Source organism: Solea senegalensis, linkage group LG5 (assembly GCF_019176455.1).
Source record: "Solea senegalensis isolate Sse05_10M linkage group LG5, IFAPA_SoseM_1, whole genome shotgun sequence".
NCBI lineage: Eukaryota > Metazoa > Chordata > Actinopteri > Pleuronectiformes > Soleidae > Solea > Solea senegalensis.
Window position 1 is genome coordinate 16014997 of NC_058025.1, and position 72089 is coordinate 16087085.

A 72089-nucleotide genomic window follows, 5' to 3' on the forward strand; every position below is an offset into this window, starting at 1 on the left:
GTAACCACATAGTGAGTAACTACACCCACTCACTGTGATAATTAATATTACCCACTTTGTGTCATTATTTGCCTTCATTATTCGACTACAAACACATGGCGATTATGTCTTTTTGAAGAATTTCGGAGAACATAGTGGGAGGTAAAGTTTCTGGAACAATTTGATATAAAAAGCCACTGGCACAAAACAAATGATTGTGGAAAGACACCAGGGATCTAACCAGCAGCATCAGATTGTAGAAATAATTGCCAACATGCTGTTGAGAATGCAAATCTCAATGCCTCAAGGGAGGCTTTCAGATTTGAAATAAATGCTCAATAGCTAAGCTGAGGATTTGTGTCTCCCTTCATTTTAACATTGCTGCCTTTTCCCTCCCACAAATAAAACTTCATGTATCGGGGAAAACATGGATTTGCTGACATGCTTGAGGTTGTACATGTATTATAAAACAGCACCTGTTTTGCATTATACACTCTTGTATGAGGGAAAATTCCCTTCTCAATCTAAATCTTGTCATAGTGACGTTAGCCTCAACAATATTTTGTGTTATGAATAAAAACATAAAACATTGTTTTGAGAACAAATTTCAACTTGTGGAAAATATAAGTACGTAAACATACAATACTGAACATGACAGCGCACCGTCTTTAAAACATAAAGGACTGATCAGGAAAATTAAACTTCATCTCAGCTTAGAAAAAAAAAAAAGTGTCAAATCAGTCTCTGGCTACACAGTTCAGATTAATGATGTCTGAGGCAGCTAAGACTCCTGATATCACAAGTCTCTCTCCGGGTTTTGTTTTGGCAACAGGCCCCGAATTTCCAAAAAGTATCAGGTATCAGAGAGCGTGACTTAAACATTTAACGTGCTGAGCTAATAAAGTTTAACCTTGATCGTCATAGACATTCAACGCGAGTGCCTTGTTGCTGTGTATGATCCAGGGAACTTACAGTTTTTCACTTTGGTGCTTTTCTCACATCACTACTAACATTTGCGCAGCAGTTAGTGCATTTCTGCACCTCGTGGATAACCTGCAAAAGCATGTCACTTGCTCAAAAATGAATAGTCCACTCCTCAAAAGCAAGTATTCATGTCAATGAAACTGCCAGTGTCATCAGAATGAGAAGTCTTGACACCGTTGTTTATGAACAAGATAGTTTAATGGCTTTGTCAAGTTTTCATTATGACAGTTTATTCTCTCAGTGTTTTCCAATGCAAAAAAAAGGTCAGAACTCCCGCGACACTACCCGAAAATGCTCAAGACAGCACTATACACTACTTGTACAGTCATTTGAAAACTACAGTAAAGTTACACATTGCTGTAGTTAGGCGAGTAAGTGAGTACAAGACACTGAATATGTACGTTTCACATTTTTACTGCATATGCTCTTTGCAATTCTGCAAAAGAAAAATACACTACAGAACAAACATAAGAAACAACCTTTTGGTAGAGCTGTGCACAAATGTGAACAATATAACAGTGCATATTGTAACTGAACATAGGTAAATCATTCTGGCACATCCTGTCTGTCTGGCCACATATTTTTATATTTTTTTTTATCTACATCACATATCTTCATGTCATCCCTTGCAACGCAGCGAGGAAAGTATCTCCTGGAGTGGCGAAATCCACCCTCTGCATGACGACGCCATTTGCTTGACAGAATTTGATAACTAGTTCAACAATTTCAAGCAATGAAATGAAGACTATTAGTTTTATTGGGAAACGACTATTCAGCATCCATAAGTATAGTTCATTTTGACTGCCATGACATGAGCAAAATGATAATGTTATAAAACAGCAGAGAATTGTATGAAAGCAACTGATACGTGTCCAAAAGCATTGGCAATTTGTTCAGAGGAAGGAGGAATTGCTACTACGATGTACACAAATGACTAAATGTTGTGGAGGTAGAACTATATAGTTCTCATAAGTATATAGTTATAGTTATGAGAATGTTCATTCTGATCTGAGAAAGGCACCAAAGCGACTGAGAAAAACTGTAATTTGAGAAATGCAAACTCAAGAGAACGAAAGGTTACACAACAAACATGGTTTATGTGTACATGACAGACAGACATATATAGGTAGGTACTGTATAGATAGATAGATAGATAGATACCAACACTTGCGACACTTATTGAGGCAAGAGACTAAGCGCTACGTGGCCTCTCTATGGTCATTGTTTTGATTTCATAGCTCATTTGTGGAATCGGGTTTGACATTGTTTTCAGCAAACAAGTGTTGATGAATCTCTCTACAGTCTGAACGTGCCCTGATTCAGAGCAGATGTGTGCGTGTGACGGACGGCTGTCACACAGACCGCAGTCCGTCTGTCGCCTTCTTCAACTCTCAGGCAAACACGTGTATCCAAACCAGGAAAGCTGACTGAGGCCATTATAGTCAGCTGAAGCCAATGTGTCTCACTCTGCTGCTAAAATTGATTCAATTGAGACAAATTTGCTCATTTCACTGGTACTTTTGTCCTTAATCTTCTTTATCTTTTTTTAAGCTTCATTAAATACACATTTTGCTCTACAACATTTGGTATAATGGCAATCAAGCTGAACTGAATACAATTTTGAATCTACACTTATGAGAAGAGATGCTGTTTTTTTTGTATTTTTTTTTAAGCGATTCAGATTAGGGTAACTTCTTTTTAATTCTTCTTTTCAAGGTAACACATAATTCATCTTATATCAAAAGCCTACTGACCACTATGACCTGCCAGTGCTGCTGCAGTAACTGATAGTAAAACAGTGCAAACAGGTTGTTTCCTATTGACTCAAATCAAATGACCTTGAGAAAACAGCAAAAACGAGACAATATTACATATATATATTACATATATAATATATAACATATATAATATAACAACCTTTGTCCAATATAAAGAAACAGGCCAGGTCTTTTATTTGTGTTTTTGTGTGTGGCTGTTCTCCTATCGATCCAAAACTGCCAATAAATCAATCAATGACCACTGGGTCTTGACATGTTGCCTCCAACAGATGGCGCTGGAGACTCAAAATACTCCAAATAAATAAATAAACACTTCGTGTCCAGGCAGCGACCAGCTTGAGGACACTGCAATAATCCTGAAATGCCTCTTAAGAGGGTGTTATTGGCTTAAAGGCCAAAACATACACAACAGTTAGTTTTTGTTGGCGCAAGCAGGAATACATGTACACAGTGTACACAATCAGTGACACTTTAAGGATAATAAGTGTATTTATTATTATAATTGTTGTACAATAACAACCCTTTATTTGTATTTCTTGATTGTTTTTTGTTATTAACCTTTTCTTTTGTTCACAATTTAAGTACAGTCCACATACATGCTGGCTGCATGTTGAACTCGGTGTGCTCTGGCCACAGCTGTAGCCTGTAATGATTTGCTCTCACTGAGTATAGAATATAAAAATAGTTTGGAGGGATGATGGTGCAGCGGCGGTGGAGCAGATTGACCTCCCACCGGAGGAGTGGCGTTGACAGAAGGATGGTCCAGGAGACAGAGGAGGCAGCATGCTGAACGCAGCCGCCGCTCAACGCTGCCTACAAACTTGCCCGATATGTGACGGGACGCTTCTTTACCTTCATGACACCGCAGGGGTAATAACGGGAGCCGCGCACACGCACACGGGAGCCACACATAACAGAAACAGCGGTAAGCGCGCATACAACTTATCCGCGTGGAGTTATTTCTCAAGGCCGTGCGCACTTCGAGGAGGCGTCTTACTTATAAATCACCAAGATTGATGTTATTTTGCTTCCAGTTGTGTTTTAAACCCCTTCCTCAGTGTCTTTTAACACATTTAGACACATTTTGATTTTCTTCTTTTTTTTACCTGGGCTGTGCGTAAATGCGCACCTGGAATCTAATTTGCTTTTTAGCCAACACGTTCAAAGGAACACCTACTCTACTTGGATTTGACTTTAGCAGATTCTATGGTCGTTTTTCTTCTCCAAACTCCTGCGGTTTCAAGCGTTACATAATTGGAGCCAACGCTTGTGCGTAAATTGCCCTGGCATTTGTCACAGCATTACTGCAGTTCTCAGCACGTCGCACAAACAGAATCAGCATGACATTTGTGTTCATTTTCATTTTTGTGTGCCTGTGGTTCTGATATAATAACCGTTGTATAAACATGTATGCGAGTTTCCAAATTTGGGAATAACAGCAGGTGTATAAAGTCTTACTTTCATACCCATGCTATGTAATAGCCTTTGGTTTTGTCTCATGATGTAATTGTAGGTGAAGAGACTTTTTTCTTAGAGTTTTGGGAAAGCATTGGATGTACAGGAAGCAATGAAAATGACCTCTCCGTGTGTTCCTTTGTCAGGGCAAACATCAGCAGCTCTGGTGATCCACTCTGCTCAGCACATTCTGGAAGGAAGGAGCTGTATCTCACTGTAATCTGAAGAGATGAGCGGCAACAAGAAGTAAGTGACTGGAACAAGGTTATCACTCCGTGCAGACTTTACTTTTCATTGAGCAAGTGCATGTGTGTGCAGGAGCCTGAAAACAACGTCTGATGCATAACGTGAGGGGCAATAAAGGCGAACTACGGGCAAAAGTGTGACTATAACAAGCTCAGACAGAAACATGACATTTTGTTCTCCCTGTCACTTCCTTAGCTGATTAGACTGCAGCTTTTTTTAGGTTGAGGTAAATAAAAAGTACGTTGTGTAATGATCTGTGTAATCAAACCCCAGGGTTTGAAATAAATAAACTATGTAAAGGTCAAGTACCTCTTTACTTTGCTAAAGTTTCAGCAGCCAAACACGAACAGCCATGTACATGCTTTGCAATGATTGTTGCCTCAAAGAAGAACAAATCTCACATACAGTTGTACATACAGTACTGATTACAAATGTGGCTGTGCATCAGTTTTTTTAAATCGAGTGTTGGCAACTGAGGGCAACACAGCATCATTATCATTGGGATCCATGAAACAAGCTCTTGTTTGAGGTCAATTTAATATTCCAGTGTCTAACCCTGTGGAGAGAGCCTTACATCAAAACGGTTAGCACCTGAGTGATACAGTACAATCATGTTTGATATTGATTATGATCATCATTTCATCCTTCAAATAGCTGAATTCTGCTCTCCTGCTCTCTGCTTTCCACGTGAGCCGTGTTTATTTTGGGTACGCAGTGGAAAACTTTGTGACTCTTTGATTTTGTTTTTCCAACCTCATTTATAGTGAAAACTATGGTTTGGCAAAAGTCCAACATCGGTGTCATTAACAAACAAAAAAAAGAAACCAGCAGTGATCTTTTCACCTTGTGGGTTTTATGACAATCGGATGAGCCCAGGACATTTTTGCTAACTTGATTGATGTCCAGGATAAGAGACACACATGACCTGGACACATTTATTCATATCTCATGATGTGATGGACAGATACCGTACACCATGACAAGACTGTTTGATGTTTCCATGGTTTAGACACAGCGTGGCATCAGCGCAGGTACAGAGAACACTCCTCTCTACAAAGATAGTGGATGTAAGCTACACATACAGATTATAGTTGGCCTTACAAGGACAGGGAGACTGATATGGTATCTGTGAAGTGATAACAGATAGCTGCTAATTTACAATCACGAGTGCAAAGTAACAGCCTATTGTATTTTGAAGGTTTCCCTATATTTGTGATCAAATGTAGACTTTTTGGTCTAGTTTTCTTTCTTTCATTTGTTGGTTTTCTTCTTTTCACATTCTTCCTACGCCCCATGCCAAAAACTTTAAAATATTATCAGTGTAAATATTATGCAGTTAGAAAGTATTTTATTATTAATCCCAGTAGACAGTTGTTAAAGTTAAAAGGACATTCCCAAGAACTCATAACACACTCAAGACCAGGTCCCATGAAAGTTACCAGCTTTTGTATGTATGTAAAAATGGATATGTTTTTATTTCATGTATATTGAAACAAAAAGCTGTTTCTGTCTGACTGTAGTTAAATAACAACATAAAAGTATAGAGAGTATTGTAATATTGTGTCACAAGATATAAACTCTGGGTGTAGAGCTCCTAACAGAAGTGAATGAAGTTGAAGCTGATTCAAAGACAAGTCAGTCTGTAGGTATGTTGCACAATTCAAACAAATAATACGAAAACATATGGTAATACAATCAATGGCAATCACTTTAAGTTACTTCTCCTGCATTATGCAACTCAGAAATCGCTGTAAAATGTTTATTTTTTTACTTTATTAACCGGTATATTAAAAGGCAAGGTTTCTCATTTTGTTTGTGTCACAGCTACAAAAACCTGAACCTGAACTGCTACACGTATTTTCTTTTTTTGTGAATGCACAAAAATGTTATAAACAAATAAAAAAATTGTTGTAAGGTAAGTAGTTTGCAGACATGAATAGAGATAGAGATAAATACGCAAACTGTTAACAATAATAAATAACAGATTTGATTATTTTAGTTTCATATTCATACTCTTTTCAAATAAAGCCAGAATGTGTGAAGTTCAGAGTAGAAACATAAAATGGGGGCAGACCTGTTTGGGCTGTCAGCTCAGTAGAGTTTCACTTGTTATGTCCTCAGTTTTTCTATAGGTGGCAATGGAGGGAGATGGTAGAACAGTGTTGGTAGGGTAGAGAAGGAGCCCCTCTGCTTAACCGTGGAAAAAAACAAAATCACACTTCAGGGCTCAGAGCAGACCGAGCAACACCTTTACTACAACTAATGATTAAAAAAAAAAATGAATGGATTCTAAATTTCTCATGGCAAATTTCACGAAATAGGCCAAGATGTATGTGTTTGTTTTGAAGATTGAGTCCATGATAGTCGAATGTTGCAAAACATACAACACAAGACAGTGAGGTGTGAGACCGAATGACACACTATCAATCACCAATTCAAACTTAAGGCCTAGAAAGACGCCCGTCCTTCTCTACCTCCTTCTACAACTTTTACTACTGATAATACTGATTATTAATATCACTGTTGCTGAATAAGCGTGTCCAGATGTGCTGGTGTTTGTTGGTGATATTATCAGAGTTAAACCCAGGACTTCAGCAGTGGCGATGTTACACAACAAATTCATTTTTTAATGTGTGAAGGATTATTTAAAGTCATCACCCTCGGTACTGCAACTCATCACATAATGAAACAAACCAAACTTGTTTTGCTCAAATGAAACATGTCTAATCCTCTATATGTCGATGTTTGCTGGGAAACAGCAGTGTCAGTTTGAGGCGACGACTACATTTTTGTGTAAAACCATCTTGGGCGGCAGCGAAGGTTCCGACGCTCCAGCCTGTTGTGGTTTTGTGTGTGTGTGTGTGTGTGTGTTGTCACTTAAGTAAAGCCAGCGTAATCCTGTAAGGGCGGATGAGTAGACAGACATGTGATGCCCCACTTGTTTGTAAGGTGGAGGGTGCTGAAGAGGGGGCCGGCAGGCATTAACTACCAGATGGTGAGGCTTTGTCATGTGTGTGTGGGTGTGTGATTAGACACAACACCTTTTTCTCTCCCTCCCTCTCTCTCTCTCTGACGTTGTTTTTTTGCAGCAATATTAAAACACTACACCTCAATTCAGTGTCTAATTAACTTGAAACAGAGTCACCTAGATTTGAATGGTTTCTAGTCTCACTTACTTCATTTTGTACATGACAAACACCAGTCCCTGTGACATTACGCCCAATTAGCAGAGACTTCCTGTCGTCTCCCTCACCCTCCTCCATCAGATTAAATCCTTTACACTGCACCTATTGGCTGGACACTTTGCCCTTCTGAAGGACGACATGCGTTCTCACACTTGAAGATTGTTCACGTTGTTATTTTTCTTTTTTATCTCTAAATGCTGAGGTGGTCACGTACGGTGTTGTCAATGAGTCTTTAGCGGGTCGAGATGAGCGCCACCAGCAGCACGAAACTCAGTCCCAATCCGAATTTACTGCAGGTGAACGAGCCGAAGCGCTATGGCTCCACGCTGTCGCTGGAGGAAAAGTGTGAGCAGTCTTTCTTCCTCTTTTACTACTACAGGGTGGAGGACGAGGCGGTGCTGGACCGGGGGGCATCCTTACAGAAGCACAAGTGTGACGACGAGGAGGTAGAGGGTAAGTTTACCTACATTCTCTCTGAATGTGAGATTTCTGAAAGATTTCTGAGATATGTCAAATCAGCTTTTTTAAATGTGAGATATACTTTCCTTTTTTTTTTTTTTCTAAAATGCATTTTACTTCAGGACCACCCTCACCTGTTTAATAATCTGGCAGGAGAAAGATGTAGAATGAAGAGCATGTGATCCTGTGTTTACCTTACTAATTTGCTTGAAGACCTATAGAACCAACAACTAGAGAGCAGGGGGAAAACACCCCAGAACATTGGCTTATGTTAAAATGTCTGTCTTATTTTCAGTGACCATTTTCTTTTACCCTAACCTCAAACAAATTCAACCTGGTAACTGCTGATTAGTGGAACTAGGTTAGTCTGACACGGTGGTGACACACTACCCTGGACCTAATATAACACTTTCCTTGGTTCCAGTCCAGTGGATTAATAGACTTGGCATAGAACCAGTTTTACAATCCAACATCCTCCTGTAGCTTTTTGTTGTTGTTGTTGTTGGTGTTTTATGAAATTTGAATAGCTAATCTTAAACATTGTTAATGGCAAAACTGTTATATATTTTTAAGTCATATACATAATTGATTTGCATGCAGTATAAATCTATTATATACAGTATTAAGTCTGCATTACACCTTGCCTCACTAGTGTTACGTATGTGCGGACTGTGTTAGATGTCACTTTTTAACAAGCTGCAGAAGCCTACAAATTGATTTTCTCATTCTACAGAGCAGGGGCCTCAAACTCACATGACACTAGTTTGGTCAGTAGAGGGCCAGTCGAGTGAAAAAAAAGTCAAACTTTTACACTTAAAAAGATACAGAAATGACAATATTTGTGATGATATTTCACGTAATTTCAAAATATTTGTGTTGATATGGAACGATAGATAGTTCACAATATTACATTACATGTCATTTAGCAGACGCTTTTATCCAAAGCGACTTACAAAAGTGCATTTAAACATTCATTTATTTAAACAATAAAAATATATTTATGACGCAAGAACACTTAATTAACTCTGAGGGGACCTATGCTATAGAAATGAATGTGAAACCTGTATGCTGTATGTGTGGTTTGTTATCAGTGATTTAAGATCTATAGGTTTGTAGTAAACGTGATGTAAGTTGTAGAGATTTGTAGTGAAGTGAAGTCGTTTAAGCAGCTCATTTCTTCCAAACACAGTTAATGCAGCAGAGACAGCAGAGCAGAATTTGCTCAGCAGTGTCCTTCATGCTGTTGATCAACATTTTGTCAGGTGTCACCTCAGCTTGAACTCACTCTGTCTAACTTCCTGTGCATAAACCAGCATCTCATGCTGTGTCCGCATGTGTCCCAATCTCTCTCTGGACTTTCCACTGATCTCACCGTCACTGATTTAAAAAAAAAAAAAGAAGAAAAAAAAATGAGAAAAAGACGAGACAAGGTGGTTTGAGATTTTACACATTGTACAAGATAAAGCTCTTGCTTTGGTCCAATGGCCAAATTATCTTAATCTGACACTGCTTAGTCTGTGTTTGCATTCCACTAACATGTTTGGTGTCTGACCCTGTGTCACAGACAACGTCAATGATCAAAATAGATGATCTAGTTTCACAGCTTAAGTCCCACTTGATTAAGGATGGCCAGATACCTCTTTTTTTCTTTTTTTTTTTGCCTGATACTGAAACTGACATCACAACCTTGAGTAACTACAGATACGATTATCAGTCCAGTGCAGTCGTTTTTATGTCTTTTAAAGTACCAAACTGTACTATTATTCTGCTCATTGTATTTATCTTACATTTATGCTGTCTCTGAAATTTGATAATTATGGTCACATTCAATATAGTGCCTGTATGTTAATTATGATATATATGCTGTTATTATAGTAGTTCTTATGCAAATCCGACATGTTTTTTATTCTTCTAAACACACATTTGTTATGAACTCATGTTTAAGTGATGCAAGATTGTATGTAGGTCTGCAAATAATAATACCTTTCCTAAAAACAGTTAGAAAATGCTTAACAAACGTCAAAATGACATTGTCGTGAAACAATTATCTTGTCCACAAACCAAAGATAATAGCTTATCTGTCATAGAGAAGCAAAAAAGAGCATAATTTATTCAAATTTAACATGGTTAGTTAGAGAACCACTCAAACTGACTGGTTATTAAAAAACTTGCACATTAATTTAGTCTACTTAGAGATTCATTGTCGCTGTCCTCACTGTATACGCCACTCATGTCATTCTAAGTGTCAAAAGTTTTCAGATTAACCGCTCAGTCAGAAACACCGTCTTCTAAAGCTAATAAGAGCAGTTGTCCACATCTCCACATCTCTCCCTCTCCATCCAACAGTTCAGTATTAGCATGCTGATAGTGCCGTGTAGCGTGTTGCCATCCTCCCCACTGGGCAGGTCCCAGCAGTGTTGTTACTGTGGAAACTGGCAATGGCGTTGCATCTCCTCAGAAATCTAGTGAGGGAAACAAACCTCCCTGCAAAACACAAGCATCTCATTTCATTCACTGCGTGTTCTAACGGCCCGCTCCAAAAGAAGTTCTTGCTCCACGGCCAAAAAAGGAGCGGAAGTCGTTTTACAAAGCTGCTCTGGCAGTGTGCAAATCTTCCTTTCCATCGCCTTGACTCAACTGTTTTTTTATTCCACCTCCATTACTCTTCCCTCTTTCTCTCGGCTCTTGTCTTGTTGCTGTTCAGCAAACGTCTTCACCCTCTGCTTTACTGCTCATCTGTCACCTCTAATGGCAACATGGCCTTTCTTCTTTCTGTCCGTCTACTGTACGTCTCTGTTCCCCTCTTGCCGTCGTCCAGCCATCTGCCTCTTTGATCTTGATTCTATGAAGTTCCTAGACAATACATTTCTGTTCCAAACAGCACAGTGGTCATTTTCATGCCCAGCACCCACTTTGTGTAGGTGGCTAATGCACATCAGCGCTTCCATGGTCGTGTAGGTCTTAAGATGAGGTTTGGTCATGGCGGGTGCGTTGCTATGTTGAAGCAGCAGAAAATCATTGTTCCATTAATCAACAAATACCTTGACAAATAAGTCAATGACACAGTATTTTCCTGCTTATTTAAACAGTATATTAGATGTGCCATGTAGTTACACACAGGATGCCCAGCGCTCCCCATTAAGGGTTAAATTAAGTTAAAATTAGGGCGAATGTCAGTGTATTTCCTTATCCTGTGCAGTCTAATGTAGGGGTGGGAATCACAGGCTACCTCACAGTACGATACGATATGCAATACATGGTCCTCGATACCAATAATATCATGATACAATGATACTGTGATAATCAATGTATTGCAAGATGATCATATAGTGATATCTGACTGAAGGAAACAAAACGTCCATGAATAGTTAAAAGTGCAGGATTTTTTTATTTATTCACAACATAGAGAACAAAGTGCATAAACTCTATGTATTGAATGTGGATGGAGCATCTCTTAACGTAGCTTTAACTCCCCAGTCTTGAGCCAGCTAACTTCCACTCAAGTTTCCCTCAGCGCCACCGTGAGGAGACATGAAGTAGTGACGCCCGGCGAGTGACACTGGCAGGAACTGTTTACTTAATTTATTTATTAATTAAAATATCAAAATTTGCCCTGGAGTATAGATTATTATATTGCACAAGGAAGGATGACGATATATCACCAAATCGATATTTTGACCCACCCCTAATCTAATGGAGTTGTTGATGGATCCACTGACCAAGGACCATGCACCTGTAATATAAGATAATCTTCTTGCGTGCCTTCAACTCGAGCACAAGTTCACTTCACATCTCCAGTTTCCTGCATTCACCGTTTAAAAGGCAGTGCTCCAGATACAGGCGCAACTGGCTTTTAAAGGGAACCACGTGAATCAAGTGAAACTCGAAATTGGCTTCATTGGTGTGCTGCCCAAAAATACCCCTAGAAATGATTTGGACACTAAATACAACTTCTTTGCACCGGCACCTCACTGTCCGCCCAGATTATAGGCTGTGCAACTAGAAAAAGGAGTTGGACACGCCCTAACGCACTTTAAACCATGCGCTATAGATCATTTAAATATGACCCATGACCGCTCAAAGCACTTGACACTACAGTTTTACCTTTCTGTCACACATCATGCAGAGCTATTCACACATTGCTGGTCTCCTAAAATACAGTAGCTCCAGTATAGAAGAGTATAGCTCTAGCCTGAGCCCACAGAAGCCTCATATTTCCAATGTTTGGATGATTATAGTGTTACAGAGATTAACTGCGATGCCAAAGACAACTCAAAAATATCTCTCATTGCCTTTACAAGTAAGCAAATTAGCAACTTTTGGGTGCCTGGTAAAACAGTCTTATGTTGTTAGGTTCAAGTCAACTCAAGTCCATTTTATTGATACAGCATAGCCCAACACCACAGATCATAAATCCACCATCTTTAGTTGAACCTGCTGTGACCATCTCACTGAACTTGCTCCATCTCAGTTTTGTTTTCTAGGATACATTTTTTGTTGTCCTTTTCACAGTGAATGACGCCAGCGGGGTATTTCGCCACATTCGATTGATCCCCTTCCCTGTGTTTTCATGTTATCATATAAACACGGGACAGGTGCCGTCATTGTTGAACCAAAAGTTCAGAGAGGGGTGTGGTGTGGGTGATACTGGTTCTGTCTTCTTTTCTTTTTTTTTCTTTCAGAAAAGTCCTTCTGTCTTTGTCTCTTTGCCTCCGTCTGTCTGTCTCTCCCACAATGTTTCTCCATTTCTCGTTTGTCTTTGTTCATTTTGACTTTATTTCACTGAAGAAGCTGTGAAATGTTTCCCGTATAGTGCTTCATATGCCACTGTTATTATATTTATATTATTATTATTATGATTGAATCACACAAAAAAAATCACAGTATAGGTCGTCATAAACACAGAAGCAGTAAATTTCTCTTTTTGAGGAAACGATGCACAAAGCGTCTTGGATCTTCCTCGTCCCTGATGTTGAGTATTTGCTTGTCACGCTGAATCGTCGGGATCAGTGAATTTAGATGAACCCCTAAAACACAAGGCATTGTGGTACGAGCGAATAATGAGCGCCGTTGTGCATCAAGAGAGATCATTGTTTGTTATGTTGAGGAGTTCAGCCACTTCCTGGTTGGGTCATGTGCTGGCTTTGGCTCAGTGTGACTCTGATCGCATAGAGCCTTTTGTCTCAGGAGCACTTTCGGTGTTTTACAAACCTCTGTACCAGAAGTTTTATTAGAGATCTGATTTGAAATAGTTTTCATGAAATACTGGTGCAAATCAGCTAAAACCTAGTTCACACCTGCAGCAGTCAATAAGTTAGTTAAGGATAAATCTATATATCTATACCGTCCACTTATCCTTTGAGCGACACGAGCTGGGCCAGAGGAGAGACAGACAGGTCACCAGCCTGTCACTAATGTGCTGAATCAGAGGCACACGTACAGTGTATAGTGTATATATAAAAGACAAATGACCAGCATGTATTGCATTCTGGCATGACGTCTGTGTTATTGGCATAAAGTGTGGTCCACTTGTCATTAATGATGCTAAGCCAGCGAACTACCTGTAAAACTACACGTCCTTTTGTTGGTGTGATGCCAGCTTTCATGAGAAGGACACAGTCATGCCATCTTCACCGCGACATGCTACTTTCTCTATCCAAATATTTGTTTTGACAGTGAACCGAAACCTTGACCCCGGCTGCGTTACGCTGTCTTTGATATGTTGGGGGTGCCACACGAGAATGTTCTCCACGGAGCAGATGTGAATAGTGGTTATTTACTGTAACTCACTTCCTTTTGTGGTCACATCACGTTGTTATTATGTGTTATTATGCTCTTACCTAACAGGGATGATATGATTGTATCTTTCATTTTCAGGTGCTTAATTTGCATCATAGCTGAGTTACCTCATCTGCTGTTTGTTGTAATGTTATTTTTGCAGGTCACCACACTATTTACATCGGCGTGCACGTGCCCAAGAGTTACCGACGTCGGAGGCGCCACCGTCGGAAAACCGGCCACAAGGACAGGAAGGAGAGGTCAACAGAGGGCACCCTTGACAAGTCGGACAACGATGAGACCAGCAACAGCATCCTCAAACCTCTCAGTAAGTTCTGATGGATTCCACGTCAATGCCGATTAAGATTCACGTCTGTCCTCTCTTGAAGCTGCTCTTTTCAGGGAGGGGGAGAAAAAAAAAGAACCCCTGCCAGTCTCCGTGACCCCACAAAGTTGCTGAGTCCACTCAGTGGACAGAAATAACCTCGCGTGTCGAGTCCATTTTGACACAGCAGAGTGAACTTTCATTGGAAGTAACGGCTGTTCGCATAAAACCATACTGGTGTTTGATATAAGCCCTTTGAGTGTGTGCCTTTCTGTGTCCTTTGCCCTTGGTTGTGGACATAAGTGTATCTGTCTTTGTGTGCGTCCTGGTGTGCCAGCATGTATTCTTGGTTGGCTGGAGCTTCTTCTGTCCCATGGAGTGAAAAATTGAGATGTGGCCTTAGGCCTGAGTGAGAGTGAGAGGAGAGTGGACGGAAGGTCAGTTTTGGAGATTGGGAGTTAAAGTTAAATCTAACGTGTTTTTCCTCGGCTGTGTTCAAGTTGAGGTTTGAAACCGTGTCAGACTGATCTATGCAGTTTTATATTAACATTCTATCAATCCAAGGCCTAAAGATGTCTTGTATAGGGTCGCGTTGGGGATGTAAAGTTTCTTTTTAATACATTTTTATGAATACATCCCATAAAATCCAACCTATAACGGCTACGTTTCTCTGCATGTGTGTGAAAGGATTGCCCATTCCTGAAAAACCCCAGTGTAGTCACGCTTTGATTAAGTAACACCTGAAACCCTGCATGCTGTTTATTTGGAACAACACTGGTAATTCTCCATTCATGGAAAACGCCACTATGTTGGCAGGGGAACGTGTGCGGTGACGTTTTGTCAACACCGCACTCATCTGCTGGTTCATATGGGAGGAAGCGCGTAAATGCTGTTTATGCTACGCCGAGTTTCTCTGGTTGGAATTAGTGAAGTGTGCGCCGACATGGCAAAACAGCACAGACATAGACCGAGCGCACTTGTTGTGGTGTTGTCGTGTGCCAAATGCTCAATTAGTTTTTATTGTGTGTAAACAGACATTTGTACATCTCTTACACGTTTTAAAATGATTCATTGAAAAATTATTGTTTCAACCATGAATGTAAGTCAAGACATAAATATTTGCTTTATGTTGCAAAACCTGTGGTTCTTTCTAACAAAGCCAAGGCTTCACACACTGTACAACATGCAAATATGTCATTTACATGCTCGGTGGATAGTTGTTGATAGAGTTGATAGAAATTCCACATTTACTTATCATTAACTAAAAATAATCATATAAGCTGCATTTCATGCACGTGGCTAACTTGTGCTGAAATGATTAGGTTCTTGTACCTTTTGTCGAGTCAGAGCAATGTTTTCACAGCTAAAATCAAATGTGGAAGAATCTGTCCAGCATGAAAGAGTGGACAGACATGCAGTATAACGTCCTGCTGTTCCTCACTGCTCTCCTCCATGACACTCTCACTGGGAATCAGAGGCGGCCCCAGGGGAAGACCCTCGTCCGTCTGTTGTAACGACTGAAAACGTCTTTTTGTTTGCTTACATGAACACTGCAGGAACTGTGAACACATCTCCTGGTTTGCATGTGTGTCCACTACACAGATATCTGACCCCTGCTTATTTTGATGAGCTTGTTTCCCCTTTTTCTTTTCCCAAAGTCAGAGGGAGACCAAGCTAAGACGGCAGTGTTGTGTTCACTTTTATGACTGAATTTCAATGTAATGTCACTTCTCGTAAGAAAAGAATGCTTAGACTTTCATAGATGATGCAAAAGTGGAGGTACACACGTCAGCTTTTTCCTCTAAATTTAAATCTTTTAGGTTTGAAAGAGAGAAAAAAATAGATTTTCAAAAGTATTCATACAATTCTATGATGCAACAACTTGAGCTTTGACAGAAGGAAGTTTACCTTCACATTCTCATGTTGAATGTGGTCATTAGAAGGAAACCTAGTCAGATTAAGACTCAAACATAAGGCATGGCTGCACACTTGCCGTACCTGCAGACAGTAGAGTGCTCGTCTCATTTATACATCTTCCCCTTGCAGCTGGTATTTGTTACATTTTCATCACAACATGCCCTCCTCAGCTGTAACAACAAAATACCAGAGCTCCCTGTTCTGGGTATGAATGCTTTGCTCTCAATGGATGGCCCTCAGGGTTTCACTCTGCATTCAAACAAATCCCCAATCACAGCCTGTGTGCGAGCTTGCCCTGCATACTGAATGGAGAGTGTTTCCCGATTCCCCACTCGTCCTCTCCTCTTGTCTTTGAATGAGGTGCTGCGGTGTGCTTTGCGTTATCGCCGCATGTACGGTCACAGACAATGACCGTGCCATTGGATCCCATGTTGCCTTTTACAGTGCTGTGTTTTTTTGAAAAAGGTCAGAGGAGAAGGAAGGTATTTGTGTAGGATGCATGTCAAGAGTGGGACTAAACAGGCCTTTAGTGGCAGTCATACTAAGCTTTCTACTGGGCAGCGGGCATTCTTCCTCCATCCACTATCCCATGAGCCTCTGCTGCTGGGACAAAGTCCTCTTTGTGTGCCCATGGCTCTTGGCTAGAGCACACACAGCTTTGAAATTGCGTTTGAACGATGGGATTTTCATTTCCATCCCTCCTTTTGGTGCTTGCTCTCACCCCCTTTGCTTTCGCTCTGCCCCGAGTCTCACCCTTCCTAGCCCTCCTCACCCTCACTCCCACCTTCTCTCTTAGCAACTACTTGAGTGGGACAGTATTGCATTGACACCAACACTGTGCTTGTTTTCAAGTCCCTCCTGGAAAGCAGCAGTTTATCATGAAGAATTAGAAAATCTCTCTTGGACACATCTTGAGAAGACACTTTTTGGTGTGTTGCCTGCTGTGTCAGTGAATTCATTTTTTTCTTCTTTAAAGGTCCAGTGTTTTAAATTTAAGAGGAGGTTATTGGCAGAGATTGAATATACTCCCCTAAGTGTGTTTGTATAAGGGTGAAATCTCTTTAAAATTAAAAAAGATTTAGCTTTTTTTATTCTAGAATGTATTTTATATAGGCAAGGGGGTTTGTTCTACAGAGGCCTCCATCTCAAAGTGCGCACAATCTTCCTCTGCAATATGAGGAGAAACAACATACGTCCTGGTTGGGAAAAGGAGGAGTGTGCAGAGGAGTACTCACTCTGCAGTCTCACCCTTAGATGTCACTAAATCTCACAAACTGGGCCTTTAAGGATAACAATTCTGAGCACCTCTTCACAATTAGCAATATGGTTTTTAGAAAATAACAATCTGTTAACACTGGGTGTTCCATTGTTTTACTGTAGAATAATTCAATAATAAAATATTCCATTCTGCTCCTGAGAAAGAAAGCCCAACTTCTCCTTCTTTTTTTTTATTACTTGTGTGCATGAAATGAGCCCGAGGCTCTTACCCTCACCTTGCACAGCTGTCTGCATTGTTTGCACATCATTTTGGCCGTATAGCAGGTATTTAGCGCTTGTTTTAACTGTTTACTGTAATCAGTGTAAATCACTAAGTGTCAGCTGAATGTGTGAAACGCACATGTAAATTACTTCAGCTAAAGTGTTATTAAACAGGTCGTGGAGACTTAAGCTAGTTGCAGCTTGTGGGAGTGTGTGTGTGTGTGTGAACTGTGTGAAGGCAGACACTTTATCCTCCACCTAGTAATCTTATAGCTGCTTGTCTGGTGTGTTTCTCTACCTGTTGTTATTGTGCTGCAGAAAAAAAGGGGGGAAAAGACGCAATGAGGTGAAACTTAAGGCTTTCATTTACAGTTTTACTAATGACCAAGTGAATGAATGAGTCAGTGCGGTGGGTGGCAATTTAGTTAAAACATCTCCTGCAAAGGAAAAGAAACAGAAATAAACCAGATTGTTGTTGCTCCCCTGTGCTTTTACTTCCACACCTTCATTAAAAAAGGTCTGCTTGCAAATGTTAATGATGGCAAACATGATCAAGATTAAAGGGGGGAAATCTCTGAAAAATTATATTTTGACATATTGAATGTCATCAGTATTACAGCAAGCTGTTACGTAATAGTAGATTAGACCTCCAACATACACACACACACACACAGACACAGACACAGCCTAAACAAGGCATTAGCCCCAACCTCAACCATAACCAGTCAATGCCTTAAGATTAACCTAACCACATTTCAAAACGTAACCCTAAATAAATTTCAAAGTCACTGGTTTCAATGACTTCAGAGGACATTACTTGACCACTAACCTTAACCATAATTCCTACTGGCCTAATCCTAATCCTAACCCTGACCCTGACCCTAACCTAAACCTAACCTCAGCCTAACTTTAAAACTTGTCCTCACCTTAATATGTAGTAATTTAAGGACTTGATTTGTGTCCCCATAAGGAAGACAAGTCCCCATAATGTGACTGTGTAAGGATTTAGGTCCCCACAACATAAGGAATGCCAGGTGTGTGTACACACACACACACACACACACACACTGGTCTTTCTGCATTTTTAAGGACCCTCAATAACATAATGCATTACTCAGCTTTGACAGTAACCATAACAACAGTTTGCTCATTGAGCCTTGGTCTGCTGTTGAATTCAAAACCAAGCTTCACCCTTAAACAAGCCGACATATCATGAGTGAGTGAGTCGCCGTGTCTTGACTGGTATAGTTAGAAAAAAACCACACGTGTACTCAATGACAATAAACATGACTACACTGCATTTACAGAACTAGCATATTATGTGTACATGATGAGCCATGAGTGGACATGGATGCAGGTGCAGTAACAGTTTTCACGTGGATCTCCATCGCGCAGCGTGAGCACGTGACACGAGGAGTTTACAGTATCTACACACAGTAGCAGCCTGATTCCTGGAGCAGAGGTGCCATTGTTTCGTGAATGTGAGCTTTACTGTGAACAAGCGTCTGATGGTGGTCATGTATGGTTGTTTGTTGATGACATAATCTCTGTGTGTGGTTTGCAGCTTCATTAAAAAAAAAAAAAAAAAAAAAAAGGGGTTGTAATCGTTTGTCTGTTCTCATTCAAAGTTCAAATCTTTTTACTTTGGATGCGGCAACTTATCATGACGTCGACCTGAACACTATAATTCATCCGCGGCTCTTATTGAAATTCTGTTTGGCTGTTTAGTGTTGCTCTCTAAATATTCAAATGAGAAGAACAAGGGTGAAGGAAAGCCAAGCCTCTGCTGAAGAATAGGCCAGTTTGTGAACCATTTCCTAATTGTTAATGAGGGGCTCCAGGGCAGCTTGCCAAGGTGGCAGGGCCAATGGCGAAGGCATGTTTGAACAGTGAAGGGGGAGGCACTTGCTGCGGGGACCTTGTCACTGAGGGGACCCCTAAACCCCATCGGCCCCCTCCTACCTGGTTCGCAGAGTGTTGGAGAAGGCAGCTGAGAGTGGCTGTCACTTCTACCTAAGACTTTAATGAGGGTTTAGCTGCTGCTTATGGACTCTGGTCCCTTTCTGACTGGCTAACTGAGGAGCAAACCCTGGTTCAGTTGATTGGGACACTACAGGGGGGTCAGCAAGTCTTAAAAGATGTCCAACAACAATAATAATCAAGAGGAGAGGGAGGAAAAGGAAGAGGACTCAAACGAGAAAGAAGAGGAGGTCATGGTGAAAATCCCACCACCTCCACCTCCTCCTGAGATCAACGGGAAGGGTCCAGCCGAGGAGGACAAGTCATTACCCAAAACAATGCCCAATGGCCACCAGAGTCAGCCTATGAACCGCAGTATTTTTCCTCTCTCCACAGTCTCACCGGCAGCAGAGAGGATCCGCTTCATCCTTGGGGAGGAGGATGATGGCCCGGCTCCCCCTCAACTCTTCACTGAGTTGGATGAGCTGCTGTCAGTGGATGGACAGGAGATGGAGTGGAAGGAGACGGCCAGGTAAGAATCTCAGTGTCACGCGTTCTCCTCTCCATGTTCTCTGTTTCCATGAGGGGTAGAAAACTTCTCCAGTCACTCACTATGAATTAAAAATGAAAAATATACAGTTGACTTTGAAAAGTCACGTACACAGCAAAATTCTTTATTGAGGCTCAACTGTAGATATTTTTAAACAGCACAGAGCCTGGGAAATGGCTGCACAAACATCTGTAAACTTCTGCTCCTTGACAGTCTGAAATCAGTTTGTCAAGCACTAGGGGCATTTACTGTGTGCACTGCACTTGGAGCAGCATTTACAGAGAACTCATACAGCTCCACAGGTTTCTCCTGTGTGGCCCACTATGGGATGGGATAGGACAGAGATGGGGTGATTGTTTATGCATCATTAGTGTCGGATGAGTGAAGCGCTCTCAGGGGGAAACTCGATCCTGACGCTGCTGTTTGAGGCTCAGGATGAGGTGACTTGTTGTCCTATCCTCTCACCAATTGTACCGCAGAAAGAAGTTACAGTAGATTTGGTGATACCTTTTGAATGATTTGCAGAGGAACTGTCAGCTGTCACAAAGTCTCAATTTTATTTGTGCCTCCAGCACCAATAATCCAACATTTTAATCCACTTTCTGTCTTCTAAATTATGCGGGAATCACATAAACACGTGCAATTATTACTCAATAAAGGGCACAATTCTCCAGCTTTACCTTGAATTAGCATGGCAAAATTCAAGTGGAGATGCTAGAGCTTTACAATTCCAAAGAAACCAACCATTTATAACCTTATTTTAACCTAAATACATGACAGGAAAAATATACATGATTTATGGTATTTAAAACTATTGACATGACCTATGAGTTTTATATACTGAGGAGGTTCAGCAAGCTTCAGTAGGCAGAGATACAACATTGAGAACAAATGCATTAACAAAGACGAAAAGTGAAAAGAATTTTAGTGATGATTGAAAAAGAAAGAAAATATTTTCTTTTTGTACAAGGGAAGATTTCTCTGCAAAGTAAGTAAATCAATACAAGATGAGCTGCAAAGGTTAAAGAGGTGCAGACTTGTTTAAAGTGTCTCTTATATTTAACTCTGCAAGAGTAACAGGTCATAAAAAGGTGAAATAAATCAATCTTGCATCCACAACGTCAAACTTCTAAATCTGCAAATAACTGCAGAGATTAAGATGTGGTGCAATGTTTCGCCAAGTGCACTCAGGGGGACTCGCACCGAATAAAAGGTCTCACAAGTGCTGTGTAGTGCTGGCTGTACGCCAAGTGCAATTTGGCAGCCAAACTGGACAAATAAAACCCTGCTATAGGAACAACTGCTCAGTACCAGTTCACTTTGTCATCTATCTGACTCTGGGGAAGCAGGGATGAGGAGGGTTTAAAATGTGCATGAAGAAAGTAACAATAATAATAATAATAATAATATTTAATAATAAAAAAAATACCTGAACAATGAACAAAAGAAAGTAATAAATTCACAGCAGTGAAATTAATCAATAATTAAACAACATAAATAAATAAAGTGCATTTACTATTTCTCCCTGTTACATGTTTGCTCCACATGACAGATGTGTTATTAGTCTTTTTTCATGTGAGAGTTAGGATATTCTGACGTCACTGTATTCTGTGACTTCCTGTTTTTATAATCTGAATTATGTGAGCGGTTTCCAATTAATCCAATTTCTCACTTTGTTTTTTTTTTTGGAATTCCTCCAGGTGGATTAAGTTTGAGGAGAAGGTAGAGAAAGGAGGTGAACGCTGGAGTAAACCTCACGTGGCGACGCTGTCCTTACACAGTCTGTTTGAACTGCGGACGTGCATCGAGAAAGGCACCATCATGCTGGACATGGAAGCTTCCACTCTTCCTCAGGTTGTTGGTAAGTTGCCCTCAGATCAACAGATGAATTGGCATTAAGTCCAGACACTGCTAATCTGGTTACGTTAACCAGATTCAAAGACCAAAGAAGATTCTTCTAGTGATGGTCAACAGTCAGAAAGACAAAAAACACTGGTTTTTACTCGTCCTTGTAACACAGGAGGCAACTAAGTGGCGTGTTTTTGTAAAACTCTTCCTTTCTGTTAAAATGCAGCACCAGATGTTTCCTGCAAATCTTTACAATGGAAATTGACTTTGACAAGCATAATTTAATCAAAGTTTCTAGTCACCTTAAAGCTGGAGGAGGCACCTCCTCTAGGTTCTGTTTACATAAATCTGACCATGACAGGAAAACGTTGACCAATCACAGAGCAGTTCAGACAGAGAGATGTCGCTCCTATTGGCTCCACCTTCATTTTAACACAATTGCATTATGCTGCAGAGCAGTGCAGAAAATGGAATCACAATCGAACATGTGCTAATCTGGTGGGAAGAGCACAGAAGCAGAGGGGCGAGATCTCAAAACGTTCAACACTAAACTGATTTTGAGCGATCTTGCCTACAGCTTAACATGGTCATGATGATGTACATGATGTTTTGTACTGTAATTGTGTTTTACACATCAGGGAGTGCCAAAGATATGTTGTTGTTACGACAATAAAGCCTGTCCTATCCTATATCCTGTTGGAGAATGTGTCATTGTCAATGCAGCGTCGACATATACAGTAAATCTTTGATATCAGAAATCAGTCAAGTGAATGACGACATTTTATGTCACGGGAGAAGTATTCTTTTGATGTTTCCATTGTCCACTTGTCTCTTCTAAATTGTTGCTGTCCCACAATTGACATTGTGTGTCTGTGATAGCAGGTCCTGCCTGCCACTTCAATTTGATCTGCTCTGTGATGTACACTAAACTGCAGAGTTGTGTTTCTATGTGGTGAATGCAAATCACACAATTCCTATTTTCAAAAGTAGGCCAAAGGCCAAAGCTTAGGTTCACGTTGAGCCTCAAACAGGTTAGGCATAAACGTCCTCATTTGAGGACAGCCAGCGCTCTTCAGTAGCTTTTAGATTATTATGTCATGCCCTCCAATCGGATGTCACCACCCCACTGCTTTGTGTGCATGAGGGCGCAGGAGGAAGAGTTACCACTCGGTGATTCATGTGAATTAATTGCCCGTGCTGCATGGGCCGCACAGGCCGAGCGGAGCGGGGCCTCTTGCTTTGGGGCCGGCTGACTTGACGGATGGGCCATTAACGGCGCTGCCCTCCACAAGAGGGGAGAAACTCCCCTGAAGCTGTGATCCATCAGCATTCACTTTTCTGACCCTCTTTTTAAAAATAGGCTAGACCTTTTGATTGAGTCATTTCACGATGCCATGAGCACATAAGCACACAGGAGCATCGCTGTGTGGGACACTAATTGAGTCTGAAGAGACTGCTTATGGTGACTTAATTATTTTCAGTGAGTGTGGCGCTGGTGTAAAATTCTCACTGAAGAGGGTTGACCCAAAATACAACCATTTAAAAATAGAGCAGGATCGCCTTGACGACTGTGCACGTTGATTCCTTCCTCTTAAAGCCTTTAATCACATTCTTTTAAATTAAATTAAATAGTTTCCTGTTAACACTCCTCGAAATGTTTTAAGTTTTGTGGTCTAGATTGATAGAAGTACGGAAGAGCATTAGGGCCACATGTAAAACAAAACAAAACAGGAAATCAATTCTTAGAATAAAGTCGAAATTCTGAGATTATTCTGAGAAAAAAGTCCGATTTTTTCTCAGAATTCTGACTTTTACGGTGCCTAATAAGCAGAAGTGACAGTGAGGTTCTTCTGGCTTTTCTTAAAGACTAAAAACTTATATTTGAAGAGAAAAGGAGAAAAGAACACTAACTACTTGTTACTGGGCAGAATAATGAAATGTTTCACATCAAATGTCACTCTTCATCGTCTCTCCTCTCTTTGCTCTCAGACATGATCACTGACAACCAGATTGAGATCGGGCAGCTGAAAGCCGAACTGAAGGACAAAGTGATGTACACGTTGCTACGGAAACATCGCAAACAGACCAAGAAGTCCAACCTGCGCTCTCTGGCCGACATCGGCAAGACGGTCTCCAGTGCAAGTAGGCTGTTTTCCAACCAGGAAAACGGTAATACTGATGCCAGTTTGGTGCAGTCTTCATTATTCATTCATTATTATGTCAATTATTTAAGGAATTATTTAAGGAAAATGTTTTAATAACTTTACAAACATTTTTATGTTAGATTAGATTAAGATCCTTTATGGATCCTCATGGGGGAAATACAGATGTTACAGTTCAGTAAAATAGAATAAATGAATAAATAAATAGAAGCAATAGTGTTATTGGTTTATTGTACGATATATTATCATCATACTGTAGTACCAGTGTTGATATTTACCACTACTACTACTACTACTACTTCTAATTAGATCCTTTTTAGGTTATAGCTAACAATAAAGGACACTCTGCTGCCCTCCACTGCATTAACCCAATAACAATTTGGACTAACTACAAAAGAAATACAGTATTATTATTAACAGATGAGGAAAAACAACATTCCTTGAGTTGTCATAATTTATACTGTAATTTCAAACTCTTAACGTGAATAATCTTTGTGCTACTGTCATTTAACCAGTGACTCTGTCGATGTGTTTTGCTAACAAAAATGTGAATGTGTACTCACTGTGCTTGCTGCACTAACTGAGACATAATGTGATCAGAAGTTTGTCAGGGGACATTTGATCCCAGAGTCAGTGCATATAGCACTCGTGAGGAAAGTCCATGGAAAATCATAAAACCGGTGCAGGATTTTAAGATGTGACTATCAGAGTGTATATCACTCAGAATCTGAATATGATGTTCTCATATGATGTCTCACCTCATGCTACTTTGAATTTTGTTGGAAAATGCGACTGTGATTTTTTCAAAATTGCAAAAATATCTTAATTCAGATTCATGCACATTCAAAAGTCACTGTTTGGCTATTTGAATATAATTTTAAGTAATTTATTTGATGGATGTATGATCATCTGGTGTGATTTGCCCTAAAGGCCTTACTCATGTTCCTTCTGTTACAAAAATCCTTTGTTTTTGAAATAGGAAGAAACAGCTAATGAATATGTGACTCAGCAGCAAACAGAGAATTTAAAATAAAAACAGTGAGCTTTATAGATGGGTCTTTGGAGGGTTATTTATCTGCTGCTGTCACATTAATGAATGTGATTTATAACTTCTATAAACCCCTCGTGCGTTGTTGCACAAACGGAAACTCACCATGTAACAGCCAGACTGTACTGGACTGGACTGTACTGAGATAAAAATACACTGATAATCAATAACCGATCCCATTGTCGGGATAAAGTATGTCTACTCATGTGGTAAAATACATCGTGACTCATGTTTTTCTGTCCATCAACCCATGATCTCTGTGTTTCACGACACTCCTGCTCCTCACTCCACTCTTTCTCTGCACAGCTTATTCCAGATAAATCCAGATTAACAAATCTCATGCTATGGCCTTTAACCCTCTAGTCATTGTCTGCCTGCTGTCTAATTTTTCTGCTTGCCTTTTCTTTCTGCTTCCCTGGATTGGGTCTGTTAATAAAAGCTCGTAGTCCTCTTGAGAACTCTCTGACTTGCCTGTCGGGTCGCATTTCAATGGAGGACTTGCAGAGCCAGAGGAGTACCAGCATGGACTGGCTCAGTAAGTTCACTAAACACAGTCTACATTCACACTGCAGAACACGGACGAGTCCTCAATCACTGCTGCTGTATCTCGAGGCCGCGTTCACACCTGGTATGAACATGTACATCCTCAAGAATTGTTCACATCTGGCATTGAAACTCATCCTGGATGTGTCTCCCGTGGCCACTTGTGACATCTTTGGTCGCTTGTGTATTTTTCAAGTGGTTGACAAAGTGATTTTGACATACTATGGACTCAGATTCCAGCTGCAGTTTGAATGTAGTCAGAACAACATGTATGTTTTCTAGAGTATTGATAGAAATAGTAATAGGCAGTAGTGTCATAGTTTTTAGTTTTAGTTTTGGTTTTAAATTGATCTCCCACATCCCAATACTCCCCAAATATTCCCTTTTAATTGATTTTAATCCAGTCCTCTATAGCTATATTTAAATAATTGACCCTTAAAAAAAAATCCTTTGACTGGCTGCATCATACTGACTAATGTTATTACCGTCAGTGCTCGGGGGGGCAGATGAATGAAAGGCTGCAGTGGCATCAGAATTTGCACAAGTCTAACAGCTGTTTTCCTTGTATTGACTTGAATATAATGCGTCGAGCTGAAACCAAACGTCAGTCAGACTGAAGTTCATCTGCTTCATATCAGGAAAACACTTAATTAAAGACTGATGTGAAAGACGGACACTGAGATGATCATTTTGGCTCTATTTAGAATACAGATTTTCATTTATAATTATCCGTGGTATTCAATTATAGATTAGTTTATGCATGCGACTTTTTGGAAATCCAACAAAAAAGTCTTCACTGTGTTAAAATGAAGGTATTTAATGCTAAAATGGTGTATCATCGACCAGGTTACATTTAGCTCATATTTAATGACAGCAAATGGTTTCACCGGAAAACCTTCAACAGATACTTAGTCTAATCTGAGCGCCATCTGCGATATTCTGCGGTGCTTTCCAGAAACTGTGGTTTGCATGAGTCTCACTGCTGTCCTGGTGTTCCTCTCTGCGCTGCATGGATAAAGCAAACTGTCTGGGCCACTGTCTTTCCTTGGGTCTCTGCCGTCCTGTCGTCCAAACAGTTCCTACACATCATTGTTGAAAGTGAAGGTGGTCTAACTGTTCAGGGTTGCTGTGATTTTAACAGATAGTCCAGCCACGGCCCACAAGAACCTGACGTCCAACAGCATGAACGACATTTCTGACAAGCCAGTAAAAGATCAGGTGAGTCACCCTGATGTTAAAATCAAGTTTTTGTCTCCTTTCCATTATGTTTTTCATTGTTATTTCTTTGAGATTTCTTTCTCTTTGTGGACACCAAGGGTCTCTCTCTTGGTCTTGCTATTTAAGGAACCTTGAGAAGAAACAAAATACCTTTAATTTGATTTAAAGAAGAACGTGCCTTTTCCAGACTTAGGGCCATAAAAATCTGACCAGTGGTGATAATCCTATATTTACCAGCCAAATGATTTGTTAGTAAACAGAACTCTTTAAACCACAGATTACAGGACTGGATTGTGGCCTTAAAACTTATCTCTAAAGCCCCTTGTCCACCTATGGTCCCAGTTTGCCTCGGCCTGGCACAGTCAAAACACATAATAACTGTGCCAATGCGAGGCGAGGCAAATCGAGTCCTGCTCGTGGAAACACGCCATTAGTCTGATTTAGCTCCGTCCTGCAGTCCAAACTAACTTTGTATCCACTGGTTTACAGCAGTGATTACATTGTATTAAAGTACATCGTCGTAGCCACTGTTGTCATCATGCAGCTGCTCTGAACCTGCTGCAGAATGTTTCGTATAATAAATAACACCCAAACACGCCTTTTCCACTATGACTTTCAACGAGAAGTGGGCTTTTCCTTTGCCCTCGGGTGTTTATATGGCTCACACTTATCTCCCGCTATCTTTCCTTTAGGTGAGTTTCAGGAAACACAGGACAACATCAGCTGTCATTATGTGCGTCTCAGTGGGTCAGAGAGAATGCTCGTTCATAATGTGTCGGAATATGATGAAGTCGCCAAATGTTTGTTTGCTGTGCTTGTGAATGGACTTAGTCACGATTTAATTACCTCTGTGTGGAACATGATATCAGTTCAAATTAGTAGTAGCAACTAAATAAATGATTGATCAATTTATCTTGATGCTCCTGCTGAAATCGATGAAAAGACCAATGCTAATAAAAATACATAATACATAATAACACAAACAGTAATATAAAATGGATAAAACAATAAAAAGCATTAAAACATGAGGACGACAAACCATAACACAATAAAACAGGCATTTGGTGAAATCTCGACACAGAACTGCGACTAAATGAAATAAGAAGTGACTGCAGACGTTAAGTAAAGAGTGTTAAAGTTATTAAAAGTAGTCATTCCAAGGACAATAAAAGTACTTTGTATATTTTTATTTACAGGAAGCACTAGTCTCTCTGTTTTGGTGTTTTTCCAGAATATTTCCATTAAACTGTAAGATCCACAGATTGTGACAGAGGAATCGTTAGACAAGAGTTCCACTGTTCTCAGCAGATTTGTGGTCATATGGTCTCATCTCAGACTTGACCTCTGAAGAGAAGAGAATCAGGTCACACAGACCCACTCAGTTCTCTTGTGGGACAGAAAGAGTAGGAATGAGGCGACTGGACAGGAAACACATCTCCAAAAAAAACCTTTTCCACACCCACTCAGTCTGTTAATGTCATTCAGAGTTTTCCACCGTGGACGAATGTGCAGGGACAGCTTTTCCTCACTGCTTCTTCATGTCTGATTACATGATATGTAATCGTAACATATATATCATAACATTAAATACCTACATTTTAAAAGAATCAATATTGTTTGTAAAGCTTTTTTTTTCAGTGATGTCGTCTTCAGTCCTCATGTGTGACTGCCCTTATGTATCGGGCAGTTTATCCTACACAGACAAGGAAACATGTTCTAAACAATGTTTCGACCTGGATGATTTTTCTCTATAATAGTACTGTCTAACCAGAGAGATTGTTTTGGTTGTGCTGGATCAGTCTTTGAGACGTCTGTCTCTGGAAAGGTGTATACTTTGTTTACGAGGGCAGTATGTTGAGGATTAGCAGAGATCGGACACACTTCAGGGTGTGCAGGTACGCAGGTCTTAACCTCTTGAATCATTTACAGACATACTGTTTGCCAAGACGGCTCCCACAGCAAGTGATTGGATCTGTCTGCACGGCAGCAGTGGATTTCGCTTCTCGAAGGTTGACGTATATAAAGGGTGTGATGATAATTGGCACACAGGTTTCTCAGGTTTTACTGTATTTGATTAATTTGCCTTGGTGTGCGTTGTGATTTATTCTCCTCCCAATAGATGGTTGATACCAAAGAGGACAATAGGAGTGTCGAAATAGGTCTTTTGAATTTATAAACAATTTGATGATCATTTTATGCCATTCAGACATTTCTTCACTTAAATGTTAGCCTCTTTACACAGTCATGTATGTGTTATATTGAAATGTCGGTGATGATTGATCTTATCAACTTAAAAACCTGGCACATATTTTCCTCACATATCACACTATCAGATACCTATCACTCAGTATATATGTATATGTATATATATATATATATATATATATACACACATATATGTATATATATATATATATATATATATATATATATATATACACACACATATTTATATATATATATATATATATATATATATATATATATATATACACATACTTATATGTATATAACTGTAGGACATAACTATCTATAGGAGGTCACATGTTGAACGTATAGATCTTGGCAGGTGTCTACACATCACAACGTGGTGATGACAGAATCTCATTTTCTCATTCTTGATTTGGCATTTTAGATGGAGCGGGATTGTCTTGTTTGATATCGGCTGTTTAATTTAGTGTGCTTGCTGGTGTGAACTTAGCATTTAATGTCTCCTCCTGTTTTTTTGTCTTTTGTACGTTTAGCTGAGGAACAAGTTCATGAAGAAGTTGCCAAGAGACGCCGAGGCCTCCAACGTGCTGGTGGGGGAGGTGGATTTCCTTGATGCCCCGTTTGTGGCGTTTGTTCGTCTGCACCAAGCTGTGATGCTGGGAGCCTTGACGGAGGTTCCTGTGCCCACAAGGTGTCTGAGATTCATTGGTTTAATTAGCAAGAGTTTAAGATAATACAGGATGATGTGTCATTCATGAAGGTCAATGGAGACAGTTGGAGGGTACCTTAGACATTAACCCATTAGTGTTAAATAATGAATTAATAATTAATCCATCTTCTTCTGCTTTATCCTCCACATGAGGGTCACTAATGTCAATCCTAGCTGACATAGGGCAAAACACGGGTTCACCAGTCCATCACACGGTTTTAAAGTGTCCAATTCGCCTAATGCCCAAATCTGCATGTTTTTAGACTAAAATTATTTATATACATACAGTAGCTCTTTTAAAACAAAATTTACAAACAAATGCACTCAGAGAACTGAGTGCAGAAAAAATGAAAGGCTGCAGTGGCATCAGAATTTGCACAAGTCTAACAGCTGTTTTCCTTGTATTGATTTGAATATAGAAAAAATGAATATAAATAAAATGAAACAAATAAAAATAGTATGAGGAGACATAAAAAATACAACTATCAAGAAAAATTCTCATAAAAACAAAATAGAAGTAAGGTGAAAGGTGAATCTGAATAAATGTAGTTTCACCATCTGACACTGAATGTTGTGAGATATTGTATTTAATTTACATAACTGAAAAGTGTTTGCATTGATAAAAATATTATTTCTACCTAATTTGTGATGGATCTATTATCACAAGGTGGCCACAGCACCAAGCATTTAGTCAGCGAACTGCACGTGTGTTATCAGAGACGATCAAATTTAAATTTTAGGTTCCTTGAATGCATCATGAAGCTGCTCCTCTAAGCTCAACATGATGTGAATCCTGCATTATTTTTTTACTATTCTCTCACGCACTACAGTTTAGAACATTTTACATTTAACAGTTTAGAATGCAAACATTTGATAATTACTAAGTCAGTGCTTGAAGTGCCAGTCCCTAATGTAATTGTGAAATGTGCTGTACTGTAGAGCCATGTACTGTTTGTGCTCTGGCTGTTGATGAGCAAAGCCAGTTCAGTGCTACTACAATTTATTCTTTCAAATCCAAGAAGCCATAAAATGTATTTTCTGTTGTTTACAATCAGTTGTGATGAATGTTACATCAACAATGCCCTCAAAGACTATGGTAACACATCTAATGCAAAGTGGTTATGAGGTGTGTGAATGCTTATAATGTACACGTGATTATGACGATTATAGATGAAGCTCAAGAGGTTTATTTCCACTTTTTTATCATCCGTTACAGACAGGCCTTTTTTTTTGCCCACTATAGAAATCTGTGCTTGTACATCCATGTACATCTCATTACCTGTGACTTCTATCTTGGTTTGTGATGCAAATGTCGCTTTTATTCGCAGATTCTTATTCATCCTGCTTGGACCCAAAGGCAAAGCAAAGTCATACCACGAGATTGGCAGAGCAATCGCAACGCTGATGTCCGATGAGGTTGGACTGACATTAACATTAATAACCCATGTTACATTATACTTGACTCACTTATTGCAAGATTTACGTTGTTTTGACTATTAAGCTTCACCGAGCGTGTTACAGTAAAGAGAGTGGACAATATATTTTTGTTCATTCAGCTCTCAGGTAATTTACGTAGGCAGAAGTGTTTTGTGCTGTTATATTCAAATAGGTCTTTTTTGTCTCCTCTGTGCACTTTACTTCATAAAAGTGTGCTAAAAATGGAGTTGACCACCATTATTCTCTTCATATCTGGATCTGAATGCTCAATCTTTAACTTTTACATAATGATATGTATTTAACACCAACAATTTGAGTAGTTTTCTACATGTAAATACAGAAAGAATTAAAAATAAACTGTTTATGATTGATGCCGAGCACTTTTGCATGCTTTAAGAGGACTCTTTCACACTAGAATACACTGTCTCTGTCCATTCAGATTTTCCATGACATTGCGTATAAGGCCAAGGACAGACAGGACCTGCTGGCTGGTATCGATGAGTTCCTGGATGAGGTGATTGTGCTTCCTCCCGGAGAGTGGGACCCCGCCATCAGGATAGAGCCTCCAAAGTCTCTACCGTCCTCTGACAAAAGGTCTTTATGGGTTACAGTGCACAAAACATTTAAACAGATGTGTCAGCACTCTTCTTTAATTCTATTTACATTTTCTGTCGTACATGGGAGTCATTTAGAAAGTTTTATTTTAGGTTATAAATATAGTGATAGTACCCAGAGGAAACTTTTTGTGTGATTACGCGCCTCCTCGTTAACGGAGATTTCCCGATCTGAAACTACAACTGATTTAACAGGGATGTCAAGCTGCATGTGGGTCTGTCAACCACCTCCACATACAGTAACACACAAAGGCGACACCGCGCATGCATGAAGGCACACATGCCTGAGCTGACACAAACCCTGAAACAGCACATTTAACCCACACGTGTCACAGGATGTCGCGTGAGATTTATGACACTTGACAGGTGAAGTGAAGTCCACAGGGTCAGATGCAACATTAATGAAAGCGGAGAAAGAGCGATGGCATGGAAAAGATCAGCTAAAAAATATGAAAAGTGTGCAAGTTATTCTTACATCATGCGTACGAATCTACAGGTCTGTCTCTTCTGAATGCTGTGTGAGCAGTAACTACATTTATTTGTGCTCACGGAATCACTGAAGTGTGACCAGCACAGTGATCAATTATGAATGAGCAGCAGAGGTGGAAAGAGTACTGCAAATATTCTACTCAAGTAAAAGTACCACCATTTACTTAAGTACAAGTAAAAGTACTGGTGTAAAAGATTTACTCACGTTAAAGTAAACAAAAGTCAAAATTACTTTATAAAATTACAAATTTTTTTAACTCAGTAGCAGATGTAGCAACAAACTGTTTTGAATTGTAACCAAAACTGTGTTTTGTACCGCAGGAAAAACATGTACGCAGGAGGGGATTCTCAGATGAATGGAGACATGCCTCATGATGGAGGTCACGGAGGAGGTGGAGGAGGTGAAGGAGGAGGAGGAGGAGGAGGAGGACACACTGTAGGGGATGAGCTACAGAAGACAGGAAGGTATTTTTGAAACATGGCTTAATGATTTTAATACAACGATGAATTGCTGCATGCATTTGCAGAGCTCGTCATTGAGCTTTGTCTGACCTTTCAAACGTAGGAACGTCAAACTGAAGATTGATTCTGAACTGATGTTGGTGTTTAAAAGAACATTTGATGACCAAAATAGTTTTAAAGGCTGAGTTAAAAAGTAAAAGACTCTATGGGTTGGGAAATGTAAGGTTGTGATATCAGTATTGTATTGGACATAAAAAGATGTATTGAGCCATCCCTTATATTAGTATGATAGTTGACATGAGTTAAATGTCAGCTCATAAATTCATGCATACGTATAGTAGATATAGATAATCACTACTGTTGAAACACTCAAGTTAAATGAGAGTTTAAACCAGTGTGCGGCATGACTAGGTAAAAAAGAGAAAAAAACAAATGTATGGCTCATCACTCTGACTTTTGTCTTGTTCCTCATCATGCCTGTGATTCACTTTGCATAGAGCTGCTTTTGTGGTGCTTAGTATTTCACATTGTTCACCTCAGGTTTCCCTGTTCTCAGGTTTTGTGGCGGTCTCATACTTGACATCAAAAGAAAAGCGCCTTTCTTCATCAGTGACTTCACTGACGCTATTCACATTCAGGCCCTGTCGGCCATATTGTTTATTTACCTGGGAACTGTGACAAACGCCATCACCTTTGGTGGCCTGCTGGGGGACGCTACAGAAAACATGCAGGTGAGAACCAAGATTTTATAACCATGTAATCATTTTGTAGAGTGTCAACTATTTATGGTTTTGTCATGTAAACACGTTAGCCCGACTAAAATCTAGCTGGTCTTAGTCAGTCTAACATACCTATATAAAGCGATCCATAGTCCGATTACGCCTGCATGTGTAGTAGTCGGACAGGAGTCGGACTTTTGTACCAAAATTTCCACCGGGAAGTAGGAGACAACGTGCCATATGGTGGTGGCGTACAGCAACCACAAGCTCCATCTAATTTGTATTACCCATCTTAGTCAGACTACTACCTTAGCTCGATTAAACTGTTCACTGACTGTTTCCGTCTATGTTCAGGGTGTGTTGGAGAGTTTTCTGGGTACAGCGATTGCTGGCGGGGTCTTTTGTCTGCTGGCTGGTCAACCCCTCACCATCCTCAGCAGTACTGGTCCTGTTCTGGTGTTTGAAAGGCTGCTCTTCAACTTCAGCAGGTTCATTCTTCGTTTTTTTCATTTTGCCTGTTGCTCCGTTTGTAGAATTTAAAAGGCACCAGTTTGGTTTGGCAACATCCGAGTAAGACTTCCTACAGATTTGAACCATTTTAATAGTTTTTTCTTAGTTGTTTGAGAAATTATAAACAAATTGTTACAATTTAAAATGTCCTCACCCCTTTGCAGAGATAACCAGTTTGATTACCTGGAGTTCCGCCTGTGGATTGGTCTGTGGTCGGCGTTCCTCTGCTTGGTGCTCGTGGCCACTGATGCCAGCTTCCTGGTTCAGTACTTCACACGGTTCACTGAGGAAGGCTTCTCCTGCCTCATCAGCTTCATCTTCATCTATGACGCGTTCAAGAAGATGCTCAAGCTCGCTCACCACTACCCCATCAACTCTGATTATGACCTGGACTACGTAACGCAGTACGACTGTCTCTGTATGGCCCCTACTGTTGCTGGTGAGAGGTTTTGTAACTTCAGTTGACACAGGCGACATTTCATTAGATAGTGTAAATTAATACATTAAAACATCTAACAAACAAGTGTAGTAATCTAATCTGTCATGTCATGTTTGAAAGTAATATTTACGTGAGCAAAATCCAGAAGAATATCAGGGTTTAATGTGATGAGAATTGTCTCCTTTTCCTTTTCAATTTATCAAGCTATGTCTATATGTCAATATACTGTATATATATATACATATACATACATACATATATATTTGTATATGTATATATATATATATATATATATATATATATATATATATATATATAGATTTTGGTTAGCTGCTTTGTCAGAAGGATTACACAATAAAGCTCCTGCACCTAGTTGCACCACACATGATGGGATGAGGCACTGGCAAGAACCCTTTAATTGGCATGAATCTGATTAGCTGCTGTCAGTTAATCGCTTAAGTGACAATACATGTTAAACTGGTCTTCATCCAATCAGAACCACAGAGAGGGAGTCCTCTCTGCTTGGAAGGGTTCACTGTTATTTCTGATACATTATTTCTGATTTTCCTCCAGAGGAAGTTCACATACCACTGGTGGTACACGTACCACAGTTTGAGAACCATGGCTATCGTGTAATACAGTACTTACAATGAATGAAAGAGCTCCTTTTTATATGAGCATCAGTGCCCCTTTTTTATTGAATTTTCTGTTGAAGGAAGCAACAACCTTGCATTTACTTTTCCTTTCTCTGGACCCTCTATGATACACATGCATGCTCATGCAGAATACTATACTATTCCACATAGAGTCCAATACATACTATATGTATTATACTATATGTACTATACGATATGACACATCATTGTAACAGAATAATAAAAGGAATTTCCTTTTGGTCAGTGTAAAAACAATACCTATGAAACCTTGAAAAAACTGCCATTGTGTACAATATAGACAATATCAGCTTTTGCATTACATTCATGGTGGCTGCTTATTTGTGTACAAATGCAAACATCTGTGTTTAAATCTTGTACTGAGAATGTGTTTCCTTGTGTTTTTTGCAGAAAACACTACAGATATTCTTGGAGATCCTTTAGAGGGCACTTCAGTCTGGTACTGGAACAACACTGGTCTGGTAAGTGTTAACCATTTCACCGTTCACTTAAATGATGATAAAATTACAGTTTTGTCTCTGTATTTTCATAAAGTCATAAAACTGGAATCTTGATCATCGCTAGGTGATGTAATTTAGTTGTCAGACATTTGTAGTTTAGATGTAGTTTTATCTGTTAACTCGCCAAAACAACAACAACAACAACAACAACAAAAACTAAGTTCTGTTATTCCAAACATGTCTGAATGCATTTATTACTTTTCCTCTGTGTGGTGTGATATGTCATCTGAGCTACTGTATACAGTCTCAACAATACTTTTACTGTAGTAGTATTGTATGTTTTATGATTCCTCAGTTTAGAAACACTGAGGTCTCAAGCTCGCGGCCTGTGTGCCACACGCGGCCCTCCAGTCCACTTCATGTGGCCCTAATATTATTTAATATGAGTTATAATGAAGTTAATTCTGTATGTTATTTTTAGTAATAGACAACGCTCATTCCATATCAACACACAAATTCTGTGAACTATCTACCATGGCAATATCATGATGGGATTTTGTGATATAATTTTAAGCTCATATTGCCCACCATCCTACTGAATAGTTGCTTTTTTCACTTGACTGGCCCCCTACAGGCCAGACTAGATGCTCAACAGCCCCAAGGTCATTTGAGTTTGAGAGCCCTGGTTTATACTGAGGTGGTCTCTGTGTCTGTTACAAGCACTATTTTGGAGACATATTTGCAGGAATAACTATTTATTTATAATCATGATAATCATTTGTTTCCTCTGTGCAGCCAATGAACACCACGTGGTCGTCCCTCTCAAAGACAGACTGCCTGAAGTACAAAGGGGAGCTGGTGGGCAAGTCCTGCGAATTTATCCCAGACATCACCCTCATGTCCTTCATCTTGTTCTTTGGCACCTACGCCTGCTCAATGAGTCTGAAGAAGTTCAAGACCAGCCGATTTTTCCCCACCACTGTGAGTCACAACGATGCCGACACGCCGAGATAATTAACCCTAACAAATGACCTGTAAAGAAAATAAATTAGGTTTCCAAATTTATTCCACCTGTGTGTGGAAGAGTCAGTTATTGAAAGCAACTTCTTCAAGGCTCTCTGTTTACTGTGACCTAGGTGAGGAATCTCATCAGTGACTTTGCCATCGTCCTGGCCATCCTCATCTTTTGTGGAGTCGATATGCTTGTCGGAGTCGATACTCCTAAACTTATTGTGCCAAGTGAATTCAAGGTGAGTCCTTCTTTGGCCCAAGGTCATTTCACTTTGATTTTTGAAAATAAACATTTCACTTAACTGCAGGACAATTTATGTATTGTAAATGAATCAAATGATTTTGGAAATGTATCAAGAGTGTGAAGACCACGGTCTGGTAGGTTGACACAATCATCTACTTTACTCTCACATAGCCAACAAGTCCTAAGAGAGGCTGGTTTGTCCCACCGTTTGGAGCAAACCCCTGGTGGGTTTACCTGGTATCATCTGTCCCTGCCCTGCTAGTCACTATACTGATCTTCATGGACCAACAGATTACTGCTGTGATTGTCAACAGGAAGGAACACAAACTGAAGGTAAACAAGAAATGCTTGCTATGTTTGCTATTTTAATATTTATAGAGGTCAAATGCTTTATGTGAGTGGTTCAGCAGAGCATGTGGTTCACAGATTTCCATCACAGTTTGCTGCAGGAAATTGAACGTGGGTTTGGCAGAATATTTTTGGAGTTATTGATCAGTAATTCCATAATAAAATTCCATCAATAATTGACTGGAAAGAAAAGTAGACTTTTGTACCACCTCTAGTCTCTGTTCTCAGCCTTTGGGGATACTCAAAGAGAGAGGGCACTCCTGTTGCCTGCAGTCATCTGTCAAACTGAAGATTGATTCTGTCTGCCTGTGATGCCCTGGTGGGAGGGGCTCAGGACAAAGAGATGTGATCCTAAAATGTTAGCATTTGTTGACAGCTGTAAATGTAAGTTATACATGCTTCATAAGTCATATTTCTATTTGAGAAGAAAAGTGAAGACTTCTCCTTCTTTCTGTTCCTCGTACCCAATTGTCAGTCTGTACAGGCTGTGGCTACCTTCACACTTTAGTTAAATATGGCTGCCATTCTTCTCATGGAAGTGAGAGATGTTTCATGAGAGTGCCTGAACACTACAAAAAGCAACTACTTGGAAGTTTTCAGTGACTGAAGATGAGTAATGCTTTGACACGCAGTAACTTGGGAATCATTTCAGAGAAATACATACTGTAGCAGAAGCACAGTTTGTGCTTCTCAGTATGAGTCATGACATAGTGAACTCTCATGCTGTAACTTTCCATGATATGAAAAGAAAAAGTTTAGGTATGGACTTCTACAGAACACATGGTTCATTTGGAATAGCACCAAATAAAGACATTTTAAACTAAACACTGTAAACTACTGCTCTCAGTTTCTCTTTTTAACAGAATTGTGTTTTTGTACTTTTCCTCCTAGGTGGCTACGATCACAAACAGTAAAAGTAGAAATCTGCTTCAATACTTAGCTCTGCACAATATTAAGAAATCAAGCGATATTGTTGCTGAATATTGCTATGACAATGTAATTCGCCAAGTTCAAAAGGTTTATACAGGAAGTTGTTCTTTAACCAACTTTCTTCCATCCATTTTCTACTGCTTTATCCTCCACACGAGGGTTGCGGTGGGTGCTGTGCCAATCTCAGCTGACATAGGGCGATAGGCAGGGTACACCCTGGACAGTTGGCCAGTCCATCACAGGGCCACATATGGAGAGACAAACAACCATCCACTCTCACACCTACGGTCAATTTAGAGTGTCCAATTTGCCTAATCTCCATAGTGCATATTTTTGGACTGTGGGAGGAAACCAGAGAACCCAGAGAAAACCCAAGCACACACGGGGAGAACAAGCAAACTCCATGCAGAAAGGCCCTTGTTCCAATTGGGGCTCAAACCCGGGTCTTCTTACTGCAAAGGCAAGAGTGCTAACCACAACCGCGTGGCCAGGCTTCAATCAATCAGTCATTATTTATGTAATCAGGGTGTTACTGTATGTGTGCTCTCTTTCTGGTCCTCATCAACTTGCCTGTCTGTGTCTATTCCAGAAAATCAACACAAGTCAGAGCTTTCAGAAAAGCTAAGTTAAGTTGGTAAACAACCCCATAAACATACCCATATCTGATAGGTACTCAAACGCAACTGTTGGACTGGCTAATCAAAACAGAAGCCCCAATAATAACGCAGAGTAGAGTGTGACATTAGGACTCGTTATTTACATAGGTAATATATGTAACTCATACTGGTCATAGGGAAAGTTGCATATTGCACCTTTAACAGTGTTAGAGGGAGGTCCAAAGGTCTTACATGATGCTCGTTTTCCTGATTACTGTTGTGAAATCGTGACTGGATTTATCTAAAGTATTTGTATTATATGTAAACATGGAGTGAAGCATAAGTAGGGAACGAGGTAAAGTAAAATTAAGATCTGATTCTCTCTGTCATTGAGGTCAATTAGTGCAGTACACATTCAATATGTGCTTGTTTTTTGAGGGGTCAGAAGTGGCACTTTCAGCAGTATCAGTTGTATTTCCACCGATGTCTCTTGTATTCCTCATCCAAACTATGTCCAAGTCTGCACTGCACACACTGGTGCCCTGGACTGTTCAGTGACTAACAGTCTTTTCTGCTGCTTTTTTAGAGAGATAGAAATTACAAACGTGTATGTTTGACCTATTGTCTGTTTTCTCTACCAGAAAGGGGCAGGTTACCATCTGGATCTGTTCTGGGTGGCTATTCTGATGGTGGTTTGCTCCTTCATGTGTTTGCCGTGGTATGTGGCTGCCACCGTCATCTCTATTGCTCACATCGACAGTCTAAAGATGGAGACAGAAACATCGGCTCCGGGAGAGCAGCCAAAATTCTTGGGTGTGAGGTAAGTCTCAAAATTACTCAACTCTGCACTCTGTGATTGATAAATACTCTGGTGTGTTACAACTGTGTTACACCCCGTTAAAGGTAAAGTGTGTTGGATTGATGATTGGGAGTTGCACCAAACTCAAAAGAACATTTACTGTGTTAGTCTTCATCCTGATGGACGCATTCTGTTTATTACTGTCTTATGTGTAGAAGCCTAGCTTTCCTTCAGAGTGGTTTATGGCAATTTCTTTATTGTATATATATATATATACAGTATGTGTATATGTATATATATATATGTAAAATTATATTTCTTCTTTTGTTTTGCAGAGAGCAGAGGGTCACTGGTGTGTTTGTGTTCATCCTGACAGGATTGTCTGTACTCATGGCTCCAATTTTAAAGGTTATTCATCACGGATACTTAATGTCTTTTAAGATTCATCTCACCCAACTGACTTAGTGACTGCTCACATGAATGTAAAGAGTCAAAGATTAAAGTATGGTGTTGGTTTAACTGCTTTTAAGTCCACAAACATGTGATCTTAGTTCAGCAAGTGTATATTAATGGGAGATTCTGAAAACTCTATAAGGAAGACACAGGACATGCATACACATTGTGTATGTTGTTTCATTGCTCTTTCAACAAGAACAAAAATTGAGCTTACCATAATAAATGTGGCAAAAATCTTATTTTATACTTCTATTTTTGTGCCTAGTTCATCCCCATGCCTGTGTTGTATGGAGTCTTCTTATACATGGGAGTTGCCTCTCTAAATGGAGTACAGGTACATTTTCGGTTTTGTTACAAAATTAAATTAGAAACTGGAAATGTGGATAAAATCACTGAGACCTCAAGCTTTTTTTTTTGTTTTACTTAAAGATACAGTGTGGTAACAAGTGTATCATGTTTATCTGTACGTCTGTCTGTCTGTAGTTTATGGATCGTCTGAAGCTGTTACTGATGCCAGCTAAACACCAGCCCGACCTGATTTACCTGCGACATGTTCCCCTCAGAAAGGTCCACCTCTTCACCTTCCTCCAGGTGCTTTGCTTGGCTCTGCTCTGGATCCTCAAATCCACAGTGGCTGCCATAATTTTCCCTGTTATGGTAAGGAACGTCACGATATGCCCCTAATGGATTTATTTCAAAAAGCCCTTCTTCTTGTTCAAAGGCTGCAAATGTTTGTTTTCAGTATCCCCTGAAGCTACGTCTGATTGTTTGCACTGTTGGTGATTCTGGGACAGATTAAGATCTCAGATCTGTGCAGTGGCAAGAATAATTACATATGCTTTTCATATTCCTGGAGCCCAAAGTTTTATGTTAGGGTATTTTAAAATGTCCCGTGTAATTCATCGTCTACCGCTTTATCCTCCATGTGAGGGTCGCAGGGTTTCTGGTGCCAATCACAGCTGACATAGGGCAAAAGGGTGGTGGACAGGTCACCAGTTCATCACAGGGCCAACATATAGAGATGAACTATCATGCACTCACAGTCCCGTGTAAGATTTAGGACTTTATACTAATGTGTGATCAGCCACAGACAGCAGAAAGCAGCAAAGTATAGTCAGCCTGATGTGAACACATGTAAGTTATGAATAAAGTATGACCATTAAAACAGTGTGGAGATGTTCAGAGAATTGTCTGTGTGAGTGATAAACCAGTAATGACTGTTGTGGTTGCAGTTTGGAGTCAATAATGCAGCATTCAAGACTTTATTATGATCTATTTTGCTTTGAATTGTATTAACTTTTATTGTTTTTATGTTTCAAAGGTTTCTACCATGTTAATGTTACTTCTATTTATGAAGGTGCAAATCTCGTGTATGCATATCTTGAAAAATGTCCTAAGTAAAGTTATACTGACGTGAAATGACAGTAATAATATGAACTGTGGGACTTTAATGAAAATCAATATGAAGGTCAGACTGAACTTGCTTGCTTTCAGATCCTTGCTCTGGTGGCTGTCAGGAAAGGAATGGACTACATGTTCTCTCAGCTTGACCTCAGCTACTTGGATGATGTCATCCCAGAGAAGGACAAGAAGAAGAAGGAGGATGAGAAGAAGGGCAGCATCGACAGCGATGCTGAAGATGTAAGTGCCTCAAGCCACAAAAAGTTAACATTGTACAAAAGCCTGATTATTAAGTGTTTTATTGTCTGGCATCTTTGTGCCTATCACCATCCTGGAAACCCCTAGAGCTGCGCTTTTCCATTATGCAATTCTAGCAATAGTCTGCTCTACTCGGTTTGATAAGTATGTCGTTTTACACTACTATAAAGTTCGTCACCATCGTTGTTTTATACGCAACAAAAACACACAAACTAGTGACAAGCAAAGCAGTTGTTTTCTATGTACTGAAGCATTAGAATCAATTAATCAAAAGCATTGGTTAAGTACTTCCTGCATGACTGGAGCACAGACTCCGTCTGACACAGTCACTGAGCTAAAATATGGCAGATTGGGTTGTGATGCATCTCACAATCTCCGGCTTTCAGCAGTGCTGTCAGCTAAAAAAAAATTGGCGATGAACACATATTTTCAGGATTTTAAGTCTTTTTTATTGATCTACACTTCATCGTTGTTCGGTTTGATTCTTGTGTCGGTGACCAGTGGCCGGCAGTCTGGTGACGTCACATTTTTAGTATCAGCTCATCTCGCTTGGAACCTCGACAGAGCAGGTACTAGAAAAAGTACCATGCACTAAAACAATCTGGGATTGTGTTTTAATATCAAATAAGAAGCTACTCTCTCTCTACTGAAGCTAGTGAGGAGGCCCCTCGTTTCTTACACATTTATCACACACTATATTTTCCAATTTAGCCACAACAGTTATCTCTTCAGTGTTATATGACATTGTCCCAGAATCAGCAAGGTATAAAATGAACCTGGAGCTTCAAAAACACATCACTGCAAGTGTAACTGTTTTATTCCCCTGCAGCTTTTACTTTTCACTGAATATTTCCTTAAAAAGAAAGGTTTATCAGATAATTGTTGATGACTCGATTTGAATGACATGAATGCATGTGTGTGTGTGTGTGTGTGTTGATGTCGACACACACACACACACACACACAGACACCTCTGGAGGTCCAGCCTCAGGATGTATGTTTCCTCTCTCCAACAGTCTGACTATGCTTACAATGAGAATGTTCCCAGCATTAAAATTCCCATGGACATGATGGAACAGGAGCCGTTCTTAGGTGATAAGGCCTCTGACAGTGAGTAAATTCAAACTACAGAGCCGGATGAAAATCATCTTCCTGTCCGACGTCTGCTCACTCATTCAGTCGCTCTAATGACTTCCTCTGTCACGTTAGAGTCGACATAACTGCTTTTTGATTTCACACTTTTTGCTCAGCTTTGACTGCATGGCACTAACTTTTTCCCCCCTCCTATTTACTTCTCTCTCCTTTCATCCAACAAGCTCTTTTTCCTTAACTCGGACAAAATCACCTTCCTTTATTCTTTCCTTAAACCTTTCTCTTCATTCCAGCTTAATGATTTCACTTCTTCATATCTGAATTTGTCTTTTTTTTTTCTCTCTTTTTTTTTATCTTTCTGAGACGAATTCAGGCTCTTGGTGTGTAATGATTGGTTAAAATTATTATTTCCACTTTTTATAAAAGAGCATATAGCACTACACAGCAGCTCCCTCTTTTCTCTTATTCTGAAACATCTGATCTGGTAAGATGATGAATTTATAGAGTTCAGGTCGTTTTACACATAAATAGAAGTATACAGTAAGTATTCTCTGGGTCACAGTGTTTGAAAACCTGTGGCCTCTGTGAGACGCTAGTCTGCATGAATTTGAAGACCAATTGAAAGAGGAGCTTTCATGATTGTTTTCTTTCTTTTTTCCACAGGAGAGAAGTCTCCATCATTCCTTGAGCGACATACATCGTGCTGAGAAATTTCACTATTACCAGGGCAACTGCTTGTCTAGGTGAGATGCGTGTGTCTGTATGTGTCCAAGTGTGTCTCTGTGTGTGTCCACGTGTGTCTCTGTGTGCGTGTCACTGTGTTTCAGAGATGGAGGGACCACAAATATAACTGGCACTGATTTCATTTTACATTTATTGATGACCGCAGCATTAAAGGTCGCAAAAGGTCAGAAGACGCACTAACTAGCGAACATATAACGTAAGTCTGAACTTTAAAGGTCAGCGAGGCTAATTAGCTTACCTGTGGCTGTGGCTAAACTGCAATGTAATATTTTAGTGGCTCACACATCAACATGTTTTAGCTCGACTCCTGGACATGCAATCTGTTCTCAAGTGATTTGCTCGACAACACTTTAAATGTGTCTTCTCCTTTGGAGCTGAGGGGTTTGAGAAACATTTACCAACTGTTAAACATTTATCAAATGTCAGATATAACCTGCTAAAGTCTGCCAGGAAGACTCTGATGCGTCCGATGACTTTAAAATCCCATCTGTTGATCCCTCACACTACAGGATAATTTGACCAGATAATCTGTTCAAATCAGACTAAAATCGGAAGTACCCACGATTGTCAGAATGACCAGATTGGGACAGAAATCTGGCCAATTATCCTCGAGTGTGGGGCGCGGCTTACATGACACATTTCTACTTCTTGTTTTGATTTTTTGTCAGGAAAAATGCTCTAATATCTCAATGTTCAGTGTCGTACTTAGAGTAAAAGAACTAACACATTTTAGAGATAAGCGGTAAGTTATCAGTTATTTCCATCAGAAGTAAAAGGAAACAAAAAAGAAGCTAAAACAGTATGAAAACTGACTTAATACTTGCACATCTGCCTGAGACTTTGACTATAAAAGCTCAATGAGTTAAGCTACAGTATTTCTTGAAATTCACCTTCCCCCAAAAGATTTCAGATTAATTGCCTTTCAGATTTTGTTTAGCGCAAGAGAATGAGAAATAACCGTAAAAATAGATCAATGATAGCTCAGCCTGTGCATCTGTACTGACATCGCCATCAGTAATAGTTTATGTTGTGTGACACCTACATGCTGTTCTCCACTGAAGATTAAAAGAAGTGGATCTCAAATAATCCAGCCTTGGGACCCGCATTCATCCTAAGTCATTCTGTCACAACTTAATATTTTTTGAACCACTCAATTTTATTTAAGCAAAAATAGTACAGTAATACACGCTATGTTGGAAGGTATATGTTGGCATTTCATGTTTAGTTTGTCATGTGTGTGAAGTCACAGGCACTTCTACTAAAATACTGTGAACAAAATACAATGGTTAACAGATTTTACTTCTTCTGCTGAACAAAGTACATCTGTGCAAATGAACAGAACATAAGCAAAACAAAAACAACAAGTGGCCTGTCCTGTGTAGGGTCAATACATCATTGTTACGTGTAAAATGGTCAAATCCAGTCCCAGGACCCACTACATCTGTCCCATCTGAGAAAACAAAAATCAGTCTACGAGAGACAGAAGACGCTTGTATTTTTTGGGCAAATATTTGAACAGATGACCAAAAAGAGATTATGTTTTATCATCGTCATGCCCACAACAGCAGCATACGGGGAGTCATATTGACACGGTCACATTTTGTCCCTGTGTTATCCCATCTGTGCTATGATTGTTGTCACAGTGCTGATGAAAGAGGATTAGTGTTTTGGACAATGTGTGAAAAGCAGCGATGATTACACATCTGTGACAACAATTACAACTATACATACATATGTAGACATACTTGTGTGTATATATATATATATATATATATATATATACATACATACATACATATATAGATATATAAAGGCTGCATTTTTCAATTTCATAATCGATTAATGTGGCGATTATCCCTTAAAGTGTCAGGTAATGTTGAAAAACTTTGATAAGTGTTTCTCTAACCTGTAAATGACGAAACCAGAACATATTCAGTAAGAGTTGTACGTCGGTGGTCTGCTCACATATCTATCTGTGTCAGTGACACTATAGTGATGTGGTGACGTCAGCGCCCTCCAAAACTAATCCTGTCCCACTAAGATTGAAGCCAAATTGCTTTGAGCTCAAATAACCCCAGGAACCATCAAACCGTTAGACTGGTCATATTCTCACAGTGCACTGAGGAGGGACCAAAACATTATGTTGTAATGTTTGACATAGAACTGCAATAATCAGTCACTTAATGGATCAGTTAATAGACAAGTATTGATTGTTGTTTATTTTTGAGTCTTATCAGAGGAAACAGTTGGGACAGTTGTATTTGTAGAATCCACAAAGAGTCTAATACTCTTTGTGAAAAAACAATTGGATTACTGGTATTTTTTGATTTGTTTGTTCGCCATTTTTTATTTATTTTTATAGGGACAGATACTGAAACATAGACAGCACTGCTGGCTACTGCCTGCATCATAGTGAGCATGACAGGAATTGACAGAGATAGATGGTGAATATGTAAAAGTAAACTAGTATAAAAACTATAAAACATGCAATACAAAATAGGCCCTTGATGCAGGTCTTTTTAAACAAAAGGTATATTTAATTAAGTGGCAAAAATACTGCAAGCAGACGAGAAAGCAGTTTAGAGTCGGGTGACAAAGACATGTGTGGAGCACAGAGTTGAAATACACTAGGATGAAGGGGGGAAACAGGAAAAACCCACAAAGTAAAACTAAAGATGACACAGACGGAAGAAACTACAAAATAAAACTCAACTAAAACATTGATCCAAGTTGCAAAAAGCCAGATCCATTTTCCTTTAAAAGGACTGGTTTTGACATAGCACGGTTATTTTCAAAACCTGTTGAAACAGCCAACCCTTGCTGGAACTAGGCAGCAGTTACAAAAAAAATAAAATAAATACTTTTATATATATATAAATATACTCTATATATGTTTATTTATTAATTTTTTAACATATGACTTTTCTTGTCATATTTTATTTTTCTCAGGGAAAAACAACAGTGACTCAGCACATACATTCCTTGATGTTTAAATACAAAAAGCTCATGTGATACAAATACATCTTCGTTAATTCCCCTTTTAACATAAGGATTTACAAAATTATAATACTACATATATTGCTATAATGTAATAATAATAATAATAATAAAAATAACCATATTCTGAACAAAGATGCCACACTACCACATTATCTATTGGGATCTGCTCCCAACACCTCATCTGAAAATGGATGAAAATGCATCAGAAAACAGAATGGGTCTCCTTCGTTTTAAAAATCTAACCCATTTTGCCCACCATTTTGGTAGTTTTAATGAGAATGTAAGTCTCTCTATGATGTAGATTTCATTAATAGTTTCACACCAATCGTCCAATGTTGGGGCGTCTGTCTTTTTAACATAACTGTGATATTGCTCTCATGACCAAAGGAACAAGGAATCTAAATATTTCCGACATCCTAACACTGCATCCTGTCTGTCTGTGTTTCAGCCCTGAGATGAGTCCATTGAAGTCTGTGCCTCAGATTAGAATAGAAATGGAACCAGATGATGATAATCCATTCTACTGGAAGAGCAGAGGAACTGAAACAACCCTGTAGAGCACTGAACCTCCTGCATCACCCACGCAACTCCTTTTCTGAATTCACTCTTTTAAAATTCTCTTCTGATTCACTCACAAATCTCCTGGTATTTAACTTTTGTTTTGAACAAGTGGTACAAAAAAAAAGAGAGAGAACACTAAAGTAATGTAAAGCTTTTTCCTGTTAATGAAGCCGTTTTAAAACAATGTCTTTTCTTGCACTTTTCTCGTAGCTCCACACTTAACGGCATTCGTCTTTCTGACTCAAAAACACTGACACCCCTGTACTACTTTTCTATGCAATTATCCCTCACATTGGTGACACGGTAAATGCTGCAGCTCTCTGGCCGTGCATGGAGTTCCCTCCCTGCTGTTTTGATGTATAAATATATAAAAATGATTTTTTTTCATATGCATTGAATTACTCTAATAACATTTTCCTGTAGCAGGAAAGTTATGTTTTATAGCTCTACCTCTTGTTTTAGATTCAGTGCTTATGATGAACAAAATGTTGATTTCTGATGCAGCTTTGGGGTTTTTGATATTTTCTTTCTGTCCTGTTGCAGAGTTGAGATGATTTAAGAGATTCACTGTGTTATATAGAATGTGAAGGAAATGTGTGCAAATAGATTAAATTAATTAACCATTAATTAAAAATGCATATTTGTATGTGCAGATCAGAAATATTTTTTATCATGATTGCTTTACATTCTCTTTTTAATTATTTTACATGTTCACTTCAGAGCTTTTGTTACTCGTTTAAATTAAATCAGCTGCGTCTTTATCTTTTATTTTTTTAATTATTCTGTTGTGTTTATGTGGGTAACCTTTTCTTATGTCAGTACTTTTTCCTCGTTGCGGGTAGAAAACAGTTCAGCAAAACATAATCATCAAATTTTCCTCAGCCAAACCTAAAACTCTGACTCAGAGTGCAAATCATGATTGCTTGTGCTTTACCTAAGTGGCTTATAAGAGATTGATTGATAGTGAAATCTTCATGGTAATGATATGACAAGAGGAGAGGTTGTTTGTGTTTTATCAATTGAAAAAGGGGAATTTTCAAGAATGTGCAAAATGCTTTTAGCGGCTGTAAAGTATTAGCATTAGTTTTATACTAATATGACAATTCAAAAATCCCGTATCCAACTCTGTTGAGTGGAAAAACATACTTTTATAAACTCAGCTAAAGTGAACACAAACCAGCAAGTGTGCACGCTGACTGTATCGTACGAACTCTGTTAAATTCAACTAATCCATTTAACTTCTTCACAGGTTTTATTTTTTAATCCTGGAAAAAAAAAGTTATTGCTTTAACGTCGATTCAATGTGCAAGTGAGTAATAATCTGTTGCTTGTTGCTAGGACAACAGCTTCAGGCAAACAAGACGACAACTATGTTAACTACAAGAAATGTACATAGAACTAACTCAACACATTTCTCCACTGCAGCTCAGCAAGCAAACTTTTGTAATGAAAAGATTGTAACTTTTTTTTTTAAAACTGGTTTGTTAGCACTGCATATTAGGAATGTGATTTGTCCTTCATATTTTATATTGTTGAAGCAAGAGGTTATTGTTTCATGGCCAGTGTAGCAGAAAAGGGATTATGACAGAACTTATACAAATATATATATATATATATATATATATACACATATACATACATATATATATATATATATATATATACATATATACATATATATATATATATATATATATATATATATATATATATATATATATATATATACACACACACACACACACTTTTTGGGAATAAAATGAAGAGGAAATTCAGCTCAAATCCAGTTTAAAAGTTGCTTGTTGTTTCCTAACATTCGTCTCAGAGTGACAGGTGTGTCCACAGTTACAAAAAGAAGAATAAAACCTCTCAAATGTGACAGCTTCACTTTTCTTGGCTAGTTATTTTCTGCAGGACAAAATGGCTTGCAAAATGGCTTGCAGACGCAGTTCCTGTCTTTGAGTTTTTTTCGAGGTCTAATCGAGCTACAGATTTGTTCTTATTGTCCTCAGCACCACTACAGAAACACAGACTGTGATCAAGTAGCCGCCTTCTTCCTCTTTTGTACATAAAGACCTTTCAGTACAAACCAAAATGCAACAAGTGAATTTGTTCTTTACTTTGCTGCTGCCAGCGATGTCATTTCAATTCCACAGCACTGTCTGTAGCTGTCAACTGAACGTTGAAGCAAGTGTGATTTATTGTTGGTGACACATTATGTGATGAGATGTAAGACTAAATCTTCAAAATGGAATCAAAACATTGTTAATGAGGTTAATTATAGATGAAATACTGGGTGTGTTTTTTTTTTATTAACGTTTTTTGACATTCTAGTGAAGGATAAATTGTTCATTTTAGAATTTATATTTTTCAAATGAAATGTATATTAAAAAAAATAAATAAACAGAAATGATCAGTGATTGTGTGCTGCTTTTCTATCTCACTGAACATTTAAATAATGTATAACTTATGTTTCTGTCATCAGATGAAAGTGTATTTGTCAGCCTGAAGTGAAAACTTGCATTCAAACAAATACAATACAAACTATGTTCATGGGAAAAGTTAGCTATTGACAAATTGTATGAAATAAAGCCAAAAAAAAGTCATTATCTGAAACACTGTGAGCTATTTGTTTTAAATTATAGTAATGTTTTCAGAGTGCACTCTGCATGAGTCAATAAATCAGTCAAATCAGTCAATAAATTGCTCTGCATCATTGTGTTTAACTGGTGCTTCATTTAGAGCTGGAACAAAATTCAGTTTAATAAATGTTTTTCCAAAAAATGATCTTCATCATTTCCTTGGGAAACTATAATTACACTAGATTTATTCAACATTTATGGACTTTGCTGAAAAGCTATGCATTTTAATATATTTAGGTCACAAATATCACTCCAAATCTCAGTGCAATTATATTCAATTTTCAGTAATCCTTAATGCATCTGCCAATTAAGGGAGACAGGTTACAAATATTTAAAGTCTCACATACTTAAGATGCGCAGTATATTTTGAAGTGAGGGTAGCTTTTCTTTCATCACCCTGTACATTTATTGGTAATTATATATGCGTTATAGCCGACTATAACAATATTACTGCCCTCATCATAGGTCCACATGCCACTTTGACAGTGTTGTTCATGATATCTGATCCATTACTTCCCTCTAGTGTCGCTACAGCAGCATTACATCCTGCAGAGGCTGTTACCTCAGTGAAAATGATTCAACTGAAGATCATAGATAAATAAGTTCTATCACTAGCAGTAGGACCATTGTCTGTAGAACTAAAACTGGTACTATTTTCACAACTATTTACACCTGCTTGTACTACCACAAGCATTAGTGCTGCTACTCCACAATACTACTTGGACGTACTGTATAATACTACTATAATACTACTACCACTATTTCCTCCGGTACTGTATTTGTACTACTAGCACACGTGCTACTGCCTTTCTTAGCCAGGTCCTTGATCTCAATGTGTTTTTTATATGGTTAAATAAAGGTTAAATGGAAAAAAAAAAATGTCTGCCACTCCAGGTAAAATTCAATAATGCTACAGTGTCTTTTAACAATAACTCACATCAAATACTGGTCTGCTGTACTTTTTAAGAAGAAAACAAAAACGCCAACAACATGCAAATGCCAATTTCATACAAATAGAGTTAAAAAAACAAAAACACGTGCATCAACACAAGTCAGAGCAATGCTGGTTTATAAGCCGTGGTGTGCACAGTTGGGGGGGCAATTGTGCCCTAAGGGACAAAAACGCAGCACGCTTAAGTGCCCTCTAGAGTGGTAAAAAAGTGTCCTACTGGCTGCCATTCATTTGTTGCCTCTAAAGAAAAATATAAAATTAAAAAAATGTATTGTTTCTACAGGAGTGCCTTTCTAGTGGAGAAAAGTGATACAGTGCCCTATACTATGCCCCCACAACTCCATTTACGGGGGCCCTTCCAATCAAAAAGGTTGCTGTTATGACGTTCCCTGCTGTCCCTACATGACAGTGTTCGTAAGGGTGTCCTCAGAGCAGGGGTGTCAAACTCAAATGACTTGGAGCCACCGGGCATCTACTCTGGCTAGAAAGGGGCCAGTCAAGTGAAAAATTATTCTGATGAGTTTAAAATTATATCACAAAATATCTTCTGATTGACACAAAATTGACATATTCTTCACTGTGTTTACAACATGACATAAATGAGCCTGCTGAGCCAATGACGTCACTTTTGGCCATTCTTATGTATGGTATTTGTCATTATATTGGGCTACAATTCAGTTGAGATCGCCAATTCCAGTTTTATTCATGATGACCGTACCAACCAACATTGGGCTTTGAAAAATAGGGGGATTATCTGTGGGTAACCCCGTATAACCCTACCCCACAAATGAATACAACAGAAACAAGGACGTATACAAAGGACCTACAGTCCTTGAAGGCAAATATGTTTAACAGAAATGACAATAAAACAACAACAAAACAGTGCTGTCAACAGCAATCAATTAAAAGAAAAGAGTGTATGCAAGTGTGTGTGTGTCCAGGACTTAACTCTTCCTCACCCAAGGACCTGTTGTACTTGTAGGTAGCAGACTTGGAAGCTTCAATCACCAGAGGGTGCGACTAGAAATTGCAGACTGAAATTTGGACGCATATTTCTTCTTTCTGGGAGCTGTTTCGTTCATTTTCCATCAGTGAATTGTAGCCTTGAGCATGTGAATGGATGTGAGAATGGAACGTGCGCCGCTTGGGTTGCCAGGTTACCAGCTACAACACATGAAACACTTATATCACTATGAAATCGGGAGAATAGTGGGAGCAGGGCAGAAGAAAGGGATAAAAATAGAGAGATTGAGGGGTGTTGGCAGGTATGTAGTCACAAGTCAAGTTTGGGATATTAATAACTTCATTCTGACTTCAGATATCTAAAAAGGACAATGTGGGTATCGACAATTGAGGATAATTAAGGGACAATTAAAGATAACTTGAATTGTGACTAGTCCTAATGACGTTGTAGATATCTCAAACTTGAGTTGCGGGTATCTATGATGACAAACCCCATACACATGTGTGAGTGGCAAAAGTGACGTTATTTTGACAAGTAAAAACTCAATTGCAGATATCTGTAACTGTAGTTCCATCTTATCCTCTTTTGTTACACTGACTGTCTCATGTCTTCCTTTACACCTTCCATCAACCTTCTGTGGTCTTCCTCTATTCCCTCTTTTCCTCTATAGACATACAAGACAGCACATAAATCAGGCAAAGTCAGACAACTTGTCACTTTGCTGGCTGTTTTTATTATAAAAGTGAAGTGTCCTGCGAGACCAAAACAGAGACAGGTTGGACTCAGTCCAACTGACATAGAAGTCTGTACATCAGCGTTAACACGGCGATTATTTACATGCTAATGCTAAAGTAAGGCTAACACAACCCTTCCAGTGACAACAATGCTATCTTTAGCTGGTAGACTACAGAGTTGAATGTTTGACCCAATATTCTAGCTTTTACTTCCACATATCCCTCCAATGTGAGCGTCTTTTACGGCTGGTTCCAAATACTTAAAAAGCACGGCGGGGGCATTTTAAGGATCACATATATTTTGCAGTATATCAATCAATCTTCGTGGATTTGAAGTGCACAGTGAACTCTGACAGGTTGAACCCAGCTTGGGTCCTGTTCATTTTTGCTGCATCTTAGGTTCATAGGGGCCGTTCATTTGGCCTCTATTCCCCCAGGCCAAAACTAATCACCTCAGCTGTACTTTGTGTTTGCAGCTGATTCGCAAACGTGCTAAGATGCTAAAATAAGATGGTGACCTTACAATGTGCAGGAAACTCTGATGTCTTGCTGACATCAGTTCAATCATTTGTCATATACTGTGGTGATTATATAATCAGCAGATTCCCTAATTGCTGTACACAATTTGTCATAATTACCATTAAATTGGACAGGGCCGGAGCTTAATTTGTAAAGTTGGACGCCTCGGAACACAGAGAGCAGGATGTTCTTGAGGTTGGGAAGATGATTAGAGAAACCTGTTACTGTGTGTGTGTGTATTCTTGCATTTTCTGATATAAACACTGAACCTGTCAGGACCAGTAGTCCTAATGAGGCAGAACATCATGTCTGCACATCGGTGCACTACAGCAGCTGTTTATGTTAAGATGTAACTTCAGTCTGAACCCAACAATGCAGACAACAGACCACAAGGTGGTCCAAAAGTTGGTTGGCAAAGTAAAGGATTTGCCCAAGTTAGCATGTGTGTAACAGGGATCCAGACATCCAGGTAGACGGGTAGGGGTAGAGCAGATTGTTTGAACGTTTGAGGATGAAGAGAAGAAAAGAAAAAGCAGACTGACGAGGTTGAAGCAGAGGAGGAGAAAGCAGGTGGGGTAGTGTGGCTGGCAAAAAAAGTATCAAAACAAGTAATCTTGAAGTTAGTTCAACCATGAAATTACCAGCAGAGAATTAACAGCAATCTGGGAAAGACTGGCGCTGAAGACTGGGTATTTATAACAGGCGGTAAAGACCGTCAATCAGTGGGCAGAGCAGCAGGTGTGCTGGTTGGCTGCAGGAGCAGGGACATGGGTAAGCCATACCCAGCCAGCAGCAGGAACGCACCGACAGGGGGAGACAGAGACCAAACACAAAAAACAGGAAGGGAAAAGGGATGTTTCTGTTTCTCTCGCTCCTAAAATCTGATTTAAACACATTGGCAAACAAGGGATTTTCCTGCAACTTCAATGGGAAAAATGTAACAAAACAACAAACAAGTTTTAGAGAAAAACTTATTTTGATAGTGAGATGGGAGGTGCCAATGAACAGCCAAGTGCATGCTACATAGAAATTATCTGGAAATCAAAGGTGCCAAAACATTAAGGGTTCACGGATGTGCTTCGGACTTGTTTATCATGTGACTATTAATCTCAATAATTCACAGGATTATCACAAAGATTAGAGGAAGTCTGTGAAGATGAATTGCCTTATGACTTATGTTGGTCGTGACGGACAGGAGGCCAATCAGTGTGCAATAGTGAAAAGGCTTTCACTTTCACAACTACGAGTGTGTGTTATGTACAATCAGCAAAACGGAATGTATTTAAAAATAAGTATGTAGAGATGACTATTAATCGATACAGAATGACCCAGGAGGAAAGTATGACAAAGGTCAGAGACAGAAATCTGTAGACACGAAGCGAATGTACCCAAACAACACCATCAAAGTTAATAGTTAACCTCTATTGATTGGATCATTTTGTGACTTTTGGGACGTTGCCAGGCAACAAGTCGAGACTGTCACTCATGACGGAATATTATGGACACATGTACAGACATACATGGAGTCTGATTAACTGTCTAGAGCTAGACTGCATCTCTGAGTGCTACCTGATGCTGAAACATGTTTTTGTCAGAATGTCATAAGAAAAAGAAAAATTATGTATTGTACAATGAATATATGTATTCTGTGGGTAATGGGGGCAGGACTAGATAAGCTTTTGCTTCTCCCGCTTTCCCTTTTGGTTATGTGTATTGTGTGAACTACACTAAGATGATGTGTGATGTTAGTGATCTAACTGACATGACCGAAATAAACATATAAATAAATACATTTCTACACTAGAAATACATGTGACTGGCATTTTTCTTTATCTTAACTTGACATGGATGCAACAAAAACATTGAAGTACAGTATGCAGTGTTTTCAGAGAGTACAGCACAATGATAATTTCCAAAATGTTTCAGGTTAAAGTAGATGAAATTAGATAGTAAATTTAAGTTTTGACATTTTGCTTAAAGGTGTCATTTTGCTTGAAGGCTTTTCAGTTGATTGTCATAACAGTGACCAGGAATTGGGTGCATTTTTTATTAAAAAAGATAATTGGGAGTGTAAGATTACAGTGGATGTATGAGTCACAGGGGATGTACTGGTTGACAATAAGGCCCTGATAATAAGGGAAATGCAACAGACAGGCATTCAGACTGAGAGTATAAATATAAACACCACATATGCACCGTGTCATTAAGCTGCTGTGTCTCTGCTGTGGAGAAAACGGTGTGACTAATCATAGTGCTGCAGCCGTGATTGCTACAGTATTCAACATTGTGTTTGCTGCCTGACGTCAGACAACATCAGTGCTGTAAGACGAACACAGACCAACACTGATGTTATTGCTCTAATGCTATAGTATTGTGTGTTTTCTGTGTGATCATTGTTCAGCTAAAGGAAATGAACAAGGACGTGCACATTTGACAAGCTGAGATTCATTTGTTCACCTCAACTGTAACACGCAGAAAGACACTTGATTTGTAGGCCAGTGTGCACAAAATGCAAACAAGAGTAAGATATGCATGAAACGAGGCATAATGCCAAAAAGGCAAGAAAATAATGAAATCATAATGCAGTAAATAACACAATGTTCACTGATGGATGAATTAACCAACAACCTCAGCACATTAGACATAACTTGAGTATGAATTGTAAATATTAATCATGTACTCACTAATGCATGAGATGCAAAACTCAAAACCTGCTTTGAGAATTTTAATTACAGCTACAGGTTTTAGTTTTCTCTAGTTTTCTCTTTTAGACGCATGTTGCACAAAACTAGAATAAGGGATTAAGCCGGGCTATGTCGTTTATCCTCAAGTCGGTTGCACGAAAGCCGTGGCACATAGGTTACCATGGTGATTTATTCTGTCCAGTAACAGGATATGTTAATCCTGCTGCTCAATCCATTCAGTCAGCTGTTCTGGATGTATTTTACCTCCATTTCATTAACCTGCATTCATATATTACAGAGTGTGATTCAATGTTATTTTAATTCTGAAATGAAATGAAGACTGATGTTCATATATGATGTTGTTTTTTTATATTAATATCATTGCAGTTGTTGAGATGATTGGAAACTGCTGAGGTTGCAAAGGCGGTTTCAATTAAGTCAGTGACGGGGGTCACGTGATCTGTGTTTCTGTCATAGAGGTGTTCCCAATATAGATGAAGCTCTGACATGAGATGTAATGATTACAGTATCAGATGATAGTATCCATTATTCAGCCTCACACAACACAGCAGAGACGAGAACTCACCACAAATGACCTGGCAGGGACTAGGTTTTCTTAATTCTTATTTTTAATTCGTACTACTATTGCAAGTGGCATTTTCTTATTTCTTATAATATTCAAATGGACACATGGAAAATCGAAATAAAAGCACAATTTATGAGATATAGTCAGATGTCAGTGGCTCATGTATTTATGATATTTCTGGCTATCAATACATGAGTGCAGAAAATGGATCTTCCATTCTGCTAGTTTTAATGCAGGAAATGGTCTCTTCAATAACTGTGCGCAGAACACCGTAGCACCTACTGGCATTCTATAACAATATTAATCATTCATGTCACAAAGCACGTTCCCTTACAGTCACAGTAGGAAAAGTCATGTTGCGTTCCAGTTTTCTCTCGTGTGATTGGTCACTGGACTGAACACAGATCCACATCCAACTTCCTCCAAGAGATTTTACACTGCAGGGTTCTCATTAAACTGAGATGTAACTCTCTAAATTGCATGATGATTTCAGTGGAGCAGTGGAAAGTGAGGAGCTCTTTTTCCTTTTTGAAGTTTTATTTTAACTTAAAATAAAACTTCAAAAAGGAAAAACTGATGTAACCTGATGTCCTAAAATTTTTAAGGATACATCAAGTTTTTTTCACATGAAATTCTGATGTTGTCAAAGAAACCAACCTCAGTTTGCAGCATAGAACAGAACAGAACTACGGTGGCCGACAGGGGCAAACGCACTGCAACGACCCAAAACACATGCAGGAGGAGAAACGACCAACAGAAACAACAACGGAAGTGCTTGGGTCCGTGGGAGCGCTCGTTTTCGTGCAGCCGCTATGATGCACAGGGACTACTTGCAGCTCGTTTCTCCTCCTGCATGTGTTTTGGATCGTTGCAGTGCATTTGCCCCTGTCGGCCACCGTACAGAACAGTATGAACACTGTTATTGTGCTCAAATAAGCGCTGAGTATTCATATTGTTCTACTTACAGTATACATTCAGTCAAACCACGTTTTCTCTGATCTTATTACCTCATACTTACGTATGAGGTGTTTCACATCTTCATAAGTTTCCTGTTGGTCGCTTGGTGACACCAGTCTTCTCCATTTCTGCATCAGTAAATCTATAATGGACCTCAGGGTCTACTTCAAAGAGTATATAGTTCCACTCATTGTGAATTTGATGTTTTTTGTAATATACTTGTTCCTGTACATGTGACACCTACTGCACTTCTGTCCATCCAGGGAGTGGAATCCCTCCTCTGTGGCTCTTCCTGAAGATTCTTCCACTATTTGTTTTCCCCCTGCACAAGGGTTGTTGTGGAGTTTATCTAAGGACAGAAGGTATCACTTCCAGCCCTTTGAGGCAAACTGTGCTTGTGATGTAGGGCTATATAAATAAAATTGACTTGTCTGAAAAGGTGGCACTACTCCCAGAACAATACTCTTCAGTTCAATGATATATGAATGCTATATACAATAAATAAAAAAAATCCAATTAATCCAATGCAACAAGAGAAGGTATAGGTATAACATGAAGGTAAAAACACAAAATTACATAAAAAAAAAAGCCAACAACTAGAGAGCAGGGACAGGGACCAGAATATGGCAGAACACAAAAGGAACAGAACGGATAGACCAACAGAGACACTGTGGAGCTCAGAGACTAAATTCATGAAGGAGGCAAAGATGATTGCCCACAAATGAAGGAAAAATAACACTATAATAATTATGACTTTTCCCTGGAGGAAATTTGTGGAGAAAGCGGCTAAAGATGGAAGCAATATGTCAACCAACATGACTTCCTTGCAAGATTAGTATTTCTATATTGTGGTGTTGCTTCTTTCAGTGTGGTATACGATATCAATGCCTTTTCCCACGGTTGACTCAGAGCTCGTTACATAACTGTGTAAAAATGAGTTTCAAGAGTGTCATCACATCCAGATACAACTCCACTACAACAGCCGCAATTCAAAGTGACCTCACATCAACAAACAGCTCAGTGTGGCTTTATATATACAGTTAATAACAAGATGGCTCGTACTGAAAAGGTACTTCTGCTCCCCCTATAGTAATATGTCGCTCCTACTCAGATCATGCATCAGATTAAATGCAAATGGAATATTTCCTTTCAGCTGAAGAACGAGGTCAGACAAGGTCAGAAGGCTGAATTAAATGTCTGCTCACCTGCAAATAAACCTCTCTTTGCACCTGACCCCCTTAACCACTGCATCAAGTGTAAAACAACCATTTAGCAAGCATCACAGCTTTTGAGCAACACAAATAAACTCTTCATAGCCATTGCAAAATTTTAAGCCTGGCTGCATGCACACATAATCCACTCATCCAGTGAGCCCAGATGGGACTCTGAGATTTTTTATTGTTAACAGAATAAACTGAGAAGTCAAAAGGTCTTCTTTTAAGTTTTCTTTTCAAAGCCTTTAAAGGTGACATAGAATGCTTGTATCACACTTATATGTTAGTTATGGAGGTCTACTTACATATATAAACTTGTTTTCATGATTAAAAACCTCCTAATCGCTGCAAACGAGCCGATCAAAATATCTCCTCACTGACGCTCTTGTCAGCCGCACTGTTTCAGACCAAAACCACACCCCTAGAATGTGGACTGTGTTGTGATTGGCCAGCCAACGAGAGCTTTCCCACTGTCCTGTAATTGGCCAGGTACCTGGAAGTGATGTAATAGAGAGGCCAGCTCTCAGATACACAGCTCCCCCTCTGGCACGGTGGATGCTCTGCATCTCAGCAGCTACAACGAGAGTAGTTCTTCTTCTTCTGCGGTTGAATGTACGCAACCGGATGTGCCCGGACTAGTGCCCGCACCAGGAGGCGCTACGGTGGTGAGAGGAGTGGTGACGATTCTTGATGACGACATCAAATTAAGGAAGTGCCGATCCGCTTCGCAGAGCCCAGGAAAACAATACAACACTATTTTCTCAGCAGTGGCTTCATAAACGAGGTAATGACGCAGACACACACACACACAAACGCAGCGTTAATTGGAGCTTCCAGTCTATGTGGGCTATAAACCATAAACATCCAACACAGGTCTTCCGAGCACAGTCAAAAACTGTTGAATTTGCATTTCTTCTGGCCAGCCTCAGCCTTTACATCACACCTCTTGATGTTCAAGAGGAATAAACCTGGAAAATACAAATGAATATATGGTTCCTATGCCTTATACATTGGATTCCACAATGCACTATGAAAAGTAATGCATAGCCATGTTGCTCGTGCTCACGAACCAAGCAATATATCATCATGCATTTCACTCATGGTGAGAAATGGCAATACAGTGAGAGAAACCTTTCACCATATATAAGTTCATGTCAAGCCTTTTTTCCATTATTCCAACATGAATTGAAAGGTTACAGTGACTCTTCTTGTACACTGAGAGAGCAGAGTAAGTTGAATACAGTGCAATCACTGTATGATTCTTTCGATTTACACAGCCCACCGCAACCTGACATACCATTCAGATGCATCAGCTTCATCTTGGGGATGAGTCTATAATTCACCGGTCTCTCCCTTGCCAGCAGCTCCCTGGGATTACATATCACTTCAGACATACACAGCCTCACTCCAGAAATGTCCTCATCTTCGGAATCATCCCTCTCAGCTTCCACTTTGGTAAACACTGTCGAAAAGTCCTCCACAACAGAGAGCAGGCTTTCTTCCTGCTGTGATTCTCCCTCACAGCTTGTTTTAAATGGTAACACCTAAATATGTGGAATGTTAATTATTAAGAGAATATAATGCACTGCAATGCAACCCTTGAAAATTGACTGCAGGTGTCTGTGTGTTGGGCCTGTAGCAATATGCATTCATCACAAAATGCAGCCCCTTTTAGTGGCACTGTTGTGGCACAATTAGTTCCCACGAAATAAGTAAAACGTGTGCACGAAATACCAATGTTGTGTCAAGGTAGTTACCCCCAACAGGATTTTGTATCCTGCTGGAGTGCATGTGCATTCAGTGAGGCGGAGGCAGGGTTATGTTGCTGCCTGGTAAGTAACCTGGCTCTTAATATTCTGTTGAAATGCCTCTTGCTAATAATGATTCCTTACAATGCCAGGCTTTTGAGAACATCTTTGTAACTCATTCCAAACCTAAAATAAAAGCTTCAGCCTTTTTCACTCGCTTAACATGTGCAGCTCTCCCGGTAATTCATGAGAATGTTGTATTATTAATTTCATGCGCACATTATATCTATTTCTCCCTGTGTGTTTGTGGGTTTTCTCCAGGTTCTCCAGTAACCTCCCACAGTCCAAAACATGCAGTATGGGGACTCTAAATTGACCATAGGTGTGAGTGTGGATGGTTGTTTGTCTCTATGTGTCCCTGTGATGGACGGGCGAACTGTCCAGGGAGTACCGCTGTCTATCGCCCTATGTCAGCTGAGATTAGCACAGCACCCCCACGCAACCCTCAGGGATGGATGGACATTATCCCTATTTCGTGGGAACAAATTATTTAAGTATTTCGTGCACCCTCGTTCATGAATTAAACTCTGCAAAGAACTCCAAATACAATAAACACAGTAGCAGCTCCATACCAGGTAAAAAAAGAGGGTTATTTCAGTTTACCCAGAGGAGGAACATGAATGCGACTGTGTGGTTTATAGAAAAGTTTACTTCCAAAACATGCAGTGAATAAACTTTTTTCCTTGATTCTTTGTCTTCATAAGAAGAATCTATGTGCAGTTGTGTAAACTTGTGTAACTAAACATGTTCTGCATCCCCCCCGCTCGTTCCTTCCTCCTATATCGTACTCCTACGTTTTTCTAACATCACAGGAAAAAAAACGGCAACATGACAAATTTAAAGAGACAACAGCGAGAACTCTGACTCACCTCATATGTCATCATGCTATACAAATAATTCCTCCAGAAATATGTATGTATTAATTGCAGCTGTTTTCATTCAGATGCAAATTCAAACAAATGTAGAGAAAAGCATGGCATTTGAAGATTCACATGCTTTCTGGTCACCTCCTCCTGACTCCCACTGCAATTACAGCCTGATTTGCTTGTCCTTGTATTTAAATCTGAATGTAATAGTGTGTAGGGTTTTGAAGTGCTTTAAAAATAGCCATAGCCGTTACACATGCAAGATTTTGAATTCCTCCCGGGAACATGGAGACCTTGGAATTACCAGAATAACACAATTTTATTTCAGCTGTAATGACTTTGTTACACCTTTTGCAACTTTCAAGCAAACACATGTCATATAACTCCTATTAAAGCACTTTCACTTAAAAATCATTTTTTTTACTTTAAACAATGACAACAGAACAAACAATTAAATAAATAGAATTCTAACACCAGCGGAGTGCTCCACATGAGTAACTGGAAAACAACTCTCTGAGGAGGTGAAAAGATTTATTTGGTTTTATTTTTATTTTATTTTTTATCTTGGTTCATTGTTGCTGACTTACTTTTTTTCAGTTCTGACTTTGACAGAGGCCATTCTGTGGAGTTTGCATAGTGCGTAGGTGTGAACGGTTGATGAATGCCTCAGTATGTTGGACAGGCTGCTGACCTGTGCTGCACCCCGCCGCTCTCCAAGTGTCGGCTGAGATTCTCCAGCTCCCTCATGATCCCCAGTGGTTGAATGCAGATAATGTATTTGCCTTTATGCTTTTAAGTCAGTCATATCATTAATGATGATGTGCCGGTGAAGGTTCTCAGTCATCCAGGTCATAATCTTCTTCGGTAGTTAGCTGTTGAATACATTTCACCTCTAATCCAAGAGGATTCTTCTGCAGTGCAATGTAGTGAGGAGTGTCCTGACCTCTACATTGGTGAAACCAAACAGCCTCTGCATAAATGTGCATGTCACAGCACAGAAGAGCCAGTTCATCAAGACTCAGCTGTCCACTTACATCTGGACAGGGGGACACTGTTTTAAGGATGAGAATGTTCTCATTATGGCCCGGGATTATAGATGGTTTGAAAGAGGAGGTGGACTAAGGGGCCGTCCACATGGAAACAGGTTTATGTGCATACTGTTTTTATGCAGGACAGGCGTCCCCTGTACGCCATCCACGCAGAGATGGCGTATAGTACTTCCAGACTGGGAATAGGGGGAACTTTTTGAAGAAAGAAAAAGGTTGTTTATGTTTTGTGCCGTTCTGGATGTGGCCTAAGACACCAGCTATTAGCCACCTAAAATGCTGTGCTGAGCTCTCTTCCAAAAATAATCAACAAGCAAACACACAACAACAACAACAACAACAACAACAACAACAGCAACAACAGTGAAGTCCAACAGCCACGCAATTGCAGACTCTGCCTCTCAGGTGACCCCCTAATGCCAATTACTTAATGACTCTGTAGACTGGTATAAGAGGTTAAATACCTGGTTCTTCCCACTCGCTACAGCTAACTTCCCACAGTTAACTTCTAGTAGTGTTACAGTTAGTTAATAATGTGAAATTGTGCTGTGGGGTCCATTACATTTTACAGAATGCATGAATTATTCTACAAATGATAGTAAGACTATTCAATTGTTATTGTTGGTTTATTGTTCGGGGTGGGCGTCGTTTGACGAAACAATTCAATGTACAATGATATCTTTGTTTTGCTCTCAGCTTTGTTTCACTCCCTCCCTTGAAATGTGCTGTTCAGTTTAAGATTAATTATAACACAAAACAAACAAACAATTTTAATGCGGTTTCACATGCCATGTTTTTTGACATTTGGGTTTAGGAACAAAAACGTCTGTAAATAAACCACAGAAAACACAGTCTCAGTGGTTAATAGCAGTTGTTTTTTCCCCCGTCTTTTAATCTAAATCTCCTTTAGCTTCACACCCACTCACACACTGCCTGCAGGAAACCACAAGGAAATCAGAAATGATGAAAGGCAGCGGTTGAATTTAACTGCCACTGTGTTGGAGGATTAAACTGTATGAAATGCTTCAAGTCTGACTTCAACTAAAATCTCTTTGAGCTGTTTAGACTCCTGTGATGTGGAGGAAGCTTCTCCTTGACAGAAATGTCCAACAGAGGCTTTGTGCATGAATTGTTTAATGTGCTGCAGATGTGCATCAGTCTAGTATTGTGACCTCTCACACAGAGCAGAGGTCTCCTGGGAAAAACCCTGTTTATAGATTTATACAAGAGTTAGAAGCTTTGTAGCTCACAGCACATGTAACAATAGATTCCCTTCCTGACACCTGAACAGATAAAATTCTACATTACCGTTAAATGCTGCCTCTTTATGATGTCTGAAACATTGGATATATTGTTAAGAGAAATGGGCATTAACACTTTTGGTTTTGGAAAACTCAATATCTTTTAATTTATGAAATAAAAACATGCCACGGAAAGCTGGTTCTATCAATTCTAGTTGGATTTAGCTTTCATTTTTGTCTGCCGTTTATTGGCAAAAAATCCATTTTGTTGCAATATCACCTCAAATGCCCGCCTCTCGGATACACCCCCACATGTATTGCTATCATTATTAGCAATTTCATCAAATTTAGAGTCAAGTCTTCTCTTGGAGGCAACTATCAATCGCTCCGATGTGTTGTACATCTCTTTCAAAACGTAATTATTGAAACACTTGCCTCTCTGACACGTCTCACCGCTTTACTGAAAGCAAGTAAAAATTTCTGCTCTGCCTTGTCAGTGTGGATTTCTGTGATTAATATTTGTTATTAATCACCTGTATAGATGAAAATACTTTATATGAGTAATGTGTAACACTGATACTCAGGAAAGTGTTTGGACATTTTGCATGCTTGTATGACAGCATAGCTGTTTCTTGCTATATGTGGACAATGTGAAATGCAAAGCTGCATGTTCAGCCTCATCTGAGAAGAATTCAAATCACCTGTCATTTTCTCTATAACGTGTTCATTATTAAAAAAAAAAAAGGTAGGATATAAATAAGATAAGCTGCAATGATACGCTGTGTGAGTTTTGTGGCATAATAAGTCAAAATAGCAGTGATTGAGACAAATTCATCTGAACAACCCTTACGCCATACCGTAAAAGTTCACAAAGTCACAAACCTGGGAGTCAAACTTAGCAGTGACCTTAAATTTGATTAAAAAAAAGTCAGTGCAATGACAAAAAGGAGTTTTTGTCAGCTTTGTCAGCTTGCGAAGGTCAGATCAATTTTGTGATGATCTTGAAAAGGTTGTTCATGCTTTTATTTCCACTCACCTAGATTATTGCAATGCCCTTTATATGGGGGCAAATCAGGCAATAATTAATCACCTCCTGCTTGCTCAGACTCAGAGGCATGAGCACATTACACCGTCTTCCCTGCATTGGCTCCCTGTGTGCTACCGGATTAAAATTATTTTATTTGCTTTTAAATGCCTTCATAATGACTGAAGCCTGTTTTGCTTGTGAAATGTAACAGATTGTGGTGTCTCTGTGGATCATCTAAAAGAGTTAGGAATCTCTCCGTTATATTTTGGCAAACTAGGGGGCCCCAAGCAGCACATAGGGCCCCCACAAAGCTAGAAACAGCCCTGTATGACAGTATCAGGATGTGATTATGAACAATCTTCCAGACTGTACTTCTGCTAAAACTTCTTACAAAAGCAATGTTTCAATGGTCTACAGAAAAGTCAAATGGCAAACATGGGTTACTTCAAACAAAATCAAATACAAGGGATTCACCTTTGCCAACATTTTCACTGGTTTGGCTGCGAAAAAGCCAATCTCTCACTTCATTGCTCTAAATTGAGCATTTGTATTCAAATACTGACTACAATCTATAATGAAATGCAAGAAGTCAGTGGAGATGTTCACAGCAGGTTATTGTCTAATTTAAGGAACAATGTATCTAATGAACTCTAATGAGCAAAGTTGCACAAATTCAATACTTAGATTTCAAAGAGTGTTGTGTTGTGGAGTAACAGTCAGCAGCACTCTTTGTTGAAAAAGGGTCTGTCACACGGGAGCTGGCTTTGTCTTCTGAGCAGGTTACTATCCATTCAGATGTGAAATAATTTACAACCAACCAAAACGTAGCCCAGAGACCATCAGATACAACATACAACAAATTCCTCCTGACCACAAAAATCAAATATGTTAATGAAAATATTAAGGATCATTACACAGTTACCAAACAACACGCTGCCAGCACAGCCGCCAGGAGCAATGTGGGTTAAATGTTAAAGGACACATCAGCATGTAGACTAGCAGAGCCGAGAATCGAACCCAAAACCATCAAGTTGGAAGACGAGTCCCCCAAATGGAACACCCTGGACAGGTCGCCATTCCATCACAGGGCCACATAGAGACAAACAACCATCCTCTCTCAAATGTCCAATTTCCCTAATCCCCAAATCTGCATGTTTTTGGACTTTGGGAGGAAACTGGAGAACCAGGAGAAAACCCACACACATGGAGAGAACATGCAAACTCCATGCAGAAAGACACTTGTTCCGACCAGGTCACAAACCTGGGTCGTCTTGCTGCAAAAGGCAAGAGTGCTAACTACTACACCATCCATGTGGCCCACCAATCATCATACTGTACTAAAGTATGTACATGTACTAAAAACAAATTTTGGGGTAAAGAAGGGACTTAAATGGTTTACAGGTATTTGTTCTCTCTCCATGAAACTACACTTACACCTGCTCTCCAGTGTGTCCAGAAAGTTGCATCTTGAAAAGTAAAAACTGACAAAAAAAACAAACAAACAAAGAAAGTTTGTGGTGTATCAATCATTCCAACACATCTTTGAGGTTTACTCCATCAACCCTTCAGAATGAGACATGCTATACATTATAGAGAAAGAGAATCAGATGGCAGGATGCAGGGCCACATTTCCATATTCATGAATATCAATGTCAATATCGGTATTATTCAGCTGAGCACATACTGTACATAGACAAGGCAGAAATAAAGTGAGAAGAGGGAATAAACAAATAGCTTACAGCAATCCTTTTCTTAAGTCTTCTGCTTTTATTCGATGTGAACCTGTTTCACCCTACTGAAAGTTCATGTGCCTCTGTTACAGATACATTAATGTGCAGTTAGACTGTCTTTGTGTGAACAATTATTACATTGAACATATCTACTGGTTCACACAAGCCAAAGGCTTCATATTTCCTCACAAGAAAATGATTATAAATCGGCCAGAGTCTCTATACAACCACAACACTGGTTCTGACACTGTCCACCCACCACCATACACACTCTGGTTTCCAAGACTTCAGAGGACGTTACATTGACTATATTTCCTGGAGACTTAGTCTAACCTTAACCATAACTACTTCTGACCTAACCCTAGCTAACTCAAAACTAACCTAACCTCACCCTAACCATAATACCTAATATTAATAATTTAAAAAAGTAATCATTTACATTATATATATTTTTGTCCCCATAAGGAAGACAAGTCCCCCATAATGTAACTGTGTAAATAGATTTAGGTCCCCACAACAAGAGTAACACCTGGAACACTACACACACTATTCATAACTATAACAATAACTAGTTAATGCCTAACCCTAACCTAATCCCAATTCAAGTCTAAACTGAACCAACTTAATCTCAGAAAGGAGGTTCTGCCAGAAGAGCTCCCTATGGGGAACAAAAACAAGCACTCACACACACACCCACACCCACACGATGAAAATATAAAATCCCTTCAACCTGAAAGTAATCTTGATGATGAGTGCCCCCTCGGTCTCCAGCAACAAAACATGAAAATAATTATACACTGCTGTAAACATTACCATCCTTGGTACACTACCATCTTCTAAATTAATGCACAAAGTTTACCTGCAGGGTAAAAAGTTGAGATACAACTCGTATGTGTCCCAACAGTCAAGGCTGCATCCTTCAAGTATGCATTTGTCATCCCGATGTTGTCAAAATGCGTCACAGCACTGTGTCATGGGCTGTCCCAATTGTCACATGAATTGCCGGCTCTGTTTTTTGTAACAACACAACTTGTAACAACAAGTTTGGTGGAGCCTGGATATAAACACAAATGCAAACAACGATAAATAAATAAACTCTAAAATGATAACAATACAAAAAGATAGCCTTTTTATCATTCCATAATGACAGGGACTTACTAAGTCATTTCAACTCATTCTCCATATTATTTTTAACAAGGTGTAGCTCTTAAGAATTTACATTTGTGGATTAAAATTTTGCATTTTTTCAATTTTTAACCAGGTTTATTTGACCTAGTTAAGCTAAGTGGAGGATGCAGCCTCGACTATTGGGACACAGCTTTTATTAACCACTGTGTTTGTGCCACAGTAACTTTAGGTTCTTCTCTACATTACTCACCCTTGACTTTTCAGCAATGAAATTCAGAAAGTAATCTTTGGGTGTGACTCTCATGGGTCAATGAGAAGCAAACGTTTAATTTTGGGTGCATTAAATTGCACCTGGTGACGGTTAAGGAATTAATGAATCATAAAAACACCAATGATGGTGCTGGATGCTTGGTTCTTGCTGAAATCAGCACTTTGCTGTTTGGATGAAATAAAGAAGTCCCTGTAGCAGCAGAGGTAGAGGCTGTGGCCGTTTCTCAATACTCAAGTAAGCAAGTATGTACTTGCTTACTTGGGAAGTATATACTTGAGAAGTATGCTGGGAGTACATACTTGCCAAGTACCGGAGTACACAAGTATGTGGTTGTTTCTCAATACTCAAGTATGCAAGTATGTATGCAGTGTTCTGCTGTTTGAATGGTAGCTGGCGCCAAGTGCTGCAGCCTCATTACCGCCACCTACGGTGTTGATAAATGAACATATGAAATACTTTTAATAAATGCATATATATGTCGTTATTATTTCTACATTTTAAATATTGAACTTAATTTATTAATTTATTTCTATTAAAATATACAACACAAATAATACAATGTGGAACATAGATATATTACAGCATTGTAGAGTAGTATATATATATATATATATATACACATATACACATATATATATGACGTGTACAAATACATACTACTCTACATATATAATATATACATATTATATTTAAATACAGATAATACAATGACCGTGCGACTTTAATATAAATCTAACATTCAAAGTTAAAATAAAAAAAACATTAATAATATACAAACTTTGAAACTGTCAGGTCAACTACACGTCAACAACAAATCTATGGATCACACCAAGCAAGTATTTTCGACAGGGCTGATGAGCTGAAACCCATTTCCTGACAACCCCCCTCCCCCCCCCCACTGTTATAGCCTCAAGACACAGGTGAAAAATATTCACTATATGGTTTTTTTATGTATGTTTTTGAGGATTCAGTTCTTCATTGATTCTTTGCTTTAAGTACTTAATGCCTACAGACATGGCACAGCTCTTCAAGCTTGTTTTTGTGTAAGCTTCTGCCTTCTGTTTTTCTTTCAAATCCATGTGGTGGAGTGGCGGAGCAGACTACAGATACATATAACTCATCGAGCAAAACCATGAACAAATCAACTAACCTTTTCATTGTAGTGCAAGAGCCAATACACACATCGCAAATCAGAATAGAACCACCCGCAGGACAACAGACGATGCACGATGCAAACAGAGTTTACTGGAGAAGGCAGGCAGAGGATAACAGTTAAAAAAATAAAGCAGGGGAGCTGTCCTACCAGACAGAGGCACAGAACCAACAGGCAAACATATACAAAAACCATAAGGGCAGGCAAAGGTCAAAAATCCACAAGCTACAGAGTTTCAGGAAACAGGCGGGATACAAAGAAGGAAGGAGGACAAACTATGATCTGGCAAAGAACAGGAAGAATTGGACAACATTTATTTGACCTTGTCGAACCTGAAAATGATCTGTTGTGAATAATTTATAATAACTATGCAAATCGTATTTCAGGTTAGTAACTTTTGGTTATGAAATGATTTTAATTGTCCACAGTGCTGCATCTATGTTGATCATCTCCATTTCCTCCAGCCAGTATTAATTTCATCGGTGACCCTTTTCACCAATGACGATGATCAGTGATGTTAAGTACATTAAAATACAGTTGATATGTTGACACAGTTGAAAATGATGAACTGGACAGAGAACCACTCAGAAGAGAAGAAGAATAAGAATAGATCCAATCAGACTACTGTCTTTGTGAGGTTCAGAGGTTGAGTCGATCTACCCAGATGTCAACACGGAGGAGGACAAATGATAAAAGTGGCAGAAATGGCGGAAGTTAAGAAATTAGGAAGAATGAGAAGAGACGACATATGGTCAAATTTCACATATGATGTTACAGAAGAGAACTGGTTTGGTAAAGTGCACACACTAATGCTATTTTGTCAGCTCAACTGTCAGCATGATTTAGCTGTCACTAAAATACAGTTCAAACTGTTATTTTTGTTATTATTATATTATTAGCAGCAATGGGTTTTTTTCAAAAATTTGCTGTTAACAAAACTAGAAATAAACTAAAAAAAACATAATTCACTAAAAAGTCTTCAGCTGACTCAGTATGGCACATTGCCTTGTGTATCCAGTCTCTAATGAATGTGTTTATGCATGCAGAACAGGCTAATTTACCAATATATCCGTCACATTTTGCCCCTTAGTAATTCACCTGTGAAGTTTAAAGCCTGTCAAGTGACCTGTTGAATAGTCAGGACAGAACAGATGGACATATGGGAAATCAGACAGACAGACGTTCCTTAAATGTATATAGAGATTCTTCTTCTAATAATTTCTGGCAGGCTTTACACCGAGTGGTGTAATGCTGCCCGCCACAGTTTTATTCTTCTCAAATGATCTTTGGATTAATCACTCTAACTGCACCGATTTGTGAAGACACTGATTCCTTGTGTGAAACATCTCTTACTTATTATTTGGCCAGCATTTGCATTTTAAAGTTAGCACCTTGTGATACTCAGTGGAAAAGATGGCAAATCACCTGGATTGCAGGTGGACAGCCATTAAATCCAAGCACTACCTTCCATACATTTCATGTTCCAGTTTGGCTTTAGATGAAAAAAGAGCCTAACATTTACACAGAACCCGGAGAATAAATGACCCTGCTTCTGCACAATATCTCAAGAAAGTGCAGTCATAGACATCCGATTACAGCACCAGCATCTTATTATAGTAAAGATATGACTTTTCTTCAAAATATATCAGACCCTTTTTACATACTGAGATTTATGTCAGAACATGCCTTGTAAAGGTATGTTCTCCCTGTGTGTGTGTGTGTGGGGAGGGGGGTCTCCAGGTTCTCCGGTTTCCTCCCTACTGACAATGAAAAGTAACTAAAATCAGTCTGAAAAGACACTAGATATTACTAAAAAGTGTTGACTCATAAAATAACACGAGAAGAAAATCTATTTGTTACTTAAATAAAAAATACAGATGAGTGGTTGTTCCACACAGCCGCCTGCACTGAACATCCACAACTCGTTCTTGTCTGTGACTGTTTATGTGAGCTGTGTGAATTTGTGTGTGTGTGTGTACTGCACTTACACAGCTCTTCTGTGTGTGTGTGTGTGTGTGTGTGCGTGTGTGTGTGTCCGACTCTCCGCCCGCAGTAAATACAGTTAGATGTAGAGATGTTCCAATACCATTTTTTCCCTCCCGATACCGATTCCAATACTTGTGCTGTGGGTATCAGTCGATACAGAGTACTGATACCGATACCAGTGTGTTATAAAAAAAAAAATCATACTACGCCTGCATGACTGTGATATGATTATCATTGTTGGTAAGGTTTGGCTCAGGTTAAACCCTCTGTAAAACATAAACGAATACAGCAAATGGACACCATTTATTTTTAACCAGTGATATGTTATTTCATTTTTCAGCTTGTACGTTTGTTTTGACTCTGGTCCAAACACCGCAGCACTGGCAGAGCTTCATGTTTCCATGATGACTGACAGGGAAAGGACGTGCGTGACATAATTGTTACATAACTCCAGATTGTCTCTGAAGTAACGCTAAACTTTAAAAACAGAGGCATACATACGCAGGACACAGGTACGCTGGTTAGTTGTAGCGCTGCTCTTTTCGTTTAATAAATGGGCCGCTCCAGTTTGACTGTAGGCACACTAACGGAGCTAGCGTATCGGAGGCATTTACGATACTGGTATCGGAATCGGAACAACTAGTTCGATGGATCTCACTTGTGCAGTAGAACATTACATTTATTCTCGTTAAGTATTTAGGTTTATGACAGAAAGTTGGTAGAGATTTGTCACTGGTTGCCAGGGTTCCGTAAAGTCGTTAAATATGCACACAGAAACGGCACAAACTATAAACGTAAACAAAGAGACATCATTTCCCATCAGCGATCCCGTGACCCTCATGTGGAGGATAAAGCTGTATATGATCGTTCAATGAATGAATGAATTCTGGGGATGTAGATTGTAGTCCAAATTGATAAAATTTTGGTGGTGATATGGGAAACTGAGCAGCAGCTATAACCAGAGATGCCACACAAAAATAGCAAATAATTACAGCAGAAATCACTCCTGTAGAATTGATATTTATATTCCCCTGTGGATAAAATGAGAAGAATGACTGAAAAGTTGCTTTGTTGTTTACAGGCATGAAAGGGAAGTCATTATTTGAGTTGCAGTTGGTTTGAACGGAGATGATTAATCATTTGTCACCAGCGCAGACAGTTCTTTTTTATTCATGTTGCCCCCGTCAGTTACGCACAGACAGTAACTGAAGAGGTTGAGGCTCAAATGTCTGTTCAGTTCATTTTTAATTATCCTTTCCCTTTTTCTTCTCTTTATCTTTGTCATTTTCACTTTGTAACACTTTTGCCTTGTGTCAGCTGGGATTGGCAACTGTTTTACCCTCATGTAGAGGGCAAAGCAGTTGAAGATGAGTGAGTGAATCTCTCTTGCAGATGGCAATGAGTGTATAGTAAGCTTAAGATGGCACTCACGCTTTCTAAAGGAGAAATCCCAAAATGTGGGCCAAATCATGGTATTTTTTATTTTTGTTTTGAAATGACAAGTCTGGAGACATTCTTTTCCAAC

General features: G+C 39.2%; 1 protein-coding gene across 9 annotated transcripts; it reads left to right on the plus strand.

Annotated features, from left to right (window-relative positions):
* Nucleotides 1-3406: 3406 nt before the first annotated feature.
* On the plus strand, nt 3407-48526 carry LOC122769580 (electrogenic sodium bicarbonate cotransporter 1-like). Of its 9 annotated transcripts, none has more exons than XM_044026222.1 (27): nt 3407-3666; nt 4343-4442; nt 8007-8080; nt 14028-14192; nt 19941-20076; nt 21795-21955; nt 23932-24111; nt 26837-26913; nt 29658-29815; nt 31162-31249; nt 31710-31864; nt 32695-32838; nt 33392-33566; nt 33909-34042; nt 34229-34503; nt 35568-35638; nt 36413-36598; nt 36754-36867; nt 37044-37205; nt 39388-39566; nt 39881-39953; nt 40267-40335; nt 40485-40658; nt 41496-41642; nt 42676-42769; nt 43415-43494; nt 46944-48526. In XM_044026222.1, exons 2-26 carry the CDS (start codon nt 4426-4428, stop codon nt 43456-43458), a joined length of 3252 nt encoding a protein of 1083 aa, XP_043882157.1. In that variant the 5' UTR covers nt 3407-3666; nt 4343-4425; the 3' UTR covers nt 43459-43494; nt 46944-48526. The 9 variants fall into 9 exon arrangements, with proteins under 9 accessions (XP_043882157.1, XP_043882158.1, XP_043882153.1 ...); XM_044026223.1 differs by having other exon boundaries at nt 23932-24084; XM_044026218.1 differs by lacking the exon at nt 42676-42769 and adding an exon at nt 25592-25687 and having other exon boundaries at nt 3412-3666.
* The last annotated feature ends 23563 nt before the right edge of the window (nt 48527-72089 follow it).

Coding starts and splice junctions, on each gene's coding strand:
- LOC122769580 (XM_044026214.1), top strand. CDS start 7,873: ATGAGCGCCACCAGCAGCACGAAACTCAGTCCCAATCCGAATTTACTG. Junction 32,839..33,391: donor GAGCTACAGAAGACAGGAAG/GTATTTTTGAAA, acceptor CCCTGTTCTCAG/GTTTTGTGGCGGTCTCATAC. Junction 37,206..39,387: donor GGAAGGAACACAAACTGAAG/GTAAACAAGAAA, acceptor TTTCTCTACCAG/AAAGGGGCAGGTTACCATCT.